General features: G+C 55.5%; 4 protein-coding genes across 14 annotated transcripts; 2 read left to right on the top strand and 2 right to left on the bottom strand.

Annotated features, from left to right (window-relative positions):
* The first annotated feature begins 1,436 nt into the window (after positions 1-1,436).
* On the top strand, positions 1,437-7,226 carry ASB16 (ankyrin repeat and SOCS box containing 16). Its single transcript, XM_075559672.1, has 5 exons — positions 1,437-1,746; positions 3,317-3,584; positions 5,851-6,343; positions 6,579-6,692; positions 7,041-7,226. Exons 1-5 carry the CDS (start codon positions 1,437-1,439, stop codon positions 7,224-7,226), a joined length of 1,371 nt encoding a protein of 456 aa, XP_075415787.1.
* An 8,619-nt stretch (positions 7,227-15,845) lies between these two features.
* TMUB2 (transmembrane and ubiquitin like domain containing 2) lies at positions 15,846-19,732 on the top strand. 2 transcript variants are annotated; one of them, XM_075561941.1, is made up of 3 exons: positions 15,846-15,994; positions 17,791-18,330; positions 18,518-19,732. In XM_075561941.1, exons 2-3 carry the CDS (start codon positions 17,816-17,818, stop codon positions 18,879-18,881), a joined length of 879 nt encoding a protein of 292 aa, XP_075418056.1. In that variant the 5' UTR covers positions 15,846-15,994; positions 17,791-17,815; the 3' UTR covers positions 18,882-19,732. The 2 variants fall into 2 exon arrangements, with proteins under 2 accessions (XP_075418056.1, XP_075418055.1); XM_075561940.1 differs by lacking the exon at positions 15,846-15,994 and adding an exon at positions 16,024-16,623.
* Positions 19,733-19,813: 81 nt separating this feature from the next.
* On the bottom strand, positions 19,814-27,186 carry ATXN7L3 (ataxin 7 like 3). Of its 6 annotated transcripts, none has more exons than XM_075561934.1 (13): positions 26,950-27,186; positions 25,474-25,584; positions 25,060-25,192; positions 24,685-24,856; positions 24,422-24,519; positions 24,204-24,226; positions 23,825-23,891; positions 23,597-23,682; positions 23,246-23,314; positions 22,995-23,038; positions 22,753-22,824; positions 22,492-22,649; positions 19,814-22,412 (listed from the first exon to the last, which is right to left on the bottom strand). In XM_075561934.1, the coding sequence occupies exons 2-13, from the start codon at positions 25,522-25,524 to the stop codon at positions 22,264-22,266; spliced, it is 1,122 nt and encodes a 373-aa protein (XP_075418049.1). In that variant the 5' UTR covers positions 25,525-25,584; positions 26,950-27,186; the 3' UTR covers positions 19,814-22,263. The 6 variants fall into 6 exon arrangements, with proteins under 6 accessions (XP_075418049.1, XP_075418052.1, XP_075418053.1 ...); XM_075561937.1 differs by having other exon boundaries at positions 23,825-23,870; positions 26,950-27,185; XM_075561938.1 differs by having other exon boundaries at positions 23,597-23,625; positions 26,950-27,182.
* An 8,000-nt stretch (positions 27,187-35,186) lies between these two features.
* UBTF (upstream binding transcription factor) lies at positions 35,187-49,265 on the bottom strand. Of its 5 annotated transcripts, none has more exons than XM_075561945.1 (21): positions 48,954-49,265; positions 45,897-46,021; positions 44,342-44,517; positions 43,701-43,784; positions 43,452-43,607; positions 41,357-41,421; positions 40,974-41,094; positions 40,523-40,633; positions 40,050-40,183; positions 39,783-39,924; positions 39,467-39,508; positions 39,210-39,323; positions 38,960-39,115; positions 38,492-38,647; positions 38,282-38,392; positions 37,906-37,994; positions 37,601-37,790; positions 36,485-36,532; positions 36,329-36,400; positions 36,086-36,229; positions 35,187-35,989 (listed from the first exon to the last, which is right to left on the bottom strand). In XM_075561945.1, the coding sequence occupies exons 2-21, from the start codon at positions 45,952-45,954 to the stop codon at positions 35,864-35,866; spliced, it is 2,295 nt and encodes a 764-aa protein (XP_075418060.1). In that variant the 5' UTR covers positions 45,955-46,021; positions 48,954-49,265; the 3' UTR covers positions 35,187-35,863. The 5 variants fall into 5 exon arrangements, with proteins under 5 accessions (XP_075418060.1, XP_075418059.1, XP_075418058.1 ...); XM_075561944.1 differs by lacking the exon at positions 48,954-49,265 and adding an exon at positions 48,485-48,636; XM_075561943.1 differs by lacking the exon at positions 48,954-49,265 and adding an exon at positions 47,199-47,394.
* Positions 49,266-67,081: the final 17,816 nt, after the last annotated feature.

Consider the following 67,081-nt stretch of genomic DNA (forward strand, 5'->3'; position numbering starts at 1 on the left):
GCTGCGAGACCCTACCTGACCACAGGAGTTACCGGCCAAACCTAATGTATTGCTTCTCTGGGCAAGCTGGGAAGTGTGGGGGGGCTCCTGAAAGTTCGTGGAAGAAGTCCATTCTCTCTCGAGATTCCACTCTCGCTCTCATGCTCGTGCCTGAGAAGAGGAGTGTGTGTGTGTGATTCTCCGACACCGGGAGGTGTGATTCTTTTTTTAAAAAAAATCATTTTATTGGGGGCCTCGTACAGCTCTTATCACAATCCATCCATTCATCCATTGGGTCAAGCACATTTGTACATTTGTTGCCATCATCATTCTCAAAATATTTGCTTTCTATTTGAGCCCTTGGTATCAGCTCCTCATTTTTATCCCCTCCCTCCCACGAACCCTTGATAATTTATAAATTATTATTTTGTCATATCTTACACGGTCTGAAGTCTCCCTTCACCCACTTTTCTGTTGTCCATCCTCCCAGTGAGGAGGTTATATGTAGATCCTTGTAATCGGTTCCCCCTTTCCACCCCACCCTCCCTTCACCCTCCTGGCATCACCACTCGCAGTACTGGTCCTGAAGGGATTGTCTGTCCTGGATTCTGTGTGTTTCCAGTTCCTATCGGTACCAGTGTACATCCTCTGGTCTAGTTGGATTTGTAAGGCAGAATTGGGATCCTGATAGTGGTGGGGGCGGGGGAAGGGAGGAAGGGTTACGGAACTAAAGGAAAGTTGTGTTTCATCGTTGCTACACTGTACCCTGACTGGCTCATCTCCTCCTCATGACCCTTCTGTAAGGGGATGTCCAGTTGCCTACAGATGGGTCTTGGGTCCCCAATCTGTACTCCCCTCATTCACAATGATTTGATTTTTTGTTCTTTTTATGCCTGAAACCTGATCCCTTCGTCACCTCACAATCGCACAGGCTGGTGTGCTTCTTCTATGTAGGCTGTGTTGCTTCTGAGCTAGATGGCCACTTGTTTATCTTCAAGGAGGAGCGATTCTTGACCAGCTTGACTGCTTGGGCTGAGTGGGCCTGCCCTCTCCCCTCCAAGGACTGAGGACCTCTCCTCCCGGGCCCGCCAACCCCCTGATTGATGCTCACTCACCTTACCAGCCAAGGGATTCTCGCTCTCAACACAAGTACAGGGATAAAGACTCTGGGCCTCAGCAGTGGCCTCAGTTGAGGGCCCCTATCAGAATAGCGGCAGAGATGGGTGCTGCCCCTAGCCCTGAGCTGGGGGTTGGCCCAGCACCTTCTTTGCACCCGGATCCTGACCCTGGGCAAACAGTGACCAGAATAGCAGAGGGCCCTATTTATAGGCCCAGCTGTTCCTCTCTCTGGCTCAGGGGTGAGGGGGCAGGGTGGCTCCTCAGTGCAAGGGCAACGGCTAGGCCGAGGGAAGCTGGCTGTGCCCAGGTGCCCCTGCCCAGACCCGTGTGCCCTGGCCATGGCGCGGGAGACCTTCCCCTTCACCTCCTCCACGCTACGCTCTCTCCGCCTGCAGCGAGAGTGGCTGGAGTGGGACGACCGGCGGCGGGCACTGGCCCAGCAATGCCGGAGGCACAGGTGCCCCACCAGCCCCAGCACCCAACTCACCAGACTCACCAGGCCTCGATGCACCTGTCGAGACCCAGTGGTCCACAATGCCCTCTTCTCTGGAGACCTGCAGCAGGTCCAAGCCCTGTTCCAAGATGAAGAGGCTGCCAATCTGATTGTGGAGACTGTGAGCAACCAGCTGGCCTGGTCAGCTGAACAGGGTAGGGAGCACCGGAACGGGGAGCAATGATGGGGGTGGGGTGAGGGGCCATCTCCCTCCAGACCGCAGGTGGGGGCCACCCACTCATCAGCACCCATGCCGCTCCTTCCTCCACAGAGATGAGGCTGTTCGGGGTCAACTAGTGGAATGTCTACTCTGAATTAAAACTATTTCCTAACTCTAAACATAATAACCACACACTATGGTGAGCAACGCAGTTCTATCTGGGCAACATTTTCCCCTGGTATGTCGGCACACAGGAACGTTTTTCTTTTACAAGATGAGATACTTCACCTTAATGAGATACTATGTTTCATAACCTGCTTTTTCATGTAACATCTTTCCAGGTCAATAGCTACAGCCCACTTGATAGTTTAGAATGAATTCTTCTGGATGCAAGCACCGCGATTTATTTATTTCACCCCCAGGTGGGATGGGGTTCCTGTGTGACTCATTTAAATAACAATCCCAGGGACATCTTTGGGTGTGTGCCAACTGAATCCCTAAGGGAACCCCAAGATTCCCACCCACCCTGGGGAAACCAAATAGCTCAATCAAGGCAGCCCTGCTTTCTGAAGATCAACAGACTTCCTGAACCCCAGCCATAGATCTTGGGGTTCGAAAATCCTTGGGAGGATTTATGTCTGTCCCGGCAGCACCGACCAGTTAGACCAGTTGTGGTGGAGTCGATCCCGACTCCGCCGAGCCCCTGTGGCCAGAGCAAAACTGTGCTTCAGAGGGCTTTCAGTGATGGGCTTTGGGGAAGTTGATCACCAAACCTTTCTTCTGAGGTACCTGGGGCCTTGGGGGCCGGTGGGGGGTGGGAATCTCCAGCACTAGCCGCTCACACCAGCTCTCACATTCATTGCAGCCTCGAAATCCTTCCTTGGCTGCAACCTTTCCATCTGGGATTGTGATCCCACCATGGCTTCCTGATCTTGTCTTTCACCCGCCCGGTGAAAAGCGAGCCTTTCCTACCTTCCCTTGAAAGCTAAAAACAAAACCTAGGCTTTCCTCAGGATTTAGGAAAACCAGACTTACTTGGGCCAAATGCGAACTATTTATAGCTCAGCGTGAGGCGTGGATGTCCTCAGATAAGTCGGGGCCATTTCTTTTTTCAGAGTACAACCTCTCCCCACCGGCCTTCTCCCTGCTCCTGCTTCTCTCCCCTCGTTCCTCCCCTCCACCCCCCCCCCACCCCGAGTTCACCACTCCAAACTCCCCCAGTCTGTCAGCTCCCGGCCTTCCAGCCCAACCCCCTCCACACTCAAAGCCCAGGTGAACACCAAACCCGCCCCGCAGCTCAAAGACCTTGAGGTTTTTCCCAGGGATCCACCCTTCTTAGTTGGCTTTTGTGGTTTTCAGGAGCAATTATTTTTTATTTTTGTTCTCTGCCCCACACACGAAGGTTCCAGACCGTCCAGCTGCCGCCCGACGCGGCTGTGCCCGTGCACATCCCTACCACAGGCCCTGCCACCGCAGCCCTGGCTCCACCAGCCTCCAGCAGCCCACGCCCTGCCCTGCCCCCGAGGCGCCCACACTCCCCAACCCAACCCTACCTGCTCCCTCAGGGTTCTGGGTGATGACTCCCAAGACCAAGCAGACGGCACCCCTCACCATCGCTGCCGCCCGAGGCTACACCGACTGTGCCCGCCACCTGATCCGACAGGGGGCTGAGCTGGACTCCCGCATCGGGGGCCGGGCGGCCTTGCACGAAGCCTGCAGCGGGGCGCAGTCCGACTGTGTGCAGCTGCTGTGCACCTTCGGTGCCAAGGCCAACGTGCTGTCTGAGGAGGGCACTGCCCCCCTGCACTTCTGCACACTTCCCGAGTCTCTGCAGTAGGTGGCTGGGGCTTGAGAGTGGGGCGGGGGCTGTAGGTGGGGTGGTGGTGGTGGTGGTGGTGGTGGTGGTGGTGGTGGTGTGTGTGTGTCTCCAGCTCACGTAGCCAGGAGAAGGGGAAGAATTCACCTCCACAGGCAGCTTTGCAGTCCCCAAAGCACCTCACATACATGTCCCGCAAGAATCAGGAAAACTGGCCGCATATGTGGATGAGAAAACTGCGACCCAGAGATCTTGGGTGACCTGTCCAGTCATAGCTACAGGGCCCTGGAAGCAGGCACACCTACTGCTGTGGAGGGGGTAAAAATCCCTTCTCCAACAGCCTTCTCCGAGTCCCCGGGACTCTGCTGTAGCCCAAACCCTACCTGCGCTGAGGTGGGCGCCCACCCGCACCACCTCCTCCTTGCACACTCTAAGGTTAAGGCTCTCAGCCCCTACCTGATGCACCCGTGGTGCTGTGGTGGTCTTTACCCAAGGGCACAGCTCACCTGCTGGGACAGTCCTCCTCCCCCCACCCTCCAGCTACAGGAAAGGTGGGTGACGGCCCCCGGAGGGATCCAGATGTGTAAGCCTGCTCTCAGTCCTGTGCACGTGGCGCTTCTAGAACCCTACGGAACAAGCTTTACAATGTCACCACGTGTGGCACTCGGCGCTCCGAGGGAGCCGCGGTTAGGATTCACGGAGGAAATAAACTCAGTCCTTCACGGACGACTGCCGGCTGCCCTGCTCTTGGCCACCGAACAAGAGCACCCGCCGGGAGGGGCTGTGTGCTGCCCAGAGGCGCCGGAAGGTCAGCTCCTGGGGGACGGATGCCGCTTATCAGGGCGCCATCAGGGCCGGAGCTGCTGCTCCTGAGTGTCCAGCGGCTGCCACCCGGGCCTTTAATTATCAATGACTGTTAGTTGAGTTCCCTCATGAGTAATTTAGTCGGTTGCGTCTTTGGTTTACCCTGGTGCATATTGGCGCATATTTACAGCGACCGTGTTTGGCCTGTCATGTTTTCTTTCAGGAATTAGGGGCCCATGTGGCTGGTGCTCCCTCAAACCTGGGCTTAGTTTGTTTTCTCACAGGGCAGTGGGTCTCCACCTTCTTCATGCCGCAACCCTTTCATACAGGTCCTCCTGTGGTGGTGATACCCCAGCCATACATTATTGTCATTGCTACTTCATCGCTGTCATTTACCTACTGTCTTAATAGTAGCCAAATGGCGACCCCTGTGAAGGGGTCTTTCGACCCCAAAGGGCTGTGACCCACAGGTGGAGAACTGCTCTAGGGGAAAGCGAATTAGGTGTTTCCCCACAGGCCTTCCATCTAGTTTGGGGACAATTAGAACACTAGGCTATATGATTTTTTATTATTATTTTGCTTACCCGCTTTACGTTTCTACGCTTCTTAACATAAATGCTAGAGTACAAACGCCGTCAGGTAGGGAATCTGAGACCTGTTAACCTTAGAGCAGTGGTTCTCAATCTGTGGGTTGCGACCCCTTTTGGGGGTTGAATGACAACCTGTGGGTGGTGACCCCTTTGGGGGTCCAACAGGAGTCGCTTAAGACCATCGGAAAACACATATTTCTCATGGTTGGGGGTGGCTACAACACGAGGAACTGTTAAAGGCTCGAGGCATTAGGAAGGTTGAGAACCACTGCTCTAGCGACTGTCAGGACGAGGCAGTGGGGGTGCCCACCCCAACACAGGCAAATATTGTCCAAGTTTTGTGCTATCAAAATGTGATGAATGGGGGGTGGGGCGGGGTTGGAGCTGATACCAAGGGCTCAATAGAAAGTAAATGTCTAGAAAAGAAAGATGGTCACATATGTACAAATATGGTGGATACAATTGATGTCTGGATTGTTCTAAGGGCCCCCAATAAAATGATTTTTAATTTAAAAAAATGTGATGAGACCACTGGCAGGTGACTCAGAATCAGGACTTGGGAGTTGTGGCCTGGGGCCGTTGGGTTAGACTCTGGGAGGGCCTGTCCAGCCCTGAGTTCTAATCCTGCCACCCTCACTAACTTGCTGTGTGCTCTGGCAGCCGGGACTTTTTACCCCCAAACCTGAGGAGCTCCTGGTGTCCCGAATGGGTGTTCTCTATGCTTGGCCTCTGTGTGAGGACAGGCGCCCACGAGACCTCGGGGTGAAGCGAGTGGGCTGAAGGGGGTGGGGAATGGCAGCAGGTTTTCTGGAGGAGGGGGGCTGAGGACTGCGGGTCAGGCCTTGGGACTCTGAAAACGGACTTCAGGGGGGATTGCCTCTGTCCCCAGGTGCGCCCGGCTGCTGCTGGAGGCCGGGGCCAAGGTGAACCTGCCCGCGCGGGAAAGCGAGGTGACGCCCCTGCACGTGGCGGCGGCCCGCGGCCTAGAGGAGCACGTGGCCCTCTACCTGGACCGCGGCGCCGACGTGGGCCTGCGCACCAGCCAGGGCGAGACGGCCCTGAACGCGGCGTGCGCGGCGGCCCCGGGCCCGGGCCGCGGCCTGTCGCACGAGGCGGTGGCGCGGCGGCTCCTGGCGGCCGGGGCTGATGCTCGGGCCGCGGGCCGCAAGCGCCACACGCCGCTGCACAATGCCTGTGCCAACGGCAGCGGGGGCCTCGCCGAGCTGCTGCTGCGCCACGGGGCCCGCGCCGACGTGCCCAACGGGGCCGGCCACACCCCCATGGATTGCGCGCTGCAGGCTGTCCAGGACGTCCCCAACTGCGAGCCCGAGGGCCTCTTCGCGGTGCTCTTGGACTATGGGGCCCAGCCTGTGCGTCCCGAGGTGGGTGGAGAACCTGGCTCAGGGGAAGAAAGGGGTCCAAGAGCCTGGGCTTGAAATCCACTGGCAGGGAAGGAAAGGGGTCCGGGCCCAAGAGATGGGAGGTACTTGAAGGCCGAGGAGAGACGCAGACCGGAGCCCCTGAAGGCAGGGAGTGAGTGGGCAGGGGTTATGCTAGACTGGGGTCTGCCCTTGGTTGTGGGTGGCACCGGACCCCAGACCCTCTTTTGCTTCCTAGATGCTGAAAGTGTGTGCCTCCTTCCCTCGGGCGCTGGAAGTCCTGCTCAATGCCTACCCGTGTGTCCCCTCCTGTGATTCCTGGGTGGAGGCAGTGCTTCCGGAACGGTGGCAGGTATGCCCACGCCAAGGATAGAACTCTTTCTGGGGACCCGACGGGGAGCTGTAGGGGTTTGACCCTGGAGTGATTCCTGTGGCTAGCCTGGCCTCAGATCCCAGACCCGTCTCCAGCCTCTCTGTCCAGTCATTCAGGACACCGAGGCTCTCTGGGTGGAGGCTGGGTACAGACATAGATAGCTAAGCCCCCTGCACTATACAGGCCTCCCCGGGCATTGAGCCTTGAGATGCACCAGACACCCAGGTGGGTGCATTTTGCTCCCTCATGCTACTGGGTCATCCCCAGGTGGGAGGGCAATGGGAGAAGGGTGCTGGGCCATCTAACCCTGTCTCATTCCTAACCCAGGAACACGAAGCCTTCTATCGCTCAGCCCAGTGCATGGTGAACCAGCCCAGGCAGCTGCAGCACCTGGCCCGGCTGGCTGTACGTGCTCAGTTGGGTGGTCGCTGCCGCCAGGCTGCCCTCCAGCTCCCACTGCCCCCACTCCTCCGGAGCTACCTGCTGCTAAGAGTGGAGGGACGCATCCTGTGAGCTCCAGGCCCAGTCTGCACTCACAGCTTGCGACCCCGACCTGCCCTGCACTCCTCTGGAATGATCAGGCCTCTCTGGCTAGTTCCTGCTTCTTCCAGCTTCCTGGGCTACCCGCTGACCCCAAGCCAGCCCTGAGCTTTCAGAGCCCACCTCCTCCTGCTGACTTGGCTTGTCCTTCAACCATCTTCCTCCTCCTTGGTCCCCTGGAAGGCCCTTCCACCTGGATACCCCGTCAAGGCATGGTGATCCTTGTCTCTTCCCCTGCCACCTTTGTACCTGTTCAGCCCTGTAGGGAGTGACGACTCAGCCTGTGCCTGCGCTGTGTTAGCTCACAGAGGACCTCGCCGCCTTGTCTACAGTGATCACAACAAGGCAAAGCTTCCAGCCCCTGGTCTCTGCCCCACTCTCTGGCCTCTGGGGCCCCTTCTCCCTTCTGAGATGATAGCCTTAGGAAAGGGTGTCTTTGGTGGCAGAGTGGTTACATATTGGGCTGCTAACCACAAGATCAGCAGTTCAAAGCCACTAGCCGCTCCATGGGGGAAAGACGGGGCTTTCTACTCCCCTAAAGAGTCTGCCTCCGAAACCCACAGGAGCAGTTCTGCCTTGTTTATAGTGTCGCTATGGATTGGCATGACTCAGTGACAGTGAGTTTGAGTCCCCTCTGCCTGGTGGACACTGCCTACATGGTTTGGTTTCAACAGGCTGGTCTGACCCTCACATCTCAGCTCAAATAGCACCCTCTCTGTTGACAGTGCACCTCTTTAAGGAGCCCTGGTGGCGTAGCAGTAACTGCGATCATGGTCGGCAGTTCGAAACCACCAGCAGCTCCGAGGGGGAAAGACTGGGTTTTCTACTCTCATAAACAGTTCCAGTCTTGGAAACCCGCGGGGGTCGCCATGAGTCAGTATTGACTCGATGGAAGTAAGTTTGGCTTTGCTTAAGGAAATGCCTGTGTCTGTGTCACCAGCACTGAGCCTGAGACTGTCTTCCCTGAACAAGCCCTGCAGTAGATGCTTGCTGAGGGAGGAAAGCCTGTTGGAGGCCGGGCCACTCACGGTTGTGTCTTCTAGGTGATCCATGGTCACCAAGCTCATAGCCCCTGAGAACCCACAACAGGGGACCCACCCACCCCCCCATCCCACCCACCCCCACTTCTTCCTCTGGTCTCACTGTCAAAATACCACCGTTTATCTAGACGGAAGCTTTGCAAGCCCGCCAGGTTCCATGAATGCAGTAAACGATTGTGCGTGAGATGAAAAAGTGGAAGCTGTGACATTTAAATCCGATGGCACAAGCTACCGTGTCAAGTTGATGCCCCCCGCCCCCCTGTTCTGCCAAGTTCTTTGCCCCAGCTATTATTTTCTTGTGATAAGAAAACAGTTTTAAGAATATCACAGGCTGGGTCCTCACAGACCCAGAGCCGTGAGCAACCACCACGGGAGAGACCTGTGCGCAGCCTGCTCACCTGTCCTCTTGCAGGGAGACCCTGGGCTCCTCCCCACCATGGGGTCACATGGTAGAGATGAGCCAGGAGCCCCGGGCTCCACCTCCCGGAGCCACCGACTGCCCTTTCTCCTCTACAAAGGAGCCCTGGTGTTATTGTAGGTCATGCTTTGGGCTGCTAACTGCAAGGTTAGCAGTTCGAAACCACCAGTTGTTCCTCAGGAGACAGATGAAGCTTTCTGCTCCTGTAAAGAGTTACCATTTCAGACACCCTCAGGGGCCGCTCTGGCCTGTCCTATAAGGTTACTGGGAGTCAGAGTTGATCAAGGGCAGTAAGTGGAGGTTTTTTCCCCCTCTATGGAGTGGTTTTCTTTCATCTACACCAGGGCAGTATTTACCTTGTTCACCAGGCCACGTGTTCTCCATTCCAGACAGGGCTTTTGGTTTAACATCATTGAGCCAGGCAGCTTCACTCAAACCTCATTTTTGGTGATGTTTTGGTGATGGTCAACTTAAGAGATCAGCGTGTGGCTGTGAAATACTGTTTCCTGGTGAGGAAAAATGCCACAGAAACCGGTGGTGTTGAACACAGTGTACAAGGACAGCGCTGTGGGGAAAACTCAAGTGTACAAGTGGGATTCTCTTTTCAAAACAGGTGAACTGTCTATTAATGACAAACCTCATTCTAGACATCAGTCAACTTCCAGAACAGATGAAAATATCAACTCATAGTGCAGTGGTCCTCAACCTTCCTAATGCTGCGACCCTTTCATCCAGCTCCTCATGTTGTGGTTAGCACCCTCCAACCACAAAATTATTTTCATTGCTACTTCATCACTGTCATTTTGCTACTGTTATGAATCGGGCAATCCCTGTGAAAGGGTCATTTGACCCCCAAAGGGGTCGCAACCCACAGGTTGAGGACCACTGTCATAGTGCATTTGGAGTTCACTCCACCAGGTCAGACTGCTAACTAAGCTGTCTATTTAGAGGTTCTGAAAAGATTCCGTGACAGTGTGCAACAAAAAAGGCCTGGTTTGTGGCAGATGGAGGACTGGTTTTGCCACCAGAACAATGCACCTGCTCATGGAACCATATCAATGTGCCTTTTTGGCAAAAAAACCCCCCAAAAAACCCACATGCCTCTCTTGCCCCACGTACCTTACTCACCTGACTATGCTCTCTGTGCGACTGCCTTTTGTTTCCATGAATGAAGAGGGACATGAAAGGACAGCAATTTGAGGATTTAGAAGAGGTGAAGAAAAAACACACAAGAGAGGTGCTGTCAGCCACCCACACAGATGAGTTTGAAAACGGTTTCCAAGAATGGAATTGCAGATTGGACAAATGTATGAAGTGTAATAGAGAGTACTTTGAAGGTGATACGGTTGTTTGGTAAAAAAATTAAATACAAAGCTTTGGGGGGAATACAATTTTGTGGGGTACCCATCCCGCATTCTTTCAGGCTAGATTTTCTAGAGTAAGAGCGTAAAATAAAAAGCTCCTGCTACAGACAAAGTACCAGTTTGGTTATTAAGAACAATAATACTTTTTTAAAACCACAGTAATAAAAACACAATTAGAGGCAAAAGGTTGGCACAGATAGCTGCCATGAAAATGTTCCATTTCTTTGATCGGTGGGGACAGGGAGCGTCGACAGGGTGCTCACACCGGCCCTAACAGGGTGGCCTCTCTGAGTGAGCGTGAATCTATTTGTCGCCTCATTGAATGACGATGCCCACCCTCACCAGCTCTCAGAGGGCTGCAAACTAAGATCACAACAAGCTCCCAGTCTGCCACCAGACCGGGAAGCTAGGTACAGATGGTTATTACGTAACGCCAGTTGGAGAGGACTCGGGGCCTGTCGGGTCTGGAGGGATGAGCATGTGCAAATCCACTGCCTGGGAAAGGAGGTACCCATTTGGCAGTCTCTTGAAACCTTGCTCCCACGGGGCAGAGTCATCGTCATCACACACTGCTGGCAACAGAAGACTGAGGACGACTCAAAACCCGAGAGGCGGCAAACAGCCCCTGACACAAGGCAGCACCTGCAGCAGGAGAGAACTGGGGAGGGCCTCCCCACGTGGCCAGCCCATGTGTGGACTCAAAGGTCCCCACGACTGTTGTGCGGGAGAAAAACAACAACCAGGCTGGAAGACAACATGTCCAGCCAACAACAAAGCCACATGATGGTAGAGGAAGAGGAAAAGGCTTCCAAGGAGGATTGCCAGACATTTCCTGCTAAGAAGGGAAAAGGGTTGTGCCTACAGGGCAGTACTAGAATATTTTACAAAAGGACTTCTAGTGAAATTTAAAAAGAAGAAACGAGGGCAAAAGGGCACAGACAAGCAGGTGGCACAGAGCTTACTGTTAATCAAAAGGTCAGCAGTTCGAACCCCCAAATTGCCTTGTGGAAGACCAGGCAGTCTGCCCTTAACAAGATGTCCAGCCAACGCTACTGTGCAGGGTTTCCTCTGTTGGACATCTTTAGGGGAGCAGGGTGCCTCGTCTTTTTCCCATGGAGCAACGGTGGTCTGAACTGCTGACTGTGCAACTAGCAGTTCAGTGCATATCCAACAGTGTCACGAGGTCCCCCTCCTTTAAGACTGACTGCCGTGAAAACCCAGTGGTGCAGTTCCACCCTCGGCCTTAGGGTCACTGGGAGCCCAAATCACTTAGCAGTGGTTGGGGTCTCAGAAAAGCCTACACATTTACGAGTAGTCAAACAAATGCCAGTTAAGAGCACGGTGACACATCTTTGCCTATCAAATCTTCCAACCTGAAACAAGCAACATCCCGTGGTCAGGGAAAGGGTAGTGTGTGTGTGTGTGTGTGTGTGTGTGTGTGTGTGTGTGTGTGTGTGTGTGTTTACTACAGATGTACTGAGTTAAGGCAGCATCCAGGATTTAGAATAGATTTTGAATTGCCATTCTGTAACCATCAGCCATTTCCTAAATGATCCTAAATCACCTAAGTCTGATAGTTTAGGAAAAGATACATCACATAAACAACTGTATCAAGAAAAATGCTCCGGGAGTTCTCATGCATGAACATGCACTGTTGTTGGACGGTAGGTCTTATTGTATTTGGCTGAGGCCCGTGTTGAGCTGTGATCGGGTCCCAGCTACAGACTTCTTGCATCTCATTGGTCGGCCCCCCCACCTTCAAACATACTCCTGTACAACAACAACACAAAGTGCACGCCGTGTTAAATAAATGAAACGCGATTCCGAAAGCCTCTCTCAACATGCCCACAACACCCCTGCAGCTTGTCCTTGCACTGCACGCACTCAGCAGGGCTGCAGCCTGGCTCCGGGGCAGACTCAAGGTGCACCGGTCCCAGCCCTGTGTCCTGGCGCCGAGCATTCCAGTGCACCTCCTACGACGCTCGCCACACTTTCCTTCTGCCCTCCCACCCTGTCCCTCTTGGCTGTTGGAAGACGTTGCCTCTGTCCAGCAGATAAGAGAACTCTTTTTTTTTTTTTAAGAGAACTCTTGTAAATCCCTCTCCGTGAAACAACCTGCCTGAACCCAGCCACTGTCCCCTGCCTAAATCTTTATACAAGTACCTGCTGCCTTAGCTTTGGGCACAAAGAAATAACAGTTTTCATCCTCAAATCTTGGAAGACAGAAAACTGACAGATGACAATGTCACGTGGTAAGTGTGGTGGCAGCAGTCAGCCTAAGCAGCCCGAGGACCACAAAGCGCATGTGTACCGAATGCCAAATGGGCTGGTCAGAGACCTAGGGCAGGGGCCAATGAAGCCATCAGTCCCAGCGACTCCAGCCACCTGCTCTGCCCGCTGCACCTCGAGGGGACACTGCTTAGTCCACTCTTCCTTTCTGAGTCTGCCTTTTAGGGTCACCTACCCTCCTCCCTGCGGCTTCCTTTTGTCACAGAAGCATCTTCAGGCTTCATCACACAATGTCCTTCCTCTGTCCATTTCTTTTCTCGCCTCTCCCCATTGCATGTGTGACACCCACACTGCTAGGGGGAGCAGAAACACAGAGGGACAACCTTTCTGGAGGACAATGTGGTGCCAAGGAGCAAAGAGGGAAAAAAAAAAGGGAACACTCTTTGAGCCAACAGCTCCGGTTTCGGCCACGTTTGCCAGGGGAGCGAATCGTGGATTTGTACAAGGGTCTTCCTAAAAAGATGTCCACCAGAAAGGGAAGGAATGGAAACATTCCACATGCCGTCCTCCGAGCAGAGTCGTTAGCAAACCAGCAGCAAGAGGCGATGGCACAATATGGAAGGTAACAGGTGGCTAGCTAAAACTTACAGTGTGACGTAATAAAGAGAGTTCATGACCCAGGGAAAGGCTCACAGTATAGAGTTAGGACAGCTGGCCCTTGGTTTCCACAGGTTCCACGTCAGAGGATTCAACGAACCTCGGATCAAAAATGTTCACGTGGAAAAAAACCAAAAAACAAAAAACCTCCCAAGGCTAAGAGGACGTGTACAGCGTTGTTTTCATAGCATTTACAGTGGATTAGGTATCATGAGTAATAGAGAGATTTATACAGGGGTGGAGTGTGGAGGCTGCATGCAATAGACCATTTTCTATAAGGGACTGGCATTCTGGGGGTTTTGGAATGGGCAGAGGGTAGAGGAGCTAACTCCCTCATACACAGTGGGGAGAACTGTCATTACTGTCCAGTAGGGAGACCAGACTGCCTACAATCGTATGGTTAGGTGCCTTCCTATTGATTTAGACTCAAAGAGACCTTATATAACAGAGTAAAACTGCCCAGTGGGGTTTGGTGGCACAGCAGTTAAGCATTTGGCTGTTAACGAAAAGGTTGATGTACAAACTCACTAGCTATTCCATAGAAGCAGCTTGCTCCCCAAAAGATTACAGCCTGTGAAGCCTTATGGTGCAGACGGACTTTATTCTATCGAGTCCTTTCACCCACGCAGGACAACCACCACCTTTACAGGGCAGGACGCCTGCTCTAGGGGCTCCGGGGGCCCCTAGGTAGGCTCAAACCATTAACCTTTCAGTTACCATCGGGCCCCCAGCCATACCTACCCTAAAGGCAATGTTGTGGAGCCGATTCCCACACATAGTGACCCTACATCGTTTCCATGGGAGCAGGCAGCTTTGTCATTTTCCAGAGCAACAGCTAGTGGGTTTCAACTTTGAACCTAGTAGTCAGTAACTCAATGCTTCCTAGGAATTGCCACCAGGGCGCCTTTCCGAACTCATACATAAAAAACAAAAACAAAAAAACAAACCAAACTCACTGCCATCGAGTTCATGCTGATGCATAGTGAGCCCCCCCACCCCCCTGTGGGTTTCTGAGATGGTAACTGTTTATTGGGTAGAGAACCCTGGGAGTGGCTGGTGGTTTAGAACTGCCATTCGGATCGAAGTCCAATTCATAACCACTATGTCCCCAGGGATCCCCCCCCCCACAGATAAATAGATGTAAAAAGGCAAATCTGGGTTAACTTTTAGTCGTAAAACCAATTGCATCATCTGGGCAGCTTCCAAACCTGTAAAACAGGTATGATAATAGCTACCTCACGAGATACCAGACCAAGACCACACCCAGGAGTGGACAGCCTCACCTTTCTCCCTTGGGACAATGGCTGGGTTTTTAAAAAATCATTTTATTGGGGGTTTGTATAACTCTTATCACAATCTATCCATCCATCCATCCATCCATCCATCCATTGTGTCAAGCACATCTGTACACTTGTTACCATCATCATTCTCAAAACATGTACTTTCAACAACTGGTGGGTTCTAACCAGTTATCTATGGCTCTGGTAATCAGCTGAATGAGTCCCCCACAGGGCTCCTCGTGACTAAGATTATTATACAAAAGCATTAACAGTGGTTTACTTATTCACTCAACAAATACTTAGTGAGAGCCCTCACGTCGCCTGTTCTCTTTGTTTGAAACTCAGCTTGGGAGATTTCTGCTCTTTTATCAAACTGGATGGACTCTGGTACCCTGCCTGCCTCTCAAACACACTAAACCATAACACTCAAAAGGTATACTGGAACCAAATCATACTGTTGACCAAAAGTAGCCACTGGTTCCCCGATGGGCACTAGTGGTTGTTAAGTGGACCAGCAGGGGAATTCTGGGGTAATTTTCTATGTCTTGAGCTGGGTGCTGGAGCCAGTGGCGTGTTCAGTTGGTAAAAAATCACCAAGTTCTTGGGAGTACCTGTTCGTCATTGTCTGCATTGATCATTCACACTGAAACAAACAAACAAAAAAAACTCACCAAAAACCAATGCCTGTACGTTTTAAAAAAAATAAAATTGCATAAGTCTGAATACGTTTGGGGGAGTTAAACATTTCCCCCTCTTTGGGGGGCTACTTTTATTCTGTCCTAAACCTGTGTGGATGGAGTCCTGGTGGTGTAGCGGCTGAGAGTCTAATCGTAGTCAGCACTGTGAAATCAACAGCGGCTCAGCTGCAGAGATGAGGTTTTCTACAGACTCCGAAACCCATAGGACAGTTCTACCCTGCCCCAGAGTCGCTTTGAGTCAGGATCAACCCGATGGCAGTGAGTTCGGTTCTGGTTTAAGCCTGTGGGGTGTCAGTGCTGTGCTCCGCCTCTCCTAGGGGCTCCCCCCCCCTCCCCGCTCAATTTATCTAGGCTCCACGTTACCTGGGGCCGGACCATTTGGACACTGCGTTTTGGCTAAATTGTGCCCTTGTCCTGTTCTAGGCCTGTCCTCAGCTCTAGAAGGTCACAGAGAAACCAGTTCTGACAGATTCCGCTAACTCGGAGCGCGGTGCGCGGTAATGGACGCAATCAGCCGGGGAGACTAAAAGTGCTAAGTCGGAAGAACAGGGCTGGGAAGAAGGAAGCCTGTTGCTCCAGCTCCTTTCTGAAGCGCCAGCCCCGCGGAAGCCTTCCCGGCAGGCACACAGCCTCGCCCCTTTCCCAAGCACTTCCCCACAACTCACGCCTCCTTGTCTGGCCACGCCCCCTCGTCTGGGCCCGCCCCGCCCAGCTGCACCACCCCCGGCTCCGCCCACGGTCGTGACCCCGCCCTGGGACGGGCGTGATCCCGCCAACAATGACTCCGCCCCTCCTTCCGCTGGGAAACCGGTGCCTTTTATTTAAAGATGCGTCTACGTCACCCCGCTTTGCGTAGCCTCGCGTCATCAGTGTACGGCGCGGAGGCGGGACTTCCGGTTACTGGTTCTAACAGCTTCCGGGATAAGCCGGAAGATCGGACCCTAGGCAGAATCGGTGACTGTCAGCCCCTCCCCCGGCCCCTGCCCGGCCCCTACGGAAAGGCGGATCTAGGGGCCGTTCCAGCGAAGTCAAAACACTTAGTCTGGCCGTTTCAGGTGAGGATCTTCTTCCCCACCCAGGCTGAGTACCGAACCTAGCCTCCTTTAATTTCCCATGACACCCCGCTTCGTCAAGCTCCGCCCCGTTTTCCAGCCCCGCCCCGAAGCTGGAGGGGTGTGGATGGTTTGTGACCCCCCTCACCTGACCCTACTACCCCCTCATGGGTGGGTGGGAGAGCAGGGCTTGGGCGCTGTAGCTGGGACCAGACAGCCCTTCGGCTCGGGTGAACCCCGGCCCCCTCGCGAGCGCCGCGGGAACATAGCCACCCCAACGCCGAGCTTGGCCTCGGAAAAGGAAGGGCTGGGGACCCCTCCTCACCTCGCGGTCGGCGTCGCTCGCAGGCAGCGGAGAGAGCAGAGGCCTCCGAGGCGGGAGTCCCGGGGTCCTGCCCGGCCCCTCCGCACGCAGTTGCACGGTGTCTGTGCCGGGTGTTGAGCCTCTGTTCGCCGCCGTTTCTTTTTCTGTAAATCGGGGTTAATGGACCTGCCCAGCTGGCCCTCGGGGCTTGTTTGTGGGAGTGCAATCATCGCTGCCACTTTCTTGCCACTCAGTTGCAGTGTGCCCAGCACTGTACTAAGTATTTTGCCTCGATGATTTCCCGTCATCTTCAAAACAGCCTTCCGAGGTAGGTACTGATTTTTAAACCCCATTTTACTGATGCGGAGGTTAAAGCTCCTAAGCAAGTGGTTCACGGTTGCGTAGTAAAAGAAGACACGGCCAAGATTACCGCGAGTGCCTTTCTGGCTCCTTGGTTCCGGTGTGCTAAAGAAGGATGTGGAAACGATTCAGATGTTGTTCATCTCACCAGTGTCATGGCAGCATCTACTGAGGCACTATGCTGGGCATTCTGGTACCAAGAAGCAATGCATGCAAAGGTTGTCTTCCGTGAGCCTGGGGGAGAGATGGCAGGGAGCGAGGTCTAATGGCGTTTTGTAGGTGCTGTGAGAATAGCCGGATAATGATGATCACCGGTTTGACTTGAGCTCAGGGACTGCTGAAGGAGCTGCAGATTCTCCGAGGGGAAGCTAGGTACTCCAAGGAGCCAGCTAAGATCCTGCCAGCCTTTCTAAGAACCTGCCAAGGGAGAATTTCCCAGTGAGCTGTGGACTGTGAGAACTTGGATAAGTGGTGTTTGCAGTTAGTCCCTGGTGACACAGGAGAGTGGGCAGTTCTGGTGGCCGCCCTGTTTGCCTCCTCCAGGCATGCCAGGAGGGCTTCCCAGGAGGCAGACACAGTGTCCGATGACCCCCTGCAGAGTTGTTCTTTGGCATGGTCTGACTCCGTTTTTGGCAACAGGTCCATTTTATTTGGCTCTTGACCTTGGGGCCTGGGTCTGTGACCATGAATGAGACCCGGATTCACATAAGACAGTCCTGCTGGCCCTCTAAAGGGGGTGCAAAGTCCAAGGTTTCCGAACTTTCCAAGGTCTTTCTGAAGCCATCCTGGAGGCCGCCCTGTGGTTCCATTTGTGTGAGCAAGTGATAGAAACCTCAGAGAGACTCAGGACTGAAAGTGGCAATACACACAAACGGGAGTGGGTGGAAGCCAGCAGAAAGGCTGAGGTTTCCCTGACCCTTCATGCTTGTCGCTGAGAGAGGTAGGGCATGGAATTGGAACACTGGAGTTTTACAAGAGGCAGAGGCACAGCTTTGGACTGGGAGTCCAGAACTAGGAAGATTGGTTGGTTGCCCTTTCTCCAGGATGCTGAGTGCCCAGTTTCCTTCCAGGCTGGGTTAGTTAGAATCTGGTCTGGTTGCAGCCCTGACTGAAGCTCTCCCGCTTTGTTCCGCAGTGTGGACCCGGCCAGCAGCCAGACTATGGAGCTCTCGGACATCACTCTCATTGAGGGTGTGGGCAATGAAGTGACGGTGGTGGCAGGTGTGGTGGTACTGATTCTAGCCTTGATCCTAGCATGGCTCTCTACCTATGTAGCGGACAGCAGTAACAACCAGCTCCTAGGCACCATTGTGTCAGCAGGAGACGCATCTGTCCTCCACCTGGGGCACGTGGACCACCTGATGGCAAGCCAAGGTACCCCAGAGCCAACTGAACTCCCTCGTCCATCAGAGAGCAATGACGAGAAGGCTGAAGAGGCCGGCGAAGGTGGAGGTGGAGGGGACGCCACCGGGGAGCTTGGAGCTGGGGGAGGTGCTGAGCCCAGCCTGGAGCATCTGCTGGACATTCAAGGCCTGCCCAAAAGACAGGTGGGCCCAGAAAGCGGCAGCCCAGAGGGCTCCCCTCCCACCCTCATCAATGTGCGGCTCAAATTCCTCAATGACACTGAGGAGCTGGCTGTGGCCAGGCCTGAGGATACCGTGGGAGCCCTGAAGAGGTGAGTGGACTGGAAGCTGGAGGCTGTTCCCAAGTCCCCCAGCCCTTGGTCACCTCTGATAGTTGTACAGACAGGAGGCGGATTACTGCCTTAGAAACCCCCCCCTTTCTGCTTGGCCCTGCCCTGCCAGTCTAGGTCCTTCTCATTTCTCATCCTCTGTCTTCCCTTCCCCCTCTCATCCCTGTAGCAAGTACTTCCCTGGACAGGAGAGCCAGATGAAACTCATCTACCAGGGCCGCTTGCTGCAGGATCCGGCCCGCACGCTGCGCTCCCTGAACATTAACGACCAGGCTGTGATCCACTGCCACCGATCCCCGCCGGGGCCTGCTGTCCCTGGCCCCTCTGCTTCCCTGTCCTCCTCCTCCACGGAGCCACCCAGCCTTGGTGTCAACGTGGGCAGCCTCATGGTGCCCGTGTTTGTGGTGCTGCTGGGTGTCGTCTGGTATTTCCGCATCAATTACCGCCAGTTCTTCACAGCACCAGCCACCGTCTCTCTGGTGGGCGTCACGGTCTTCTTCAGCTTCCTGGTGTTTGGGATGTACGGACGCTAAGGACTCGAGGAGAAAATGAAGGCATGGTCTTCCACCTCCGTGGCCTCCCCCTTTCCTGGCCAGAGCGGGCCCAGGGGCCTGGGAGTGGGGGATGGAAAGGATGTGGGTGCCCCCTCCAGAGGACGCCAGGGGTGTGTGGGGCATTGCCTCATGTCCACGAGAGTACAGGTGTCCCCTCTGTGAAAGCACAACTCAGGTAGAAGCGAGGATGGCGCCTCCCTCACTTTTTAGGGTCTTAAAGCAATGGCTTTAAGGCGATGGCCTGTTGCTGGGGAGGCTGGGCGCTGGGGGCAGCTTCCCCCCCATATGGCCCTGGCTTTTCTGCGTCTGCATGTCTGCTCCCCCGCACCCAGGGCCACCGGCCAGGGCAGTTCAGCATGGCCCCAACCTACTTCTGGGGGAGGCCTGGAGTAGCCTACCTTTGCTAGTCAAGTATCGATCTTTGGAGACTTGGGTGACACAGCAAGAATAAAGATGCCAGCTTTCCCAAGAGGCACCTCGCTGCCCTAGCCCACTTCCCACCCCTGTAGCAGGAATGGGAACGGGTTTCTCCACATCTTGGGCAGTTCCCAGTAACCCCCCTTTTTTAAAAGCACTTTTAAAAAAATGGTAATAGTCCTTTATAGAGCCATCAGGAAGGGGATGGGGCAGGAAGCCAAGCCCCCAGCACTGGGCGAGGCCAGGCCACAGCTGCTGCTCCTCTAGGGCTGAAGTTGTAAGCAAGACTGCACTGGCCCTCAGCCAGTGTCCTGCCCAGCTCCAAGGACGAGCCCTATGGCGCTCTGGGCCCCAGGCCCTTGCCTCAGGGGCTCCTGGAGGATCAATGGCTGAATAAAATTCCATGTGTGGTTCAGGAGCCTCTTTCTGTGACGAGAGCAGAGCTTGGCTCTCTCCCAGCAAGCAGCTGGGTAAGGAGGGTGGGGAGGCCCGGCTACCAACGGGAGATGCAGTTTATTTACACCAGCAGCCATGGGGGCGGGGGGATACACAGCGCTTACAAAGTTAGCTACCTGTACAGGATGGATTACATATGCAAAAATAAAAATCTCAAGACCACAGGACAGCGTGAGCCCCACCCCCCTCCCCCAATGACCCCAGCATGCGGTAATGCCAGGCGGGTGGCCCCTGGGCATGCGGGGGGGAGTGATGCATGGAGGAAAAGCCACCGGCCATGGAAATTAGTACAGAACCCCCCCACACACACTCGGACACATGATAGGATACAGGGCGGACGACACCTAGCTGGGGTGGGAAGGATGGGACTGAAACCCACAGCCTGCTGTTCAGAAGGAGGGGAGTGGGGAGCTCCTAGCCCCTGTTCAACTACATGGTAGGGGGGGGCGCTCTCCCCAAAAGGAAAGGGGGTGGTTCCCTCAGGGTCCCTGCTGGACCAAGCCCATCTCTTATCCAGCCTGGGCAGGGGGCTCTGTCCCGAGGGGGGGCCAAGGAACAATGGGGAAGTCGATGTAGACAAACCAGTTCCCAAACTACTTCCCACTTCTCCCTCCTCCGACCAGGAGGGGGACAGGAAGAAGCCAGAGGGGAAAGAAAGGGTGAATTAGGGCCTGAGCTGCAGCTGCCTCCAAGGGGAGAGTGGCCCCCTGGTCTTCCTCCACCTTCACCCCACTCCGGAGACTTCCTTTGGAAGCAGGCTGGAGGCCGCCTGAGAGCTGCCTCTCCCTTTGGCTTCTCCTGGAGGGAGAAGGCTACACAGGGTCAAGAGCCAAGAAGCCCAGGCCCCGGGACTTACCCTAACTCCTGCTGCCAAAACAGGTTTGGCTTCCTAAAAAATAATCACAATTCTTGGGTTAAAAACTAATTTGTAACCAGGTGCCAGCCACAATCAACCATCTGGGTGAGATTGGGGCTCCAGCTGGCCATCGGCCTACCTGTTCCCTCTCTTAGGGTCCCTAACCCGAGTCAGACCAACTAGTCCTGGGTACTAGCTACCCAAATGGGGCTGGTTCCTCCTGAGAGGAGGGCAGGGACACGTCCAGCCAGTGCGGTGGCTGGTGGGAACATGGCTCAGGGTCTACTCCACCCAGTCGGCTCTGCTCCCAGCCTAGGCCGTGGTCCTCCAGCTCGGCTCCTGGAGTAGCGGTGCCCGCGTGAGGTGGGTGGTACATCGCAGGGATGTAGTCCGAGCAGGCGGGCACTGACATGATCGGCTCGCGGTGGGGCAACGCCTAGGCATGACGCCCCTCCACTTGCCACCCAGAGCAGAGAACACCCTCTTCCCACCCTCTTCCAAAGTAGAGGGGGAGGCACAGGGTCTGGCTTCCCCCGGAGCCCCAAACCACAAGTACGGAATAAATAACTTAAAAGCGGCCAAGGCAGGGGGAAGAGGGCAGGCTTCGGAGGCAGGAGCATGGCGAGGGACTGAAGCTGATCAGGGAGGAGAGGGGTGGCAAGCAGCAGCTGGGAACTTGGGCTGCCCTAGGAGGGCAGGAGAGCAGGGGCAGGTGGGAGGAACATGGGGCAGCCCCAGGAGGGTGAGGCTGGGCCCCTTCCTGGGGCAGGGAATGAGGTAAGAAAACATTTCAAATAAAGCAGCACCGTTCCCTCTCATCTTGGGGCCCCACTCCTCTCCAGCCCAGGGGCAGGGAAGAAAGGCAGGGGGGAGTCATTTTGATACACTGCTCCCTCTCCCTGTCCTCCCCCACCCCATTTCTCACAGCTGCAGAGGCTGGGGGGGGGGGCCTTTCCTGGCACCCAACAACACAAGGACAGCTCTTGCCGCCAAGGAGGCCCATGGGGATTGAGGGGAAAGGGCTGCCCCTCTAAGGGGCAGGGGAGGTGGCGGCCAGTTCCAGACACCAACCTCAGCAGACAGCACTCTGTGCCTGCCTACCCCAAGGAATGGGGGCATCTGGTAGGATTCTGCACAGACAGGACACGGCCCAGCCCTGCCCCTCAGCTCCAAGCACCGGACCCATTCACATTGCTGAGGGCGGCTGGGCGAAGCCCCCTCCAGGCTCAGCTTCCGACCCACAGCCTCGAGGGAGCCACAATGCCCCTCGGCAGGGCCTAGTCCAGTTCCTGGGGTGGGGGGCAGGCAGTGCCCGGGTGCAGTGCCTAGGCCAGGCCCCTGGCCTGGCCAGACATCCAGTAACTCACAGAATAAATAGGAAAACTGCCTCCCCACCAAACTGATGTCCAAGGCATGACGTGTCCAGGTCTGAGTCCTGCATGCCGAGGGTCCGTGCTCCTTCGCCGAGGACCCTGCCACCCCCCAGGGGTGCATAACTGGATCCTCTGCCTGTCTGGCCCACCAAGCTTCCCAAGCCCAGACCCCCAGCAACTGTCCATTGGCCAGGCTCTGCCACCTGGGTGGGGCTGGGAGAGAGCTCTGCTCAGCCATAGGCTAACCCTGGCACCAAAGTCAATTGATGTCATCGTAGATGCTGGGCGTTGGAGGGGCCGGTGGCTTTGGCTTCTTTTTCTTATTGGTGCCCAGGCTGGAGGCTGTCCCCACCAGGCTCAGATGGGATTTCTTTTTCTTGGTTTTCCGTGACTCGGAGCTATTGGTACCTGAAAAGGAAGAGGGGTGAAGAATAAGCTGGGGGGCGGGGGGATAGCACTGGGGCAGGAGAGGGAAGGTCTCCCCTACCTAGACCCCATCCCTGGTTTTCGCTGGTCTTGGAGGAGCCGGAATCCGAGGGTGAGAGGTCAGAGGAGCCGTCCCACTGGAGCCGGCTGATCAGGGCCTGGCTGTCAGTCATGTCAAAGCTGTCGTTATCCAGTGAGCTCTCCACCTCTGGGAGGACGCTGCAAAGGGGCAGACCAGGGCAAAGAAGGGGGTGTCAGGGCGCCCGGCCAGCCCTCCTATGCCCCTCTCTCTGCCTCCCACCCCACTTGGAGGCTCACTTACGCTGAGGGCCCGAGGAAATAAACCCGCACAGCTCGCCGCTGCTCATCGGTGTGCTGTGGGCAGCGCAGGGACCTGGGGCCAGAGCAGGTCAACCAAACTCAGGCGCTGCCCCTTCCCCTCAGGGGCCGAGGCAGGAGTGGGGGCAGGGAAGGGAGGCAGTTAGAGCCCAGGAAGGGGGAGGGAGGCTCACAGCTCAAACCCTCAGATCTAAGGGGTCTGAGCAAGAGGATCCCCACGCTTACCTCGTGCACATCTTCTTTGTGTGTTCCGAAATCACCCCACATTGCTGGAAAGGAAACAGAGTTGAGAGGGGGGAAAAGGCAGGGAGCCCCAACTAGTTGCCACCCAGTCCCTCTGCCACAAAGGCTGGACTGCCACACAGAAACAGCCCCTAGGGCCCCTTGGTCCCAGGCCACTGTGGGCCAGGAAACTACCTTCCAGAGAGTAAACACCCCACCCACACCCCACACCCAGGGCCCACCCTGGCCCTCACCGTGGTAAGCAGGCTGCGCAGCTCCTCTGGCCCCAGGGCCTCATAGCTGATCCCAGAGGAGCTGTTATACTGAGGGAGAAGCATGGGTACAGGTTAAATGGCAGCAGGCACAGGGGTGGCAGGCTGTCCTAGCCCCTCACCTAAGTGAGAAGATGCCAGGACCACCCAGCAGTGGTCCTGGAGGGTCCTCCCACCCCCTCCTACATTGGAGGGAGGGTGCTTGGTGGGAGGGGCGGCCCAGGGAGAACACAAACATCCAGATGTCCATAACGAGCTTGCCCCCCCACCTGTCCAAATCCCAATGACCTCGAACCAGGAAGGGGACACCTGAGAGGGGCAGCCTGTCCTCACCTTAAAAGGATCCGAGTTGCTAAGTTCCCCTGAAGAAGAAAAAAGAAGGGGAAGGGTGTTTGATGCAGAGGTACAGACAGAGAACCCTGAAAATAACCAGAAAGGAAGTGGGGGTGACAGAAGGATCACAGGCCCTCCCTCAATTCCCTAGTTCCCCCAAGCTCCATGCCTCTCCCCCTCCCCACAAGGAGATCCAGGAGACATCCCATTTGCCTAGCCCCCACTTACCATTTTTGTGTTTTAAAGACTTGGATCTTCGAGGGGAATTGGGGTTCTGGAATGGGAGATACCATAGCTTTGGGGAAAGGGGAATGATAAGGGGGTGCCGAGAACCCAGGGAAGGAAAAGAGATTTGACAAAGAAACAGCCTCAAATTGCCCCTCCCCACAACCCACACGCTAGACTTGTCTACTCCAGTCCTGTGACCCCCAGGCCTTTGTGGCCCTCCTGCCCACCAGATAGCCTCCTCCCAAACCCAGAGAGGCCCCCCTCATGACCTCAGACTGGAGGCAAGAGTCCCACCCCCACCCCCTTGAAAGGACTCCCTGCCCAAAGGGGAGGGGATCTGTCCTCTGCCCCAATTTGCTCCCACTGGCCTGGCACTCACCTTGTCAGATTTCCTCTTCTTGGCTGTGGAGGACAATGGGACAATGAGACAATGAGCACAGAGTTAGCTCTCCATCTGGGGCCAGAGAAAGACTACCCCCACACCTTGCCTGCCCTATTCCCCCATTATTCAGGATGAGGACCTATGGCCACTGCAGACCCAATCTCTGCCTGCTCACCTCACCCCAAGGGCCCCCAAATTCCCAGCTCCCCAAACACCTTTCTTCTCCGAGCCATAGGACCAGTCGTTGTCGTTGATGTCATCGTTGTCCTCTTGGTCACTCTCTGACTTGTTCATGTTGTTGCTGTTGGCAATCCTGTGGAGGGGAGGAGGGGGTCAAGGCTCCAGGCCTACCTATGACTCAAGAGCAGAGCCAAGTGCCAGCCACCCACTGCAGCCTGCAACGGTCTCCAGGGCCCCCAAAGGCAGGCAGGCCACACAGGAAGGGCGGCTCTGGCCTGAGCAGGGCACGGGCCCTCACCGGCGGTTGGCAATGCGGCTGCTGTTCCGACCCATTCCTAAGCACTTCTCCAGGTGGGGAGCGAAGCGGGAGGCGGCAATGCTGCGGCTGCAGTTGGGGCAAACACACTCCTTGCTCTTCCACTGGTTGAAAACCTGTCCAAAGATGTCCAATCCTGGCTGGTCCACGATCTCTGGGGACAGGAGAGGTGTGGTGATCAGGGGGGAGCAGAGGACTCCTTTGCATGGTCCCCACCCTAGGTCCCATGGCCTCTGAAAAGGCCCTAAGCTCCAGGTCTGTACGTGGTGGGGCTGCTGGAGGAAGAGGAGGAGGAGGTGGCGGCGGCGGCACTCCCAGGGCAAGACGAGACTGCACTCCTTTGCCCAGGAAGCTCACCAAAGTCCTTCACGCTCTCAGGGTCTGTGTCATCCAGGAAGAAGTAGCCACACTTCACAGCCCGGTGTACCTCGAAGCAGAATCCCAAACAAGAATCCTCGACCAGGTCCGTGTAGATCTCCTGAGCGATGGCCTGGGCCCAGGGGAGAACGAACATCCATCATCAGAGTCACCGCCCACTGGACTGACTGAGACTCTCACCGACTACATCTCCCGCCACCTCACCCTGACCAGAAATTAGGCTTTCTTTGCCATTTCTCCATCTTGACTTTGCACTCTCCCTGCCTTCTCGGCTGGCTATCCCCTTGAGGAGATGAAGCTGACTACCCAAATTCCTCTTTGGTGTGGAGGCCAGCTAGCGCCACACAGAAACATCAGAGACAGAAGCAGAGGCACACGTGGGGGAGCCCTCACCTCTAGTTTGCTGTTATCCAGGCCAGACAAAGACATTTCCTCCATTTTCATTTGTAAACTCTTGTGGAGACGGCACTCTGACTGTTCATAGCACAGCGGGCGGCAACACGGCTGAACACATGGGGTGGGGGGTGGGGTTGTTGGTATGAGTCCAGGGCACCTCTGAAGATCACCATTACCTCCACCCTCCACCCCCTTGCCCCTCAGCCTCTGGCTTCATCCTAGCACCAGGAGCCACCCTTCCCCAAGGCCCAGGCTCACAGATTCTGAATGGTCGTTCAGGGCCTGGAAACCCAAAGACAGCCTTGTCCTTCCCAGGTCTGAGCTCAGGCTCGAGACGACCTACTGCCAATCAGAGCTGGCTCTCTAGGAGGCAGCAGCTCACTCCTGGTCCCCAAAACTCAAACCCCTCTTTGATACCCATGGTGCAATGCAGCAGGGGGAGGAGAAGGAACTCTAAGGCCTTAAAGCAAACCCACAGGGTGTGGCAGAGAACTGCACAGACTCCTAAATAACCACCACCCCCTTCCCTCAAGGCTCTCCTCGGTCACCTCTGCTTTCAGCCGGGATGTCCACTTGGGGGGGTACTGCTACCAGAAGTAGGAATGGCCCTAGGCCCCTACCACCTTCGCCCCACTCTGCCTTCCCTGAAAATACGCGTGCTGCCACAGGAAGGGAGCAGAGCTCCCAGCAGCCTAGCTGCGAGGGCCTTTTCCAGCCACTGTGGGCAAGAGGGGGGTGGTCCCGTGGGATGGCATGCCAGGAGGGAGCACTCCCCTTACCTGGTCGTCTTTTAAATAACCAACCACCCTCTCCCTCCCTCCCTCCCTCAGGACCAGCCCGGAAGTCTCTCTAAGAGCCTCAAAGTCCGGGAACCCCCACAAAAGGATTCACAAACAGCGCCCCGAGTTTGGGGCCCCTCTCAGCTGAGGGCACGAGTTTGCGGATCTGCCGGCCTCCAGTCGGGTGGGGAGTGACAAATGAGCCAGGGGCACTGGGGAGGGTGGGAGGCCGAGTCTCGGCTCTTGCCCGTCCCTGCGGCACTGCTGCTGCATCATACCGACTGGGGGGAGGAGAGCCGAGCTGCCGGAGGCCAGCGCCGGCCCGGGACAGCCCGACCCCCGGAGAGCGGGCAGAGTGGGACGCGTCCGGCCCCTCTCCTTCCCCGCCCGACAGCCCCAGCCGGCCTGGGAGAGAAGTCCGGGAGGGTGTCTCTATTGTCCGGGGGGCTGGGGCCTGGCTCCCTAACAAAGGCCCCGCGCCCCCTCCCCGGCAGGCCCTGCCCCGCCCAAGGGGGGACCCAGTCAGGGAAAGCAGGGGGCCCTGGCCGGGCCGGGAAGCCGGGCGTTTCCGCGTCGGCCCGGGGGGAGGGGAAGGGGCGCTGACCCAGACCTGGGGGGAGGGGGCCCAAGCCCCGCCTCGGGCCCCGCCCCCCGCCCCCCGCAGGCCCCTCCCCCGTCCCCGTCCCGTACTCACCCCGCCCGGGGGGCCGCGCCGGGGCCCGGCGGCCTCTCAGGGCCGCGTCCTCCGGCGGCGGCGGCGGCGGCGGCTGCTGCTCCGGAGCCCCATGTCCGTCGGTCCGTCCTCGCCTCTCCCCGGGGCCCGGGGCCGGGGGGTCGAGCCGCCCCCCCGCCTCTCCGCCTCACCGGGCGGCCATGGCCCCTTCCCCTCCCTTCTCGTCCCGTCGCCGCCTCCTCCTCCTCACCTCACCCCGCCCGCGCGCAGTCCGCGCGCCGTCCGCGCGCCCCTCCCCCCGCCCCCCACTCCAGACCGCCTCTCCCGGGCGGGGGGTGCGGCGCGAGCCCGGAGCGCGCGCGCGTGCCGCGACCGGAGGATGGATGGATGGAGCGAGCGAGAACGCGAGCGTGCGCGCGCGCGCCCCTCTCCCCCTCCCTCCGCGCGGGCGCGAGGCCAAGCGCGAGCGCGCTCCAACCTCCTCCTCTTCCTCCTCCCGCCCCTCCTCAACACCCCGCCCCCGCCCTCCCTTCCTCTTCCTTCTTTCGCTTTCGCGCGCCCAGCGCCTGCCCGCGCCTGCTAGAAGGGCCCGAGCGCGTGCATCTGCCCCGCGGCCGCAGCTCGGCAGCATTTGCTCCAGGGGGCGGGGACCGGGCGGGGAGGAGGGGCGCCACGCCGCCGTCCAAAGTACCGGCGGACGGGGCGGGGAGGGGGCGGGGCCTGGACGGGCCAGCCTGGCCAATCGGTGTGTGGCCTCGCCTTGGGCTGCCCAATAGGACGGCGGTGGGTGGGGCGGCGTTCAAGGTGAGGTGCGCGGTGCGCTGGGGGCGGAGACGTTATGCCGTCCCGACCGGCTCGGGGGCGGGGGCAGCGGGTGGCGTCGAAAGAGAGCGCCGGCTCCCAGCCGAGCATGGGACGCCTTCCGGCCCAGGCTCCCCCGCCCTTTCCTCGGGCTCCCGGTCGGTCCTTTCCCCTCACCCGGCGTTTACCCTGGAGCGTGACTGTAGCCACTTCTGTGAAGGGGCCGGAGTTAAGAGTGGGGCGCGGTAGGGCCTCAGAGTAGAAAATCCAGGGGGCCGAAGGGGGTCGTAAGGGTCTCCGCTCTCCCAGTTTCTAGGCAGGTGTCGGTCCACCCCAGGCCTGCGAATGTAAAAGCGCCGGAGATCGGGGTCCTCCGCTTAGGGCGGGAGCCGAGCTGAACCCTCCTGAACGGAGCGCCCTCCCGGCCCTCATCCTAATTTAGATCCCACACCTGCTCGCCTTTCCTGCTTCCGGCACCCACGCCGGACCCCCACCTCTCAGCCTTGCAGGCATTGGCCCGACCCATCCTCCCACTCAATGCTACGCCCCTGGGTGTGCCCGTGCACTCCCGCTTCGCAGTTCCCCCCTTACCTCCTGCACGAAAGGACCCTTGCTGCCCAGGCGCGGTAGGTGTCCAGGCTGCTGCCTCCGTCTTGATTACTCAGTGCCTGGAACCGGTGTGTGACAGACCTCTCTCCTGTAGAGATAAAGTTAAAGACAGTCGTAAATCACATCACTTAGGAACACCGTTGGCTCTTTGGTTTAAGCAAACATTCATGATCGTTAAGATCAGGAATCGGATCTGAATTTAAATGTGTCTATGGTGTGGACTTGAGCAGTTCTCGATGCCTTGCTTTCCTCCTTTGAAAATGATGGTACCTGTCTCGTTAGATTGTTGTGAGGATTAAAGCCAAGACAAGTGGGCCTCAGTGTAAGTGGGCAGCAAGTTGGACCTGCAATCGCGTTCCAGGTGCTGGGATACAAAGATGAAGGAAGGCGGTTGTATGGTTGTATTTCCTCAAGAAGTTTCACAGTCCCTTGAGACAGACCTGTAGCAAAGTAATTACAAAACGGTGTGATTAAGAACGAGCAAGAGAGAGAGGAGGCATGGGGCTCAGAAGTGGTCAGGGGAAAGTGGCTACATAAAGGGATGTCAGAGAGTGGAGGATGTCAAATAACTCATGGTTATGCATTGGGCTGCTAACCACAAGGTCAGTAGTTCAAAACCACCAGCAGCTCTGTGGGAGAAAAATGAGGCTTTCTCCTTTATAAAGAGGGTCTCAGAAACCCACAGGGGCAGTTCTACCCTGTTCTATAAGATCACTATGAGTCAACATCAACTGGATGGAAGGGGATATATTTTTGTTTTTGAGAAGAGTTTAGAGTAGAGACCTGGTGGTTTAATGGTTATGCATTGGGCTACTAACCAGATCATCAGCAGTTCAGAACCACCAGCTGCTCCTCTGGAGAAAGACTTTCTACTCATAAAAAGTTGCAGTCTCTAGGATCTACATATAACCTCCTCCCTGGGGAATGGACAACAGAAAAGTGGGTGAAGGGAGACGTCAGACAGTGTAAGATATGACAAAAACAATAATCATTATAAATTATCAAGGGTTCATGAGGGAGGGGGAGGGGGAAATAAGCTGATATCAAGGGCTCAAGTAGAAAGTAAATGTTTTGAGAATGGTGATGGCAACAAATGTATAAAGGTGCTTGACACAATGGATCTATGTATGGATTGTATGAGAGTTGTATGAGCCCCCAGTAAAATGATTTAATAAAAAAGAAGAAAATGTTGCAGTCTCAGAAACCCTCAGGGGCAGTTCAACCCTGTCTTGTGGGGTTGCTGTGAGTCAGAATCGACTCGCTGGCAGCGTGTTTGAGTTTTGAAAAGCAGAAACGATCAGGGAAAGCCAGATGATAGAACCGACCCATTGAGTGTACCAGATTAAGGCAGGTCAAGAAGACACATGTGCACACTGATTTCCCCAACTCGTACTCGGTCCTGTCTGACAGAGGAGAACTGTCTCCCTGGGGCTTCCTAGCTTGTCATCTTTATGGGAGCTGCTCTCTTTGCTCCCGTAGAACAACGGTGGTCTCTTCTCCGTGGGAAGACTGGTGAGTTGGGACCACTGAGCTTTTGCACCACCACCAGTGAGCCTGAAGAACGCTACAACCAAGCCAAACCGGTTGCCTTAGCAGTCAATTCTGACTCCTAGTGCTTCTATAGGACAGATTAGAATGGTCCCACCGTACCTCCAAGACTGTGGATCTGTATGGAAGCTGGCTGCCACATTTTTTCCCAGAGAACAGCTGGGAAGTTCAGAAGCCCATCTCTTAACCACTGTACCACCAGTGTTACCCAGAAGACACTTGGCAACCTAAATAGAGTGGGGAGCTGGCTGGGGACTGGTGGAAATGTTGGAGGGGATGGGAGAGCCGCTGGAGGTAAGCAAGCCAGATCCCACAAAACTCGGGTGTACTGGAGAGTTTGTGGGCTTTAGTCTCGTTATTGGAGCAGATTTGTGATTTTTGTGTTTTCCTTGCCTGGGCCTTGGCAAAGGAGCCCCGATGGCCCACTGGGCTAGGCATTGGAATGGCTAACCTGGCGCACTTCTGCCCAGGCCTCCAGGGTTAAAGCGTGCTCGGGGTCCATCAGTGAGTGGGTGCGGACATAGCTTAGATGCAGCACGGTTTGGGGTTTTTTGTTTTTCTTTTTTCCTAAGTTTCTTTTTAAAAAATCACTTTATTGGGGCCTCTTTACAGATCTCATAGCAATCCATACATCCATGTGTCAAGCACATTTGTACAAATTTTGTTGTCATCCTTTTCAGAACATTTTCTTCCAACTTCAGCCCTCAGTATCAGCTCCTCATCTTCCCCACCTCTTGGTATCAGCTCCTCATCCCCCCTCCCCACTCCCCAGCAGCAGTTTTTTGTATAACGGTGTGTAAAATAAGGAGCAGAGTGACCCTAAAAATCTTTTAACCAGGATAAGGCCTTCTGAGGAGGAGACAGGCCACAGAATGATGAGAAGTTTAATTTGGGCTATGTTGGGGTTGCTGTGGGACCTTCTGGTGGAGACTCTCAGAAAGTGATTAGACTTGATTCTAGAGCAAAGGAGGGAGATCAGGCTTTCTGGAGCCTCCATTGTGTGGTCTCTGCTTTTTCCTTTTTAGTTCCATCTCTCACCCTCGACTTCGGGAAGTCTCCATTCCAGTGAGGCGCCTCTGTTCTTCGTCCCCAAACAAGCCCTCTTACATATGATATTCATGATGTTGTTCCATAATTTCTACCTATTTTGGGTCACCACAAATACAGATCTCTTCCGGTCCATTGGCTAAGCAGCTGCCTTCCAAATTCCTTGACCCCTCCTCAAAACCAAACTGAGGGCCATCGAGTCAATTCGGAGTCATAGTGGCTCCTAGGACAGAGTAGATAGGCCCCTCTGGGTTTCTGAGACTGTAACTCTTTACAGGAGTAGAGAACCTCATCTTTCACCTGCGGAGCAGCTGGATTCAAACTGCTGACCTTGTGGCTAGCAGCTGTCAGAACTCCTCTTTGACACTCCCCCCCGCCCCCAGCACTACATAAATGCCTCACGAGCTCTGGACATGTTATCAGGAGGAACCAGTCGTGGGGAAGGGCATCATGCTTGGTAGAGTAGAGGGTCGGTGAACAATAACCTCAGCCAGATGGACAGACCAGTGACTACAACAGTGGGCTCAATCGTGGTCGTGAATGTGAGGATGGATGGTGCAGGAGCCAGCAGTGTTGTTGTTTTTTGGTTGTACATACAACAAAATATGTCCCCTATGCCCTGCCCCAAAGCACTTGCACCTGACTGGGAAGCCTCCCTAGCTTTTCCATTGACCCAGCTTTTCCCTCACAATCCCAGCCTCCCATTGAGCCCTGCTATGACTTGGTCCTTGCCCTGGGCCCCTCACAGTGGCGACCTTTTAGGGCATGTACCCAGTCATGTTATGCGTCTGGTTCTAGGTGTAGGCTTGGGTCTACAACATGCTCTAGAGCAGTGGTTCTCAACCTGTGGGTCGAGACCCCTTTGGGGGTCGAATGACCCTCTCACAGAGGTTACCCGATTCATAACAGTAGCAAAATGACAGCGATGAAGTAGCAAGGCAAACAATGTTGTTATGGTTGGGGGGGTCACCACCACATGAGGTTTGAAAGGGTTGCGGCGTGAGGAAGGTTGAGAACCACTGCTCAAGAGAGATCCGCAGGCTTTGCCTTTATGCAGCTTTCAGCTCAGCAGAGCCTGATGTGGCACAGGCAAGTGCGAGTGTGAAGGCTCGCAGGCAAGGGCTGCTAAGGAGGCGCAGCATGAAAGAGAACTAGTCAGGGGATTAGGAACAGTCCCCTTGAAGAAGCGGAGCCCCGGAGCCCCGAGTTAACCAGGCGGAGAGGTGAAGGACTCCGCAGGCCAAGGAAGCAGCATAAATGCAGGATCTGGAAGAGGGTGCGCTGGGTCAGCCGTATGCAAGGCAAGTATGGCTGGAGTTGGGGCAGGCAGAGAGGCCTGGAGGGTCGTGTTTATTAAATCCTTCAACAACTCTCTTGGGTCACTACCAGATCCTGATTTTAGGTGCGGGAATTACTATCGTGAAGAAGCAGGTAAGTAAATGATAAGCATAGGAATGTAGGGGACATCTCTCTAGTCCTTAGTGATCAAGGAAGGCCTATCTCTACTGGTGACATTTGAGCGGAATCCTGAAGGATGAGAAAAGGGAAATTGCACTGTGGACTGAGAGCAGTAAAAGCAAAGGCCCTGTGGTCGGCAAGTTGGAGGAATAGAGAAGTGATTGATCATCACAAGCAGTGAGGACTAGTAGAGCAAGAGAGTGGAAGAATGGAGCAGGGGCCTGGCCTGGTAAGGCCACACTAAGACCTTCTGAATGTGGTTCTCAATCGAATGGGTATGGTTCGAAGAACAGCAGTCATCAAATCACTTTGGCTGCTGTGTGCGTGGAATGAACTGTAGGGGGCCAGAGTGCAAGCAGGAAGCCCCGTTGGAAGAGGCTTTTGGCAGACGTTGAGCAAGGATGGTGATTTTAAATAGGGCTAGCAGCGGATGGATAGTTCTGAGAGATGTTTAGAATAGGATGGGTAGGGATCCATGATCATGTAGAGGTGAAGGAGGGCGAGCAATCAAGCTGACACCCTGGTTTGTAGATTGAATGACTGGAGAGCTGGTGATCAAGATGGGCCCTGGAGCCCGAGGGACCTGCATGTCTCCCAGAGAATACACAGTGGGTAGATTAACAACAGCCTCTGCCAACAACATGTGTGGAGCGGTTCCAGGAGACATGTACCAAGCACAGGGGAGTGAGGAGCCAACCCCAGCAGAGCAGACCAAGATAAGACACAGACAAGCTCCCGTCCACTGGGTGTAATGAGGAACATGCTGGTGAGCTTATAGAATCAGTGTCAGTGGGGTGGGCACACGAGACCCTCAAGAGCACGGGTTCTAATTGAGGATGACTTGTGAACAGTGCCTATTAGTCCATGCTAGTTCCAGGACCCCAGCCAAGGTCTCAACTGGAGGGCAAGTCAGCCCAGCCCAGCCCAGCCCGCTTCCCGTCAGAAGCCTAGGTGGAGTTAGGAGTCATCCCTAACCTTAGGTGGGGCTGGGCTTCAGGTGGGAAGGGTACCCCCTCTGCCATGATAAGCACCACACCCCCACCTTCCCAAAGCACTCTGGGAAAAAGAATGCTATTATTCCCCAACTTCTCAGACTCCAAAGTGGTCCTGATGAACACACAACTGACCAAGTGCAACCACCACACAGGCAGCTGCCTTGAAGGGAGGTTGTCTTTGGAGTCTTCAGGCAAGACTAGCCAAACCCAAAGCAGGTTCTAAATACAAAAGCCTTTCCTCCCCATACCTGCCCCCACCCTCAAGTCAGTCCAGTGACCAGGAAACAGTCCATTTTTTGGTTGTTTTTCACTTTATTATACAAAAGAAAAAAAGAAGAAGAAAACTTCCACAGTTGGCCTTTAAGCTTAAGCAAGACCCCTCTAAGCCTTGCCCTCCCACCTCCCAGGTCACAAACTCAATTTGTGGTGGTTGTTGAAACCTACAAAACACTTCTTTAAATACTGGGGGGAAGGAAGAGGAGAAGTGGGGATGCTCCCACCTCAGCCGCCTCATCCCAGTGCCAAAATGCACCGAGTCACCTCTTACAGCACCAAGGCCCCCACCCCGATGGCCCTGTGCATACTAAGAATTGTTCAGTTTTTAAAATCGCGTGGGGGGTGGGGAATGTCCCACTTGAAGTTGTTTGTAGATGAACACATTCCACTAAAGCACCGTGACCCGGGGACATTGGGCTCCTCACTCCCCCACTTGGGGATTGGGACAAAGGGGAGGGGGGTGGGCAGTAGGCCTCTCCAGCTGCCCCCACCCCACTCCCAGTCTGAGGTGAAGCAGATTGTCTCTGGCTAGCCTTGGACGAGGGGCCCCACTAGCCACAGTAGGGGATTGGGGACCCTCTCCTTGTCTTCCCACACCCCCTCCCACCTGGAGTTCCCACTTTTCTGTCACCCCTTGGTTTTCATTGTAGGGGAAAGGGGGTGGGCAGAAAAGCAAAAAGCCCCTATTAAATAGGTCACTGACATGATTGTTTAAACCTAAGATTTGTACAAAAAAAATATATATCCACAGAGAGACAAAGTGGCTTGGCTTATTAAAATTCAAGGACTCAAGGTATGAAAACCTTTGGGAGGGCTGGGCAAGGAGGGACAGCCACAGGCGCCTGTGTGGCAGTCTTCTTCCCCAGCAGTGAACTGGCGGGGGGGGGGGGAGGGGGAAGAGGGGCGCAGACCTGAGAAATCAAAGGTTGGGTGGGGCGGGGGGCTGAGGACTGGGGGAAGGCAAGAGGGATGTGTTTTAACTAAACACACTGGACACATTCCTGACGTCCAGATCCTGTGCCGGCAGATGGGCTGGTGAGGCCTCTTGCCACAAGAATTGCCGTCAAGTTCACCATTTGTCTGCCTGTCCACTTCCCTTCCTCAGGCCAGAATAGAGACTGGCAGTGGCTAAGATGGTCCCCAGGAGGGGGAACTGGTTAGGAAGCATCCTGTGGCTGAAGTACACCCCCAAAGTCCAATCAGAGACTAGGCAAAGCAGAGGACGGAGGAAGGGCAGCCCAGTCTCACCGGGATCACGTCTCCCTGGCTCTCCACACACCAACCCTTTTTCCAACTTCACCAACAAAGACTGAGGTGGGCTCTGGGATAGACCCCCATCCCCCCTCTCTCACACTCACACACATTCCCATACACGCGCTCAGGCAGCCACAGGTGCACCAGGCTATGTACAGGCCGCGCGCGCACACACGCACACTCACACACCAAGACCATTTTTAAAAAGTCCCAAAGCTACCCCCTAAGCCCTCCCTCTCCCAGAAACGACAGCAGAGACGGTAGCCGAGATCGGTAGGAAACGTCTCGTTGACAGCTCAGAGCTTAAAAAAAAAATATATACACATATATAAAAAACACTTCTGCCCATTCCCCGCCGCGAGTGGGTTCAGGCAGCTCCTTCCTGCAGGGGACAGGGGAGAGAGTGAGATGGGCAATGCCTGTTTGCTGCAAGGCATCAGCCCTCCTCTCCCCACAGGTTCCCTGCCTCCAGTTCCAATGTGGGGGGGCTGGGGGGGGGCTGGGCGCCAGCACTGGGGAGGACAGGGTCCTGCCCAGCTTCCATCCACCCCGTCTGCCTCAGCTTGGGCTGCAGGTATGGAGCGCCCCACTCCCCGGCCCGGCCCCTGGTCCATTGTCCATGCCCGAACCGAGTGCAGTGGGCTCCGCAGCAGGGTGGGCTGCCTGGAGTGCCGGCTCAGTCTGCGCTGCGCTCCCTGGTGCCCCCCCAGGGCGGCCGGCTGAGGCTGCAGCGTCCTGGCCTGGGCTTCTCCAGGCCCCCTCCCCCCCCACCACATTTTGCTTTTAAAAAAAGAGATAGAGAGAGAGAGAGAAAGAAAAAGTGGGGGGAGGCCAGGGGGCAGAACATGGGGGGGGGGAAACAAAGGTGGTCAGGCGGGGAGGGGAGCCCCCACAGCGAGCAGGCAGAGGCGGGCCTCTCCCTGGTGCCCCGGGCGGGTGGCCGGGCCTCAGTTGGAGTCCGAGTCCGAGGAGTCCCCGGAGGAGGAGGAGCTGGAGCTGCTGCCCTCGGACTCGTTGTCCTCGTCGTCATCGTCATCCTCGTCGTCATCATCATCCTCCTCGTCGTCCTCATTCTGGGGGAAGCGGGGCGCGCGGTCAGCCGCCTGCCCTTTCCCCCGGCAGCAGGTCCCAGTGCAGGATGGCACGCTCTGCCCGCCCACCTGGCCCACCTCATCGCCGTCCTCGCTCTCATCCTCGCTGCTTGACTCGGAGGAGTCCCCGCCATCCTCAGAGGAGTCCCCGTTATCCTCCTCCTCCTCCTCTTCATCCTCGTCCTCGTCTTCCTCGTCCTCCTCGTCGTCGTCCTCAGACTCCTGGGGCGGGGAGAGGGGACCGCTCAGAGGCTTTCTGTGGAGCTGGCTGAGGGCTCAGGCACAGAACCCCCTACCTAGGCCTGGGGGCGGGGTCCTTACCGACTTGGACTGCAGAGTAGTCCGGCTGGATTTGGGGTTCGGGCCTCGAAGCTTGGTCATGCTCTTGCGTTTCTGCCGGGGAGGATGAGGTAGCCGTTAGAGCCAGTCTGAGCCAGCCCCCTGGCCCCATGCCGCCACCTTGCCCCCCAGACTTACGTTGGAGATGTACTCTTTGTATGCTGCACGGTCCTGGGGAGACAGGCTCTGGGGGGACAGAGGGGAGGGCGGAACATTTCATGGGACAGCCACTGCCATCTTACAGACCACAAACTATAGATGCCGTCCCTCCATCCTAGAGCAGGAAGGGGAGGGGGGGCTCTGGGGACGTGAACCAGGTGGGGTTGCTCTGAACCAGTTTCATACCGCTCCCACTTTGCACCCGAGCCCACCGAATGAGCCATCTCCTTCTTGACTGAAGTCCCCCCTGCCCACTTTGAGTCTGAGTGTTTGCAGAGAGCCCCTGGTACCTGAGAGCGGAGCACCAGGGTGGCTTTCTGCTTAGATGGTCCTCAGGTCCCTCCTGGGTCTTCCCAGAGTACCCACACGCCTGCTGCTCCCCCCCTCCCCCAGTCCTACAGCCTGACATCAACCCCGGAGGAGGCAGTCTGGGGCCCACCAACTTTCCAGAACCTAAGTGTGCTGAGGGGGCTGGGGATGTCATAAATTCTCTCCCCAGGTTCCAGGTCTGACTGGTCAATGTTCAGAGGCTGGGGTCAAGCCAGAGTCCATGAAAAGTCTCCTGGTCCCCCAGCCCCAGGGTGATGGACAACAGAAACATAGGTGAAGGGAGACAGCGGATGGTGAAAGATATGAAAATAACAATTGATAATTTATCAAGGGTTCATGAGAGTGGGAAGGTGGGGGAAGGGGGAAAAATGAGAGCTGATGATACCAAGGACTCAAATAGAAAATGTTTCGAAAAGGATGATGGCAACATATTGTACAAATGTGCTTCACACAATAGATGTAAGGATTTTTATAAGGGCTGTAAGAGCCCACAGTAAAATGATTTCTTAAAAATATAAACAAAAACAAACCCTTACTGATAAAAGAAAAAAAAAAAAAGTCTCCTGGTCCCAGCTCAAGAGAAAGGCAATCAGACTTGATTATGAGCTGTGACCTTAACACATCACTTGACCTCTCCGAGTCCCTAGTTCCTTCATCTGTCAAAGAGTGAAGGGAATCCTTGGGTCCGCCGGGCACTGAGTGACATGGATGAAGACCAACCTACATGATGTTGCCTACTTCCGGTCGGTGGCTCTGCCTGCTCACCTTGACCCAGAGGTCCAGGTGCACCTTGTACTGCTTCTGCTGCTCCTCTGCTAGCTTCTTGTAGTGCTCCTTCTGGCTTTGGGAGATGCGCTGCCAGCGGCTGCCGATCTCCACCATGCGCTCCTTCAGGGGCAGGTGGTTGAGCTCCCCGTTGGACAGCAGCTCCTGGGAGAACTTCTGGTAACCATTCCTGGGAGGTGGGGAGGGTGCAGGGTGGGTTTGTCGCAGCCCATCGAAGCAGCCTCAAGTCGAGGGTCTCTCCACCCCAAGCCCCAGGGCAGGTGGGTCTCAGACCCCAGACTCACATGGGAGGCTTCTTGGGTTCTCCCTGAAACTTCATCTTCTTCGAAGAGTTTGCAGCAGCCGGAGGGGCTCGCATCTCGCTCAGCTCTCTCTGCGGCAGGGGTGGGAGATGTGACGTGGGAAAGTCTACACGAATCCTTTCCTCCACCGCTGAAATATCCCTGCCCCAATGCTGTCAGCGCCTTCGTGTGCCCGGAAAGAGCCACCGAGGCACCGCCAGACAGCAGTTCCTAACAGCTGTCCTGCTCCACAGGTGGGAAGCCCTTTCCGGTCAGCACAGTCCCCGCAACAAACAGTTGCCCTAGAGGCAAGAGGGCTGGCCCATGTGGACCCCCTCACCACCCCCCTCCCGCTGCTCCAGCCAGCAGCCTCTCCCACCTCGTATCGCTTCTGGTCTTCAGCTGCCTTCTTGATCCACATGAGCTTCTCTTTCTTCTCCATGTTGTTCCAGGTCATCTCCATGGCCTTCAAGGCCTTCACCCGGTCGTTCTGGGGACAGAGAGGGGCGTCAGCTGTGGGAGGGGTCACTGAGGGCCACAAGAGGCCTGCGTGGGCAGGCCGCGGGTGCGTCAGCCTGTGCCCACACACCTTGAAGCGAGCCAAGTAGTCGCCGATGACGCTCTGCTGCCAGATCTCCTCTGCCCGCTTGGGGGACTCGGGCAGCTTGCCACGCTCCTCACGCTCACCACCCGGCTTCCTCTCGGTCTGCGCCTTCAGGGCTGCCTCCCTGGCCTTGTACTTGGCCTGCAGGGGGACAGTGCACGCGACTGTCAGCCCCCGAGCCACCTCCAGGGGGCGTGCGCCCCATATCCAGCAGCACTGCAGCTCTCCAGGTGCCAGAGGTGGGGCAAGCCAAGGCCTGGGCTGAGCCAGATGTCTCCCTCTTCCAAGTGGTTCAGCACCCCACTGTCCCTGTCCCCCCCCAGGGAGCCACCAGCCTAGGCTGACAGCTCCGAGTGCTGCCATCGCAGCCCAGGTACATGAGCCGGGCCAAGGAAGTGCTGCTAGCCTGCAGGGACGTGACGCCAGCCCTGACTTCCCGGGGGCAGGCCTGACCTTCTTCTTCTCTGACAGGTCATTCCACATGCGTGCCAGCAGGCGGGTCAGCTCGCTCTCCGAGAGCTCGGGCCGCTCTTCCTGCAGCTGCCGCCGCTTCTCTTCAGAGAAGATGAACATGGCAGACACCGGCCGCTTGGGCTTCTCTGAGCCGCCCTGTCAGCGGGGGCGGGCAGAGAGGGTAGAGGTTCAGAAGATGCACCAGGCACCCGGCCCCTGCCCCTCCTGATCTGTGGGGAGCCCTGCTCACCTTGCCCCCCTCCTGGGAGGGCTTCTTGGAGGCTGGGCTGGTGGCTTGCTTCTTGTTGATGTTCAACATCTTCTCCTCCCCCAAGACCCGCTGTTGCTCCTCCTCGGGAAGGCTCTGGCCAGGGAAGAAGTGGCTTCGGGGGCTGCACCCAGGGCCCCAGCCCTCTGGGAGCATCCCCCCGCCCCGGTGGTCCTGAAGGCTTTGTCTGACAGCCCTCAGTATCTGCCGCTGAGATCCCCGCCTGGAAGAACACTCACCTCTAGAAACCGGAGCAGTTCCACCTCATAGTCTTTCTTTTTCTGGGGAAGGGAAAGGATTCGGGGTCAGTCTGGGGGCAATCCCATTGGCGGTTCCCCTGCCCTCCCATGCTAGCTGTGGCCTGGTCTCCGTCCACAGACACCTAGCGAGCTGCAGGGCTGAGGGCAGTCTGTCCCCACTAGCCCAGAAACTTAACGGAGCAGTGGCCAGTGCAGAGGCAGGGCCCCAAGGCACAGCGGACCAAGCATGGCTGAGCCAGCAGAGCGCAGGTCATGCATGCCGCCAGCACCCCAGGCGGGGGGCCCGAGGGGCTACCTGGTCGCACTTCTTGTGGTAGGCGTCCTTCTCCTTCTGGGAGAGCAGCTTCCACTGCTGGCTGCACAGCACCATGCGCTCCGTGCTGGGCACGTCCTTCATGTTGGCCATCAGCTCGGCGCAGTACAGCGAGTAGCTGTTCCTGTGGGGGGCCGCGGGGAGGTGTCTCTGAGCACCCCAGGGGGTGGCCTGGCAGCAGTGGGCCTTCTCTCGCTCACCACCCAAGCGCCCGGGCTGCCCACTACCCCGCCCCGGGGCGGCGCTCACGGAGGTGGTTTGGTGGGTCGCCCGTCAAACTTGTCTTTGAGTTGGCGTTCGGCCTTGGTGAGAGTGGACTTGGTGATGCCCTCCTCGCTGATGTTCAGCTCGGGGTGCTTCTGAATGTAGTCTCGCATGATCTCCTGCAGGGGAGGTGGGGTGGGGGGTGGAGGGCGACCGGGAGCGGGGTTAGCTGGGGCAGGGGGAGTGGGGAGAGCCGCTGGGGAGGGGAGGCAGGGAGCAAAGCTGGGGGCGGCCTTGTGTCTTGCCATGTCACACACGAGACATGGGGCCCTGCCCTGCCCTAGCCTGAGATCTCATGGGGGTGGGAAAGGCTAAGGGGCAGAGGCGAGGGGCCCAGAAGGCCCCTCCCTCAGTGGAGGGACCGGGGTTGCGTGCCTTCCGCAGAGCGCGGTGGCCAGGAGTCAGAGGGCAGAGGCTCGTGAAGAGCCGGACGGGGAGGAGCGCAGCGGAAGCCTAACCTCGTACTCTTTCCGCTGCTCCAGGGCCTTATGAATCCATTTCAGCCTCTTTTTGTCCGAGAGCTGAGACCACTGCTTCCCCAGGGAGTCCTTCACCTCCTTCGTAGTGGCCTGCAAACCAAAAGCCGTCAGACACGCACAGGCAGCCAGGGGCAGGGGGTGGGGAGCCCAGTGGCCCCCGCCCCCTCAGGCCACCGGAGGTCACATCAGTGTCCCCCACAGGCCAGGAGGGGAAGGCAAAGAGAGGCGGGGGTTCCGCCTGGATGCAAGGGGACAGGCTCATACACACACGCACGCACACGCCAGCTGGCCCAGGCCCTGTCCATGCAGCCCACCCCTGGGGAGGGGGCTCCTCTCCTGCTCCCCTGCACCGTGCCCAGCCGACCCGGCGCGGCTCCCCCCTTGCCACCACCGTGCGCCCTCCACCTCCAGCCCTCGGCCGGACACTCACATCTGGCCGCACTTTGAGATACACCTTCTTCTCGTGGGTGTACCAGAGCTGTTGGGGGGTTTTGGGCTTCTCAGGGATGTCCGACTTCTTGGCATTCTGGATTAGGTCAGGGTGGTCCTCCCTAGCCAGGGCATGGGGAGCAGTGATCAGTGGAGGCCGGGCTGAGGCCCAGGCAGACCCAAACCAGCACCGCCCACCGGGGCCTCCTAGGCTCCTCAGCTGGGGCTTGGTAGGACAGAGCTGTCTGTCCCGGCCACCGGAGTATGACCCATTGGGGTGCACATGTGAGATGGCAAGCTCGAGGCTTTGACTGGGATCGGCCTGTCCTGCCCAACCCAGGGCAGGGGCGCCCTTTGGCCCTCCTCCAGGTGCTACTGCCTTACCTGAATCGGGCCAGGTTTCGCTCGAACTCCTGTTTCTCTCTCTGGAAGTCCTGAATATATTTCATCTGGGGGGTGGGGGGAAGGAGGGACCAGGTCAACCAGGACCCAAGGCCTACCTCACCCTGAGCTAACAGCCACCTCCGGGCTTTCTCATTTGCTTTTGCCTCCCTCCCTGCAAAGTGCAGGGACAGCCTGAGTGGGCAGAAGCGGTGGTCTGCCTTCTAGTGGCCATGACAGAGAATTTTCCAGAACACCAAACCTACCCGACAACAGAATCCCTCTGGGGATGGGTGGGAACGGACATGGCATTATCCAATCAGTGAGTGGTGGCATGGCTGGGATTGCCCCAGCATCAGTCAGACAAGAGCCTTGCCCCCATCACTCTCTTCTCTGCCCCCAAGGCCCCAGCGAGGCCTTGCTTCCAGGCAGCGGGATGGCTCGGGCGGGAACCCAGTGACTTTTTGCCACACAAACCATACTCGGTAGTCCTGTCTGTGGAGTTTGGACTTTTCCACAACCATGGCCCCTGGGCAGTGACTCCCACATTCTTTCCTGGTCCTGCCATCAGCACCTCCATCCTTCTCCGCCCTGGACCCCTTCCTCAGCCGTTCCTCCAGGCTCCTGTGAGCCCTCCCGCAGCCAACTCACTCTCCTCTGCCACTTGGCTTCCCTTCCTCCCCCTCTTCTCCCAGCGTGCAGCTTGCCTCCCCGTCATCTCTCTCCCTGCACCTTCCATTCCACCATTCTAGACTGCTCCTTCTTTGGCTGTCATCTTTCTGTCTCCTTCCCTCCTCATAGGCTTCATGGCGATTGAGTCCAAGGTGGGTCCCCATTCCACTAGGTGCTCCGAAAAATCACCACCAGAACCTGGCCGCCTCCCTCTTGCTGCCCCCAACCCCAGCCCTCTTTGGACAAAACAGGTTCATAAAGATCTGCACTCTGGATGTGGACGAAGCCTGGCGACGTGAGGTCACTGACCCAAGTGTACAAAGCACTCTGGTGGGAGTCGGAAGAACAGGCCCAAGTCTTGTTGTCCCTCGCAGCTCCCCCACGTCTACCAGAGCTTTCTTCTACCCTCACGCTCCTCAGACCCCCTGCCTTGGTTTCGCCCGCCCTCTGGTGAGTGTTTGGGGTCAAGTGTACAGTCAGCCCTTCAACATCAGCACTGAAAGGCTTGGCCACAGCGCCAGGAAGTCCCTCTTGCCCAGCTTGGGCAGTGGTCGCAGGGAGCATCTTCACCCAGCCCCACTTGGCTTGCCTTCTTTGTTGAGGTAAAGAACCTGGAGAGCATGTGAGCCTGCTGCTGAAGTGGACACACCAGGTGACGGGCTACTCACAGTAGGGCAGTGGTCTCACCTGCTGAGGCTAGCTGAGCACGCCTCTGTTGCCCCTTCCAGCAACTGTCCACTTTGGCCTCTCCCTTGGCCCCCTGCCAATACCTTTGCCCCATTCCCTGTGTCGTCTCTTCCCACCCACCACCCTACTCCATGGCCCCTCCGCAGTGTTGCTCCCTAACCTCTGTGCTCACCTGTGTGTCTGCCTCTAATCAGGAGGCTGGGGCCACCTGCACCCAACAGCCCAGGACAGAGCCCGCTCCTTGCCCACCTCCCCCCAACCTGTACAGGGAACCAGCACGCGTCCTTAGGAGGTGTGTTTGCGGAGGGATCACATTGAGCATGTGCATGTAGCCATGGGAAAAGCACTGGGCATGGAATCTAGGGTGCTAAGCCCAAGCCCATTGTTAATTGTGTGATCTGGGGGATTTAACCCTCCTGGCCCTCAATTCCTTGCCCTTCTCCCCAGGCTACCTTTATGAGGCCACCACCAGCTGATGGGGAAGTGAGGGGGCAGGCCCAGGGGGGTGGGCGAAATGTGTGTGTGAGGGAAACAGCACAGAAACTGAACTCTGGGCTGGCCGGTGGGATCCAAGATCGTCCGAGCTCAGGCTCAGTGGGGCTGGCTGTGTGTGGGCCTGGGAGCGCGTGAGCAGGTGTGGCCCGCCCAAGGCCCTACTATGCCGGGCTGACTTGCCACTGCTCCTGATGCCACCACTCTCAACTGCACCACCCCGCTCCTACCAGCCGCCTCCCCCCACCTTCTTCTTCTCGGGCAGCTCCTTGTATTTCTTGGAGAGAATCTTGGTCAGGTCCAGGTTGCTCATCTCAGGGTGGAGCTTTGCGTACTTGGCCCGCTTCTCCATGAAGAAGCGGAAGTAAGGGGTCAGGGGCTTCTTTGGGAAGTCTGGGTGTTTCTGGAAGGAGGGACAGGACATGGTGAAGATCACGTCCTGGTACTCTATGTTCAGACCATCCTTCCCCTTGTGTGCGGCCTCCTGGAAACTCACCTTGAGCTTTTTGCCTTTGTAAGGATTTTTCACATGTTCCTGAGCGTCGAGGATCAATTCTGTCAACGTGCGGAACTTCCTTACCTAATGAAGCGAGGTCGGGGGACAGGGAAAGTCAGAAGGGGGAACTGCCACCTCCTATGACACACCGCTTTCCAACATGTCCCCTCCACTCTCCCTTGGCCTCAAAGTGTCAGGGACAGAGGCTAGTAGCCACCGTGGCCCCCCAAACTCAGGCAGACATCGTGGCACTGGCCCATGCCTACTGTAGAGGCCCAGGCAGTTGGGTACACATAAAAAGACGGTGATCATCTGACCTTGGTACGGTCTTTGACGGCCAGGAGACAGAAGCTCCAAGACAGTAAGTATTCAAGGCCGAACAGTCAGAAAAGGGCAGCACCGGAGAGTTCTTGTCTAACGCTGCCAACTGCGCCCTCCTCTAGCTTCCCCCCCCCCCCCCCGCCAATGCACAAAGGCAGGTAGGAGAGGCAACAGGAGTCCACATGAGCTCCTCTCCTGGTCTCCTTCCTCATTTACAACCTCGTCTATATTACACACACACACACACACACACACACACACACACCCAGCAAGAAGAGTCGGTTAAGTGTATGCATATAGACATGTACAGTGTCAGTTACCTCGTTGGAAATCTCCACCCATTTGAGCTTGCACATGTCCCCAGAAAAGTCTTTAAATGCTACTTTTTCCCAGTCCATATGTGACTCGGTGGTTTTGAACTTGGAGCTGTCATTGGACGGAAGGTTGTTCTTCATGCATTCCAGCAAAGTCAGCATGTCTTCCTGGGACCAGCGGTCTGGTGAGGGCGACAGAGGGCCATCACACATGCGGCTCATGCTAACTCGGCTAATGGTCCCCTTCCACGGGATGGCACAGAACTGTCCCAGCCCTCACTGTTTCGGGGTAGGTGCTAACCCGGGGCGTGTCACACCTAGAAAGTTACACTTGAACCCAGGTTGGGCTTCCTTCAATACGATGACTGCTGCTGACATTCCTGGCTGCCTGTCAGGGAGCAGCTGTGCGGCGTATGGAACAAGGCACAGCTGAAGGGATCTGAAATCCTGTGGGAAAGCAGCTAGCTTATCAGAGAGAGGAGGGAAGGCAGCTGACCAACACAACAAAATGTGTTGCCAAGTTCAAGTCCAAGTTCTGGGTGGATACCCTAAGCTTGCAAAGATGCAGCATCGGGTGTGGGCAGTGAAGAAAGCCCATGCAGATGTTTCTCTGACCAGCACAGCTGGAACCTAACACCAGAGACACAATATTCCAGCCTCCCCACTCTAGCACATGGACCCATAATCTTCTCTCCACCCCTCCTCTAGGCAGACCGAAGGAGGATTTCTGGCAACTAACAAACTAGGATGGAGGTGGGGAAAACATTCAAGGAGGCGTCTCTGAGGCAAGGTGGGCAACGGGGCAGACTAAGGGCTCAACACCCCCGGGAGGCAAAAGCGGGGTCTGGACCGGTGAAATGCAACCCCTATAAAGCTTCTGGCCCCTCCCCGGAGAGCTGGGGGAACAGCTGTACAGGGGCAGAAGTCAAAAGGGTTCTTCATTTTGCTTACTTCTGGTAACTTGGGCCAGTGTTTCCCAGTGCAGGGTCACATGGACCCATAATCCTCTCTCCATCCCTGCAGGCACTGCCAGATGCTCCACTTCCAATCCCCCCCAGCCCCCCAAATAAAGACTGAATTCTTACAGGAGGAAACAGGGTCTATTAGAGCATGAATCTCCTATGGCTAAGGGCTTCGAAACAACATGGCTTTCTCTGTAGACCTCATTACCTTCCAAACAACAAAAAGCTTGAAAAGCCTTCCTAGACTCGCCCTCCCACCCCGGCTCCTCCCTCATCCTTCCTCCCATTCCAAGTCTCAGGGCAGGGTCAATCCAGGCTCACTGTCCCCCAACGCCCCCCCCCCCCCAAGAACCTCTTTCTCCTTTGCTCCGACATGGAGAAAGGGAAGCGTGAAGAATACAATTTGTAGGCTCAAGGCCAAATCCAAATTTGGATTGCGCCCAAAGGGGCTCCTGGTACAGTCCAGGTACTGAAGACCACCTCCCCATCTCAGTTCAGAGAACAGATCGGCCAAGCATTTTGGAAGGGGAGTGGACCTGGCAGACAGCCAAGTGGAGCCAGGTTTTAGGTTAGACACGCCTGGGGATGGGAGATCCTACCTTGGCCTTTGGGAGCGGCCATTTCCAGGTCTGTGGGGCAATCGGCTTCTCCGTTCATTCTCCAGCCGTCCAGCCACCTCCTGGGTCGTGCTGGCGGGGCAAGCTGGGGTCAAGGCCACCTCACCCTGAAAAAGAGAAAATAGCCCCCCCATTTAAGCAGGCTGGGAGATGAGGGACTTTCTGTTTCTAGGGCCCCCCCCCCCAAGAGGGAGGGAAGCACAAGTCCCCACTCGCAGGGTGGCCCTGCCCAGACTCTAGTAGGAGTAGATTTTATGGGTTGGTGGGCGTGGGAGTACTTAAGGGGTCCAGCAGTTCCTCCTCTGCTTCCTAATCCCCTCCCCCAGATTCCACAGTCCGGCTTTCCAGCGTGCGCCCTCCCTTGCCCACGCGCGAGACTGCTCCCAGCTCCCGCGTGCAGCGAGCGCCCGCCCTCTGTCCTTCCCCCACCCGGCAAAAAAAAAAAAAAAAGCCTCTCCATCTCCTCGGTCTGCCCGCCCCGGGGAGGCCCCAGGCTGGCGGGCGGGGGAGGAGGAAGGGCGGGTAAAGGGCGCGCGCGGCCGCGCGGCCGGGCACGCGCCCCAGTCTCCTCCTCCCGCTCCCCCCACCCCCCCGGGCCGGTTCCCCCCGCCTCCGCAACCCGGCGGGGACCCGGACGCAGCGCAGCCGCCGCCGGCCCCGGAGCACAGCGGCCGCACCGCCCCCGGGGACCGGATCCGGATTCCGCCGCCGCCCCCCCTCCTGAGCTCCCGCCGCTGTCCCCGCCCGCCTGGGCAGGGAAGCTGCCGGAGAGAAGCTGCCGCACCAGCCCCCCGCCCCCGAGCCACCCACCCGGTCCCAGGCGCCGCCACCGCCCAGCCACCCGAAGCGCACCGAGGAGCCCGGCGCAGAGGCGCGACCGCGGCGGGAACCGCCGCCTCCTCCCCCGAGCCTGCGGCCCAGCCCCGCCGGCGCCCCCGCCCCGGCCTCCGGGGAGCCGAGCCAAGGAGAGGGCGGGAGGACGGCGGCCGGGAGGCGGGGGCGCAGCGCTCACCGGCCCCGCTGCCCCCTCCGGCGGCCCGCGAGAACTGCGCCTGCCGGCCCGGGGAAGCGCGGACTCCTCCGCCCGCGGCCCGGGCTCGGCTCAGGCCTCGCTTCCTGCCCTTCCCTCCCTGGGCTCTCGCCGTCCCTCCCCGGCGCCCCGGTCTGCTCTCGCCCCGTCCCCTGCCCGGCGATCGCCCCGGGTCCCCGCCGGACGTCTCCCGCGCCGGCGGCTCGCTCCCCGACCCCGACCCCGGCGCGCGTCCTTCGGCCCGCTTCGGTTACCCGGCGCAGCGCGGCCTCCGGGCTTCCCGCTCCTGCGGCTCCCTCCCCGGCTCTGAGCGGCGCCGCCTCCCCCGCTCGGCCGGGCACAGCCGCAGCTCCCTCCCGCGGCGGCAGCGGCTCCTCCTCCGGGCGCGGCGGCGGCGGCGGCGCTGGGGCGGCGGCTGCTGCTGCTGTGGCGGCGGCGGCTGTGGCTGCTGCCTGCTGCTCCTCGCGGCGAAAAGCACAAAGCACAGCGCCCTCCGCCTGCAGGCAGCCCGCCCGCCTGCCCGCCCGCCGGCCCCGGCCTCAGCTCGCACACCCCCCGCCGCCGCCGCAGCCTCCGCCGCCGGAGCGGGGAGGAGGAGGGAGAAAGGAGGAGGAGGAGCGGGAGGGGGCGGGCGAAGCGGGGCAGCGAGCGCGTCCTTCCCCGTAGAGCGCACACCGACCCCCGGGGAGCGAGCGCCAGCCCGCTCGCCTCGCCGGCTCCGCTCCCTCCCACAGCCTGCCCGGGCGGGCTCCGCGGGGGGCAGCTGGGAGGAGGGGCGGGCGCTGGGGGGACCCGGGCGGCCGAGGCGGAGGGAAGGAAGGAGGGGAGGGGGTGGTGGTGGTGGCGGCAGCGGCTGCTGCCGGGGAAGGGGGGTGGGGGGGCCGCCGGAGCAGGGAGACACGCAGCCGCCCGGATGGCGGCGGGGCTCCGAGCCGAGGCGGGCGGGCACCGAGCGACCTCGCCAGAGCCGCGGGCGAGCTAGCAGGCTCGGCCGGCGCGGAAGGGAGGCCGCGAGGCGCGCCGCAGCGAGTGCCCGGAGGGCCCCGCGGTGGTCGGGGTGGCCCGGCCGTGCCAGCGGCCCCGCGCCGGAGCTCTCCCGCCAATGCTCCCGGCGCCCGCCCCGACTCCCAAGCCAACTCCCGTCCGCTTGCGGTCTCCCAGAGCGGGCCGTCCGCGCCCACCCTCGGCCCCGAGCGTGGCCGCCAGCTCTCCGCGCACGCACGGCGATCGCGGTGCCTGGCTCCGGCACTCGGCTACCTCGCGGTCCCCACGCGACCGAACGGCACATTCGAAACTTAAGTCATTTTTTAAAATTCCCAAAGCACACACAAAGCATCCTCCCCGTAAAAAGGGGGGAGAAATATCCCCTTTTGATCCTTGCACCCCAGAAATGGCGAGGGGGCTCCGGGCGGAGGAGCTCGGCGAGCCGGTTCAATCCAGCCCCGGCATGGCTCCCAGGCCTGCCCGGGCGCATGGAGATCGGCCGCCACTGGCGGCAACCCTTCTCCCCCGAAATCGCGTGGCGCCCGGGCTCACTCACCGGGCGCGTGGGTGCGACCACTGGCCGGGGGCACCTGAAGGGGCGGCGGGCGCACGAGCCGAGCCGGAGCCCCGCCGCAGCCGACGCGGGAGCAGCGAGTCGCCAGACAAAGCCCGCGATGGCGAAGCGGAGCGACGGCTAATGGCGAGCCCCACGCGCCGCGCTCCGCCCGCCCCGCTCCGCCCGCCCGCCCGCCCGCCTCGGCGCTGCGCAGCGCCGCTCCGAGCGCTTGCCCGTCAGAGCCGCCTCGGCGCCGCCGCCTCCCGGGCCACCCCGGCCTCGCCTGGCCCCTCCGCCTCCTCGGGCGGCTCAGCCTCACCCCTTCCCTCCCACAGCGCTGGGGGCTGCACGAAACTAGAAGGGGGGAAAGGCTTTTTTGGGGGGTTTTTCCCTCTTTCTCTCTTTTTTTCCTCCAGGGCGGGCGCGTGGAGACTGCTCCGGGTCTTCCGGCCCCCCAGCTCGCACTCACCTGCGAAGGCGCCGGGAGGGCTGGGGCGGGGGCGCGCGGGGCTGGAGCCGGCGAGCACGGTTTGAAAGCTAGCCAAGCTCTGCAGCGCCCGACCCGGGCGTGTACGCCGCCGCCAGTCCCCGCAGAGAAATCGTCCTCCTACCCCCGCCTCCATCGCGCTGCGTTTCTCTTCCAATCAGCCGGGCGCTTGGCGGCTCCTCCATTCTCCGGCCAAGCCCGCTGCCTAGAGCGAGCTCCACTCCTCCATCTGCTCGCCCGGCTCCTCGCTCCCCTGCCGGGGCCGGCGAGGCGGCGTGGGACCGGAGGGGGATCTGCGGGGGAACTAGCCTGCTTCCCGCGCCCATGGCTCCCTCCCCGCCGCCTCCTGCGTCTTTCCAACTCGCCCTGTCGCCACTGGTGTGTGTCTGAGTGTGTGCGCGGCTCTTTTTTTTTTTTTTATTGCTCTATGCTTTTGCAACCCTGATGCCAAAGGAGGGGTGGGGGAGCGAAGATGGGGTGTTACCACAAAAAAAAAAAAAGACGCTCTTCTTAGATTTGCAACACATCGAAAAACCCAGGGACACCCGGTCGTGGCCGATCTCCGAGCCCCGCGCAGGCCTTCCGGGTTTGAAAGCGAGTCCTTCGTGGGTTTGCATGCACCCTCTTCGCCGCCGCCGCCGTGCGATCCGAGGAATCCGAGCCAAAAGTTCTCCCCCAGGGTCGCCGCGAGGGATGTCAGGGTGCCAGTGAGGGGGTTTCTCGAGCAGTGGCTGCGCCCCCTCCCACCCCGGCTTCGGCCGCTGGGCCCCGGTGCGCGGTGGGGCGCAAAATCCGGGTCGGCTGGCGCCGAGGGGCTTGGGGGGAGTCCGCGCAGGAAGAACGCTCTTGGCGTGCCTCCCCCGCCGTCTGTGCCTCCTGTCCCCTGCCAGCTCCCCCTTTAATTTTTTTTTCCCTGCCTCTCCTTTAATCTAATTTCTTCCAACTCCACCTTTGTTGTTAGCGGCGTCACGCCGGGACCAGCCAATCCCCGCCACGCAATCGGCTTGTCAAAAAGGCTCGGCCAGCCCTGGGAACGCAGGCCGCGGGCGCTGCCCCCCGGCGGCCGGAGGGAGCCGCGAGCGGAGCCGGCGCCCCGGCCTCGCCGCCCCAGTCTCTGCGGGGCAGCCTTGGCGCTGGCCACGGGTACTCCACCACCCCGCGGGCGGGCGCCGCAAAGGCCTGGCGAGGACTGCCACCCCCCCACTGCCGTGGGCAGTGGTTGTCACCCTCGGCCTCCCTTCCTCCGAGGAAGGGCTGTCAGGACCCAGGGAGTCCGAGGACGGTCTGAAGGCCGCCTGCTTCCTGCAGGCCATCCCAGGGGTCGGGCTCCGAGGCTACCAGCCACCAGCTCCAACTGTTAACTGCTGTCACAGCTCAGCCCCTCTGAGTTCTCCCCCGGCTCACAGGCTGCTCCATCCTCACACACGGGCTGCAATTCCTGGTCTCTTGGGAGAAATGAGATCCCGATCCCGGGACTTCCACGTCCACATCTGCCACGTTTCACAACCAGGACGGAAAATCCCTGGCACGATCTGGTGCTGCCGGATTCTTTAGTGGGCAGGGCCTGGGGAGAGGCCCTTGGTAGTGGTTAGGTGTCAAGGAGCCGGTGGCGACTCATAGTGACCCCTCGTGGCAGAACCGCGCCATAGGGTGTTCTTGGCTGTACTCCGGGGAGTCGATCAAACTAAAACCTCCCTGTGGTCGAGTGGATTCCCTGTGGGACAGGGTCAGACCGCCTGTGGGTTACGGAGGCAGTACGTCTCGGGAGCAGAAAACCTCGCCTCTTTTCCTGGGGAGTAACTGAAGTTTGAATTGCTGGTGGGTTCAAACTGCCAACCTTTAGGTTAGCCCAAAATGCTTCACCTTCTAGACGCCATGCTAATGAAGCTTGCATCTCAAGGCTTCCCCCTTCAAGACCCTGTATTTAATTTTGTATTCATTTGATGTTTTTATTAAGAAGCCCTTCCATCAAGTTGTACGAACTTCCACCAACCCAGACCTGACCATGAGCAAAACACAGATGCCCTTGACACTGTTACACTGAGAGAACTGTAGACTCCAAGAAAGTTTCACATCCTTTCCCTAGCAGAGCTCTCTTCCTGGCTCCTGGCCCCGCACTTCTTGGCTAGGCCAATGGGCCTTTCGGTAAAGTGCTTTGGAATCTAATAGGATGAACGTGAATCATAAGAATGATTATTATTGATTTTTCATTCCTTGGGCAGCAAAAAAATCATGGCTGGCACTCTTCCCATTTAGAAACCAATTGGCTTGTTTTACAGCCATTGCATCTCTGGTGAGGTCAGGGGCTGAAGACTCGGGCTACTGGCCAGAGCTGAGGGACACTGTCCTTGGCCCTCTTTCCTGATTCACCTCCAGTTTTCCGCTGTGAGCCTTGGGGTAGAGCCTCAGCATTCAGAAGGTGGACTAAGACCTGGCCTCTGCTCTTCTCTGGACGACAGGACCCCAGCCCCTTGAAGTCTTGGAGTGCATTAACTGAAGTGTGCTTGAGTCCCTGGTGTGCCCAGAATAATTTTAAGTAGTATCACATAAAACGTTCTGACTCCTAGTGACCCTCTATGACAGAGCAACTAGATCTGCGCCTGTGGGCTTCTCAGCCTGTAACTCTTGGGGGGCAGTAAAGAGCCTTGTCTTTCGCCCATGGAGCTACTTTCCGGTAGTTTAGTTTTGAACTACTGACCTTGGGGGTAGCCTCCCAATGGCTGGCAACTCCACCAGGACCAGGGCTTCAAAGCCCTCTCTCTCATGTATCTGTCACCAAGATAGTGATCTAAAGTCTCCCCTGGCTGCTTTCTTTCCCTTTTCCTGGTGCACGGTATAACTTACAGGCAGGAGAGGCACGCCTCTTACGTACAGAACTTGAGTTTTTACGCCGGGGTTCGTAGTGTGGGGTCCCTGAGTGGTGCAGTTAATGTGCTTGGTTGAGTCTTGGTCACCCAGAGGCACCACGGAAGAAAGACTGGCTTCCGGGAAACCAGTCGCTGCCAACCCAGTGGAGACGTTTGGACCCTGACACACAGCAGCTTCGGATGAGTCGGTGCTGGCTCTTGTCGAGGGATACATAGTAGCCTTGTCATGTATGTATTTACTGTGTAACTGCCTCCGTGACTGTGCACACAGATTGTTTTAAAAAGCCGACTTGGGCAATATAGTATAAGGTGAAGGGTAGTGATTTTTTTTTCCTGACAAGTTAGAGCATTTAATTGACTTTCAATCAAGTTGATTCACGGAATATTTACTAGAGACTAGCTCTCTCAGCTCTGCCATGGTATGTTCACTTCGCTTTTGTATTTATACTTTTCAGAGGGGAAAATGCTATTTGTTATAACCTTTACAAAAATCCTATTTACTGTAAATTAGTAAATACACAATTGTATGCAGATTCGTGACTTGTCAAAGTCATCGGGGGTATAGTGGTTACTCATTGGGTGCTAAGCAAAAGGACAACAGTTCAAAACCACCAGGTGCTCTGAAGGAAAAAGAAAAAAGAGCTGCAGTCTGGGAAACTCAGAGGCAGTTCTACCCCATCCTATTGGGTCCCCATGAGTTGGAATCAATTTGATGGCAGTGAATTAATTTTTCTCATCACCGCAGATAAGTTTTGCCTGTTTATACATTTCATTTGCATGAAATCATCTAGTGTATACTCAGCTACCTCTGGTCTCGTTCACAGAATACCATGAGTGATTTATGATGTTGACCTTAGCCGTGGTGTATTCCTTTCCATGGCTATGTACGATTCCATCGCAGAACCACACTGTAATTTATGTATTCTATTTCTAATAGAATTTGAGTTGTTTGCCGTGTTGTGCCCCCCCACACCCCCGCGCAGTGTTTTTATTGCTATGTATAAAGCTGTATTGGACATTCTTGTGGATATTTTTTAGTGAAGTTTATAGATTTGTTCCTCTTGGGTATATTTTTCCAGGAGTGAAATTCCTGCACTATTTTTGCAAAATGGGTGCAATGAGAGCTCTTATAGGGGGGGGGGGGTGAGGCTGTCTCCTTTGTGAAGATTTAAATGTCTCAGAAACCCCAAGGGCGGCCCTACTGTAGACAGTCACTATGAGTCGGAACAGACTGGAGAGTGAGTTAGGACTTGGGGTGGGTGGGGGTGTGAGATCCAGAGCCACACCCAGAAGGGTCCTAAGGGACTATTGTGTAATTGAAGAGAAGAGGTCAAGAGACAGACAAAAATCCTGGGGTGCTCACTTCTGCCATGGCTTCAGGAACCAGGTCCGAGCAGAGAAAGAGATTGTCTTCTCAATGTCACCTTATATACTAATTACAGGTAAGCACCAACCTAACGAAGTGGGCTGTACCCTAATCCTAAAGGTCCCTGAGTTCATTGGAGGAGTAACCTAACACCAGTGCTGGGGAAGGGTAAGGAGGAGTGACTGTCCCCTGAGTAGTCACTGGTGTTGGTCCTATGATAAAGCTCCGACCACATAGCAATTAGTGATGTGCTTGTAAGAGATAACTTTAAGGTCGCACTGTAATGGGAGGATATAATAGGGATCGATATTATGAGAATGTGATTGGGACTCATCTCTAACCCACAAGTGTGAAGGCCTCCCTCCACCCAGTTCCTGGCTTGGCAGGCTTCTTAAAATAGGAGAATAAAGAATTTGTCTGCATACACTCTCTTCCCGTTCCTCAGTTTCCCACATGGGGGTATCATGGTACCTCATTTGGTTTTTAGTTTGCATTTCTCTGGTATCTAGTGATGCTGAAACCCTTTTTCCTAGAGTTGGGTTTTACAACTGAGTCAACGAAAAGTGTGGTAGTAAGGAAAGGACAGGGGTGACATGCAGACTTGGCAGAGATCACGAAGGTGAAAGGTGAGTGACTAAAGTTCAGAAAACGGAGGCTGCACTGACTAGTATCCAAGCCACTAGCCCACTGTGGTTGTATTGAAGTTAAATGACCCTGACATTCCATTCTTAAGTCACACTAGCCCCATTTCTAAGTGGTCCATAGCTAGACTATAGACAATATAAAAACCAAACGCACAGCCATGGAGTTAATATTGATTCATAGAGACCCCTGTGCATTTCCAGGACCGTAACTGTTTATGGGAGTAGAAAGCCCAGTCTTTCTCCTGCAGAGCTGCTGGTGGTTTTGAACTGCCGACCAAGGGTATTGTAACCCAAATGCCTAACCACTACACCACCAAGCCTTCTCTTAGACAATATAGATATAGAATATTTCCATTATCCAATGAAGATCTATTGGACAATGATGCTCTATAGAAAACCCTTAAAGATAGCAATTTCCAGGTTTGGGAAGCCGTAGGCTATTGTTAGGATCCTGTAGTTTTGGCCTTGGATTTGGTGATCACATTGGTATAGATACTGCTATGCAGAAAGGAGGACTGGATTGGGAGTTAGGAACTCTAAGGTCCAGAATTCACTTAGCCTCTAGCTTGCTTCCATGGGCACTGGACCTCCTCTCAGCCCAGAGGCAGATATGAGGAGACTGTGTGGATCCGGAACTTGAGAAGAATAGGAATTCCAGAGCTCTTCCTTGTGCTCACGTGGAATGCGGACATGGATCAGGTGCCGTTTTCTAACGGAACCAGGAAATACCACCTGGTTTAGCGTCAGGAGAGGTGTGCGTCATGTTGTATCCTCTCACCACACTTGTTCAACCAAGTGCTGAGGAAGTCGCCAGAGAGCTGGATGATATGAGGAGGAGCGGGGCACGGGGATTGGAGGAAGGCTTACTCACAACCTGTGGTCTGCAGATGACACAACCGTGCTCGCTGAAAGTGAGGAGGACTTGACGCATTTGCTGATGAAGATCAAGGGCTGCAGCCTTCAGTGTGGATGACAACTCAATGTAAAGAAGATACAAATCCTCACCACGGGACCCATAGGTGACACCATGACAGATGGAGAAAAGGCTGAATGTGTCCAGGATGTCGCCTTACCTGGATCCACAATCAAAGCTCGTGGAAGCAGCAGCCCAGAGATCAAAAGACGCATTGCGTTAGGTGCATCTGCTGCACAGACCTCTTTAGGGGATTGAAGAGCAAGGTGTTACTTTGAGGACTCAGGTGCGCCCGACCCCAGCCCTGGTGTTCTTCCTCCATGGCCTCCTACGCATGCGGAAGCTGGTCTTGAATAAGGACGCCCTAGTAAGAATGGATGCATTTGAATTACGGTGCAGCAGAGAATATTGGAAGCACCATGGACTGCCACAATAACAAACTGTCACAATAACAAACATCTCTCTTGAAAGAAGCACAAACAGAATGCTCTTTAGAGGCAGGAATGGGTGTACTTTGGGCATGTTGTCAGGAGAGCCCAGACCCGGGAGAAGGACGTTGTGTTTGCTAAAGTGGAGGGGCAGTGAAAAGAGGAAGGCCCCCAATGTGGTGGATCGACACAGTGGCTGTATCAATGGGCTCAGGCATGGAGCAATTGTGACGGTGGCATAGGACCGTGCAGTGTTTCTCTGTTGTGCACAGGGTCGCTGAGGGTCGGCGCAGACTCGATGGCACCCAACAACAACAACATCTCAGGAATCTATTCTGTTTTGTTGAATTAGATGCCTATGTTTCTCCCATACCACACGATCTCCATTACTGTACTAAGTCTTAACTAAACTAATTCCTTACACTAAGCCTTGAAGTCAGATAGCATGAGACCTGCAAGTGACTTTTCTCCAAAATTGTCTTAACTATTTAATTCCTTTGCATTGAGCTGCTAACTACAAGGTTAGCAGTTCGAAACCACCAGCCCCTCTGTGGGAAAAAGATGAAGCTTTCTGCTCCTATAAAGAATTACCGTCTCTGAAACCTACAGGGACAGGCCTACCCTGTCCTATAGGGTCGCTGGGAGTTGGAATCGACTCTATGGCACTGAAGAGATTTTTGTTGTTAATTTGATTTATTTCCTTTGTTTTTCCATAAAAAGTTTAGAACCAACTCTACAAGATTTTGATAGGAATTACAATGAATCCTTAGATCAGTTTAGATACATTTGTTATCCTAACAATGTTGAGACGTTCAGTTCATGAACATAATGTCTACTAATTTTGGTTTTCTTTCATTTTTGTTCAGTGTTTTAGAGTTTATATCATATAGTTCTTGCATACAGATTTGATTAAGAGTTATATAAAAGTATGTTTGATGCCATTGTAAATAATTTTATATTAATTTTAAGTTGCTCATTGCTAGTATGTAGAAACAGTGATACTTTTCGGGGCATCTGACTCTGCTATTGATTTATCATGGAACATGGCTAAATGCATGTATTAGCTCTTTGTAGATTCTACATGAAAAATTACATTGTAAATAGAGACCATTTGATTTTGTATTTTTTTCTCATCTTTATGCTTATTTCTTTTTCTTATCTTTTTGTACTTGCGTATGCTGAGCACAAGGGCTGAGAATGGGCACCCTCTTGTTTTCAGTGGGATAAGCATTCTGTCTCCCATCTAACATGGCGTTAGCTGTGCATTTTGGTACATGTCTTCATCAGGTTCCGGAAGTTTTCTTGAAAACTTTTTTTTAATCACAGAATAATAGTGAATTTTACTAAATGCTTTTCCCGCACATACTCAGATCTGCACGATTTTATTCTGTATGTTGGTGATAAGATGAATTGTCGTGATCAATTTAAAATGAACCAGCTTTGCATTCCCAAGAGAAACCCCACATAGTCATAGTGTTTTTGCTTTTTATATATTGCCAGACTCACTTTGCTAGTATTTTTTTGGGGGGGGGGGTGTATTAATGAGGCAAGGAGCCCTGGTGGTATAGTAAGGCGTTGGCCTGCAGTCCACAGGGTCGGCAGTTCACAACCACCCGCAGCTCCTCGGGAGATAGACAGGGCTTTCTCCTCCTATAAACAGGGACAGTCAGCACGCCCTCCATGTCAGGGAGTTGGGTTTGGTTTATACTGACCAGGTCTTTTGTTTGCTTCTCCCTTTCATATCTTTGGGTTTGGTGTCAGAGTGACGTTAGCTTCTACTACGTTCTCTGAGGAACTGATAATTTTTCCTTAGAAGTTTGGTATTTTGCACCAGGGGAACTTCAAAGCCTGGCACTTTCTTTGTTGAAAGGATTTTAATGACATGTTCAATTCCTTTCTTTCTTTTGTTCCCTCCAATTTTTTTGGGTTGTTGTTTTAGAAATCATTTTATTGGAGGCTTTTTACAGCTCTTATAACCATCCATACATCAGTTATATCAAGCGCATTTGCACAGATGTTGCCAACATCATTTTCTAAGCACTCTCTTTCTAGTTGAATCCTTGCTATCAGCTCCTCTTTGTTTCCCTCCCTCCTTCACCCTCCCACTCTCGTGAACCCTTGATAAGTTATAAATTATTGTTGTTTTCAGATCTTATATCATCTGCTGTCTCTCTTCATGCACGTTTCTGTTGTTCATCCCCCTGAGGGTGGGGTGTGTGTGTGTGTGTGTGTGTGTGTGTGTGTGTGTGTGATACACTGATCACTGCTATTGGTTCCCCCACCTTCCCCCTACCCTCATGGTTTCACTACTTCCATACTGTTCCTGAGGGGTTTATCTGTCCTGAATTTTGTGTGTTGAGAGCGCTTATCTGTCCCAGTGTACATGCTCTGGTCGAGCCAGATTTGTAAGATAGAAGTGGGTCATGAGTGGGAGAGGAAGCATTAAAGAACTAGAGGAAAGTTATGTGTTTCATCGGTGCTATACTGCACCCTGGCTGACTAGTCCCTTCCTTGTGACAGGTAAACTCCACCCCTTCGCTTGTAAGTCTCAAATTAACAATAGATTATGGATCTACCACAGTGCCCATTTCAAAGAAAGATGCCCCAACAAAATGCAGAAATTGTCAAACAATAGCATCAATATCACCTGCAAGTAAAATTTTGCTGAAGATCATCCAACAACGGTTGTAGCAGTGTATCAACAGGGAGCTGCCAGATTCAGAAGAGGGTGTGGAATGTGCCAGATTCAGAAGAGGGTGTTGCTGCTATCACAGGATCTTGGCAGAAACCAGACTCCTGGGAAGAGGCTTACTTGTGTGTTATTGACTCTGGAAAGGCATGTGACTGTGTGAAGGATAGCAAATTGTGGACAACACTGCAGAGAATGATAATTCCAGGGCACTTAATTGTGCTCATGCAGAACCTGTGCACCAGTGGTTCTCAACCTTCCTCTGCTGCGACCCCTCCATACAGTTCCTCATGTGGTGGTGACCCCCAACCATAACATTATTTTCGCTGCTATCATCACTGTCATTTTGCTACTGCGATGAATCGGCAACCCCTGTAAAAGGGTCGTTCCAACCCCCAAGGGGGTCGGGACCCACAGGTTGAGAACCGCTGCTGTACACGGCCCACGAGGCAGTCGTCAGAACAGAACAAGGGCATAGATACTACGTGGTTGGACGGCAGGACAAGCGAGTCAGGATTACGTCTTTTCTCCACACATAGTCAACCTGCACGCTGAGCAGGTAATCAGAGAAGTTGGAGGGTGTGGAGAAGAATGCGGCATCGGGATTAGAAGAATGCTTGAATTACCTGCCAAATGCAGATGGTGCAATCTTGCCTGCTTAAAGCAAGAAGCATTTACTGGAGTACACCTCAATGTAAACACAAAAAATCTTCACAACTGAACCAACAGACAGCATCATGTTTAAAATGGAGGGGGGGGGCATGAAGTGGTCAAGCACTTCACTTTACGTGGACCCACAGTCAATGCTTAGGTAAACAGTAGTCAAAAACTCAAATGACATATCCCACTGGGCAAATTCGCTGCGCGAGAGCCCCATGAACGTGTGAAAGCGCCAAGCTATCACTGGATGGCCGTGAGATTTTCCGCGTTAGAGGGCTCTATGATTTTACGTGTTTTAAAACATTTCAGATGTGCGTGTATTATTTCGGAAGTCTGAGCCGAAGCAAAGCTGTGTTTTAAAGGAAAATGGGCCTTCTTGCCAAACGCTGCCAAGATGGTGTTCAGGCGCCTCTTGGACTTTGCCAGGTGGCCTGCCTCTCCTTTGGGCCTCGTGCTGGGGGAAACTGGTCCAGTGTAGACGCAATTGCTCAGACCAGGTCTTTGGTTGACGGGCCTTGCACTCAGTCAGAAGTGGCCGGTGCCTTTCCGATGCCCGCAGCTCACTGACGTCATCCCCTAGCTCCCACATGGTGCCCGGCAGACAAGTCTGGTAGACAAGCCTGGCCACAGGTGGGTGGGTACCCAGACAAAACGGGCAGCCACAGAAGGGCCTAAAAGATTGCTACCAGAGAAAAGAAGCCAGGATGACAGATTTTGATCGTTTTAAAGGCACGAAGGCAAAGAAAATGAGAACCGGGCTGATCAAGGAGGAAGTTCAGAAGCTTCCAAGGGCAGCCCTCCTCAAGGCTTCTCCCCCAAAAGCAAGTTCTGCGAAGGAGGCCTGGGGTGCAGTGGGTACACGTGGGGCTGTGAGCCTTGGGGTCGGCAATTCAAGATCACCAGCAGCTCCGGGGGGAGAAAGACTGGGCTTTCTACTCCTGTAAAAGCCCAAAGGGAGGGGGTCACTATGCGTCCACATTGACTTAATGGCAGTGAGTTTGGTTTTTGGTTTTCAAAGATTCCAGCACAGAAAGTCTCCCCACGGCAGGCTCCTTCCCCGGAAGAGAAGCCACAGGCTGCGCCCCTGAGAGCTCAGGAGGGTCAGAAATCTCCAGCCCGGAAAGCAACTGATAAGAAAGCGTACCACAGTGTTATAAAAGAAATAAAGTTCCTATTTGCCAAGCCGAACACAAGTAAACAAATACATACATACATAAATGAACGGGAGGCAGTTGCATGTTTCTGAAGGTGTCCTGAGGCCGCAGCATGTCTTCTGGTCCCTCCTGGATATAGGTCAGCTGGGGAGCTCGCCTGCCAACCTCCCCCAGCCCAAACCCCCTGCTTCGGCCTCCTCCCCAGCCCTTCCTTCCTCAGCTCGTGTCATCTGGCTGTGGGCCCAGCGCCTGGGAAAGAAAAAACTGAGGTCACCGCGTGGCCTGCCAACCAGTGTGCCTTCACGGTGTCACTGGGCTCTGCCGAGCAAATTTCACCTACATTGTCTTGAGGCGATTTCTCAGATGCATCTTATTTTCAGACCTTTACTCCCCCGAGAGATGCCCCCTCGCTCATTGCTGGGCCAACTCTTACGTTTTTCTCACCGGTCAGCTCAAATGTCTGCCTCTGGGAAGCCCTGCCTAACCCCAGCTTCCCTGGGCTTCCTCCTCGCCTGGACAGGACTGGTCTTTCTTACTGAATGCCTCGTTCCCACTCCGGAGGCCCCGTGAGGGCAAGAACTATGTCCACCTCCTCCCGCTCCTCCTGACTCACACAGAGCTGTCCGGGCCACCTCCTTACATTCAATCTCTCTTGTACACGGCTCCCAGGCGAACCCCTTCATCACATCGCTGAGGAGCTCAAGAACCTGCTGTGGCTCCCTAGTACCTACTAAATCAAGGCCAAAGTCTTCCTCGTGGCATCCACGGTTCTCGGCACCTGACCTTGCTCTTCCAGCCTGACATTAACCTGTCTTCCAAGGAGGGCTCATTTCCTTTCTGGGTCCCTCAGCATCTGTTCCCAGCTCCCTCTGCTCTAGGAAGCTGAGAAATAAGTTTGGCCTCTTGTCTTTGACTTTTGAAAATAAACGGAGCTATTTAGGGGTTCTTGTTTTCCAAAGCAGCCGGGCAAATGGGGGCCCGCGTAGACTCAATCCTGGCCAACTAACTCCCTGATGGGAGGGCGGGACAAGAGGCAATGCGGCAGGTCCATTGGTTGGCTCAATCATAATGATGCTTTGAGGCTCCAGTCATGCATATTCATCGAAGCCCCAAAGACCTGTGAGACCCTGGAACCAGGAGCTCCCTTTCTGGGCATGCCAGGGTTGATGAGGACGCCATGCAGGCACATCCCTTTGGATCCTGGAGGCTTCATGTTGGGATTTCTCTCAGGCCTCGTCTGACGTGCCTCTTCCCTTGTGTCCTTCAGGGTGATAATAGATGAGGATGTGCAGGTACAGGCGCCAGTCTCTGTGAATCTTGTGAGCTATTCTATAAAATTGAAAAAGCAATATTGACCATGAGTCAGCAGAGGCAGGTAGCACATTTGATGGGTGTAGACCAGTGGTTCTCAACCTTCCTAATGGTGACCCCCCAATCATAAAATTATTTTCATTGCTATTTCATCACTGTCATTTGCTGCTGTTAGGAATTGGGTGACCCCTGTGAAAGGGTTGTTCCATCCCCCCAAAGGGGTCGCGACCCACAGGTTGAGAACCACTGACACAGCGGCTTGAGGATCTCCCACTGCGACTCACGATAGGGCATGGCACGCAACCAAAAGAGAGATGTAAATGCAGGATCCAGGAGCTCAGAAGTGGGGACCTTGCAGCTAGCTCAGAGGCTGTTGTCAGGTGCCCCCAGGTCTGTGCCAGCTCAGAGTGACCTGTGTCCACCAGAAGGAAACACTGTCCAGTCCTGCGCCATCCTCACAACTGTTCTTACGGTGGAGCCCATTGTTACAGCCATGGGCCCATCGACCTCATCAAGCCTCCCCCTCGCCTGCCGAGCCTCCTCTTCCCCCAGCATGATGTCCTTCTCCGGGGCCTGCTTTCTTTCTTGTCAACACGATAGACGATGGTCTTTTATTAAAATAAAAAGACCCAGGGGCAGCATAGAAAACAAAACTTTAAGCAAAACATAAAAACCTTGAAGTCACCTCCATCCAACCAAGGAGCACTTGAGAGCAGGTAGCAGAGTGGACCAGTTATTCGTGGAGCAGGGCTGCGTCAAAAGAGGGACCAACAGAGAGACGCAGGACTGACTGTGTATGGATAGATACACACAAGACAAACCAGTGTAGAAGAAGACATTTAAATAATCACTTTATTGGGGGCTCTTACAGCTCTTAGCACAATCCATCCAGACAGCCATTGTGTCAAGCACATTTGTACATTTGTTGCCATCATCCTTCTCAGAACATTTTCTTTGTCTTGAGCCCTTGGGATCAGCTCATTTATTTTTACCCCCCTCCCTCATGAACCCTTGATAATTTATAAATGATTTTTTGTTTCATGTCTTACACTGACTGCTGTCTCCCTTCACTCACTTTTCTGTTGTTTGTCCTCCTGGGGAGGGGGTATATGTTGATCACGGTGATCAGTTTCCCCTCTATCCCCCCACCTTTCCCCTACCCTCCTGGTATGGCTACTCTCATTATTGGTCCTGAGGGGGTTATCTGTCCTGGATTCCCTGTGTTTCCAGCTCTGATCTGTACCTGTGTACATGCTCTGATCTAGCTGGATCTGTAAGGTAGAATTGGGGTCATGACAGTGAGGGGGGGGGAGGAAGCACCAAAGAAGCAGAGGAAAGCTGTACGTTTCATTGGTGCTATGCTGCACCCTGACTGGCTCGTCTCTTCCCTGTGACCCTTCTGTGAGGGGATGTCCAATTATCTACAGAATGGTTTTGGGTCTCCTCTGCCCTCCCGCAAAAAGATATTTTTGAGCCAGCTGTGGTAATTATATAATTTTGTGTCGAAGTGTAGTTACATAATTCTGTAGCGAAGTGTAGGGGTGGAGTGTGGCCTGTGGGACACAGCCTGCTGGTGCCTCCTTGTGGGAGTGACCTCCTCGTGGGAGTGACCTCCTCGTGAGGAGGAGCCTGGGGACCTCCCCCTCTCTCTCTCTGCCTTCTCCTTCCTGTTGAAGAGCCATGAAGAGCCACGTGGAGACCTGCCACAGCCCCGGAGACGCATCTACTGCCATTGGATCCCCAAGACTTTTCACCCACTGGCCTGGGCTCTTCCTGCATTCTGCATCACTGTATGTGGCTGCGTGAGTCTGAAGAGGGATGTGTGAAGTAGTATCAGGCGTATGGCCTTGAGTTGGACTGGGCTGGGATGTTTTCCTGAAATATAACTACTCCTTGATCTAAAGCTCTCTCTCTTACACATCTATGAGTGTCACAGGATGTGTTTCTCTGGTCAACCTGGTCAAACACACCAGCTTTGGAAATTTGATTATGGACTGGATGTTAGACTAAGACCATGGTATTCTTGCTAGTGGCACTGGGTCTGATGTTGGCAGGGCAGCTTGGCAAGAAGTTTCACAGAAGCCTATTTATAACTAAAGAATATAGGGGTGAATATGCTATCTGAAAATTACTTTAAAATAGCCTATTCAGCAAGGACAGGGAGGCAATTCTTCATAACTTTTGAATCTGGAAGATGGGTATATGAAAATGTAAAATAATACCAACAGTACATATTTTCAAGAACACATTCAGACTCCAAAATACCCCCCATGTCCCGAAAGATACATATCAAACACATTAGAATGTTGTGGAAGCAGAAGAAGACAGGTGTGGGCAATGGAAACCGAAGAGAATGAAGGAGGGTGTCACTTGGTTGGATGAAGAAACATAAAAACAATTTTTTTGCCTAATAAATGCCAGCACTGAGCTCTAACCGCTAAATATGATCTTAAGCTATGTTTGCTAGAGAAGTAAACCCAGTGGCACTTATAGAAACATATAAGAAATCTGTGATAGGGAGGTTTACTGTGCCAAGCTGGCCAATCGGAACATGTGGACTGATCAGGTCACAGTTTGATTGGAGGGCAAAGATAAATGACTCTGCAAGGCCCGCACCCCCCCTCTCTTGCTCTCTGGTGGTTGGAGCGAGCCAGAGTGTGCTGGAGCATGCGTGCTACTCCTGTAGCTAGTTCTCTGCCTCACCTGGGTGCTACACTATCTGTGGGCAGGGCCAATCCGTGGATCATGTTGCTAGAGCTTGAGGCTCCTTTGAGACCTGCTTCACCATGCTGCTGTGCACACATCGCTTGAGCTTGAGCCTGGTGGATTCTGTCACCTCACATTGCTTGCGTTGCATATTCCATCCAGGCCTGCTTCCCTAAGCTCTCCAGCTACTGGCTGTTGGTTGTCCACCCTGCTGCTTGCTGCCTGTGGGCAGATTCTGCTTGCCTTGCCCCAGAGAGGACACTGCTCTCTGTTTCCTTGACCTTGGACCTGGCAGCCCACGTGAGTTGAAGGACTTCCAGTATATAACTGTTCCATGGAAGTGAGTTGACCTGAACCCTCTGTACTGCTGTGTGGTGTGGACTGGTCCATACAGTTGTAGAAGGGGACAAGACCAAGTCTTGGCAGACTCCAACTCCGTGAGGCAGATGTTAGACTGGAAGCATCTGATCGGACTCGCTGTAGGGACTAATGAACCTAAGATCAGCAGGAAGACTGCAGGCTGGTGGCATCAGGGAAGAGTGAATCCTAATAGTAGGTCAGATGACTCCCATGAGGGCCAGGCAATATGGCAGGGTGTTGGCTCAAGTCCAAAGAGTCAGAATTAGAATCCAAATCCAGGCAAGAGCAAGTAAGCTTTCCGACAGCATCCACTTATGTTGGAAGCAGGACACACCCCTGAGGAAGCTTTCTTTTAATGGCATCAGACCTTGAGTAAGGGTCTTGCATCCCACCCTAATCTTCTTACAACCGGTTGGCCGGTGATTTTATTGTGTTAGGTCAGGTTATGGGGGATTACTTACTGGGTGTTACATGCCCAGCCACTGAGAATTCTGGGCCACCTGAGTTGACGGAAAACCTTTCACAGCAGGTTGACGGCTCTTGTTCGGTGCCCTCCAGTCGCAGTCAGTTCCTACTCCTCGGCCCCTGTGTACAACAGAGTGAGGCACTGCCCCTTGTGTGCCATCCTCACGGATGTTCTTCTGTTGGAACTCATTGTGGCCGTCACTCTGTCGCAGACCTTCCTCTTTGTCACTGCGCCTCCGCTTCACCCAGCACGATGGATGTTCTTCTTCAGGGGCTGGTCTCTCCTGAGCACGTGAGCTCCAGTCTCGCCACCCTTGTCTGTAAGGAGCAGTCTGGCTGTGCTGCTTCTCAGACAGCTTTGTTTGTTTAGCCCTGACAGTGACTTACATCCACAGGTAAGTCACGTTATAGCCATTTGACTGCTGGAGGAAACTGACACCGAAGCACTTATCTGGGATTGCTAACCCCCAGCTTCCCAGGCCCCAAGTTCATTGTATCACTTCTTAGTCGTTTTGGGTTTAGTCTTAGTTTTACAAAACCATTTCTGATTTCTTTACTCTCTGTAACCTTTGGAAACTACTTACATGGAAGTACAAAATTAGCGGCCTTTTTGGAAATCTTTATTTAAAACATAATTTACTTCTAACTTCAAACTCTCATGGTTTATTAGTGTACCACACAATCTTTAGTTTAAAAAAATAGTAAACAAAGCAAAGCAAAGCAAAGCCCTGCAAAGCAGCTCCAACGATCGTCTTATGATACCATTCTTTTGTAAAGGAAATGGTTTCTTCTAACTCTCTACCCAGCCCCCGCCCCCAATCGTAAAGCACAACACTGGATTGTCTTGCGTTTCCAAGATAAGATTTTATATTTTGTTCTCATAGCTTCTGGTTTCCTTTTGCTGACGGAGTGTGGTCCTGCTTGAGGCTGGTGTGCCCCTTCCAATATGCTTCATCCTCCAGGTCACCTCTGGAGGCATCTCCTCTGGCTCATTAGCATCATCCTCATTAAAAGCTGCCACGACTGGAAGTCTTAGGAGCCGTTTCAGTTTCCTCGGGGGCGTACTTGATCCAAGTTTGATGGCTATGGCTGAGGGCCCTTTGCCATCTGACACCTCTGGCAAATGTGAACTTGGAGTTCCTTGTAGGCTTTGCGGGGAGTCTTCAGCGTCTTCAGCTAATCCTTTCTCAGGGCTTCAACTGGAACTCCCCCAGTTCTTATAACTTCGCTGCTGCTGCTGCTGCTTCAGGTCCCACAGCGCCTCCATCGCCTCTCCTGCTGTCCCGTCTGCCATTCCCCCACCCCACCGCTCTCTCCATCATTATTTCTCGTGAGACCCGCTTAGCAGTCCACTGCAGGGGCTTAGCAGCCCCGCTCCTAGTTCTGAGCATTTGGGCTGTTTCTTTGTGTTCGAAACAGCCCCTCAGAGAACAGCTTCAGGTGCTGAGGTTTTGATACGCTGTTGCCTTATTGTCCAGCCAAGCGCAGCGTGACGTCGTGTTCACACCAAGGATGGACTTCATTTAAGCTGCACTTTGTGTTGAGGTCTTTTCCATAAAAGGACTTGAACTTACATAGATTGGGTGCGCACGCACATCCGTGTGTGTGTGTGCACGTGTGAGCGAGCGAGAGAGAGAGAGAGCATGTGGGCTTGCAATCATGTATGAATATGTGTGTGTGTGTGTTAGGAGTGGTGTGGGACAGAAGGGACACCCCAAAGGGGACTAGGGAAGGTAGGCCCCTTGGAGGGCAGGAAGCATAGGAGGGATGAGAAGCAGCCAGACCAGAGGTTGGATAAAGGCCTGGCTCCCGCGGCCTACACATTTCCCGAATGCCCTCCCAGCTCAAGCTGCTCGGCCTTTGGGCTTCTAGGTTGAGACCAAGAGGGATTAGGTGTTTGGGGGTCTAGCTGCCTCCTCTTTACCCCCATATCCTTGAGCCCCACCTCCCACCACTCAGTCCAGAGAGCTTCTAAGGGTAGGAGGAGGGGGTGAAGCGGCTGTGGCAACCTGAGCTTTCTGAGCTCAGGCCTATTCCAGCGCCTCTCAGCTCTCAGGACCCTTCAGGCACGCAGACCACCCAACAGAATGCTCACAGCGTGTTCCCCTTCATCTGGCCAGGGTGTGGCCTGAGACTCTGCATTTCTCCCCAGCTCCCCAGGGGTGCTGCTGGGCCTGAAAGCACACTTGGCATAGGGAGGCTCTAGAGAACCTGGCCGGGGTCCCAGCCTCCTCCCACGTCGCACAGCAGAGCTCAAAATGGAAACGGAACACGTCAGGGAAGAGGGGGCTTCGGCCTGGAGAAGGGCAGGCCATTTTCTCCCTAAATCCAGCTAGCCCTCATTCCTCAAAAGCTAGATCCTGGTGAGCTGGTCCATTGCTCTGCAGATAGCAGGAGTCTGCAAGAGAGGATGCTCCCTGGCTAGAAACGGGTCCAGGGCGGAGACTGGGGACACCCTAGACCTTATGCACATGGGGCTCCTAGCCTGGTTTCCGGGCAGGGTTCCTGGGGGCGGGGAATGAGGGCCTAGCAAGCACAGGGAACAAG

The sequence above is a fragment of the Tenrec ecaudatus genome, chromosome 10 (assembly GCF_050624435.1).
Source record: "Tenrec ecaudatus isolate mTenEca1 chromosome 10, mTenEca1.hap1, whole genome shotgun sequence".
Taxonomy (NCBI): Eukaryota; Metazoa; Chordata; class Mammalia; order Afrosoricida; family Tenrecidae; genus Tenrec; species Tenrec ecaudatus.

Excerpts from the sequence above, each read along its gene's own strand:
- TMUB2 (XM_075561940.1), top strand. The coding sequence starts at position 16,589 with ATGATTTCCCGTCATCTTCAAAACAGCCTTCCGAG. Across the intron at positions 16,624-17,790 it reads CTTCAAAACAGCCTTCCGAG|TGTGGACCCGGCCAGCAGCC; the intron begins GTAGGTACTGAT and ends TTTGTTCCGCAG. Across the intron at positions 18,331-18,517 it reads ACCGTGGGAGCCCTGAAGAG|CAAGTACTTCCCTGGACAGG; the intron begins GTGAGTGGACTG and ends TCATCCCTGTAG.
- ATXN7L3 (XM_075561934.1), bottom strand. The coding sequence starts at position 25,524 with ATGAAAATGGAGGAAATGTCTTTGTCTGGCCTGGATAACAGCAAACTA. Across the intron at positions 23,315-23,596 it reads GCAACTCGGATCCTTTTAAG|TATAACAGCTCCTCTGGGAT; the intron begins GTGAGGACAGGC and ends CTTCTCCCTCAG. Across the intron at positions 22,825-22,994 it reads ACAAAGAAGATGTGCACGAG|GTCCCTGCGCTGCCCACAGC; the intron begins GTAAGCGTGGGG and ends CTCTGGCCCCAG.
- UBTF (XM_075561945.1), bottom strand. The coding sequence starts at position 45,954 with ATGAACGGAGAAGCCGATTGCCCCACAGACCTGGAAATGGCCGCTCCC. Across the intron at positions 40,184-40,522 it reads AGCAGCGGAAAGAGTACGAG|GAGATCATGCGAGACTACAT; the intron begins GTTAGGCTTCCG and ends CCTCCCCTGCAG. Across the intron at positions 36,230-36,328 it reads CTACTCTGCAGTCCAAGTCG|GAGTCTGAGGACGACGACGA; the intron begins GTAAGGACCCCG and ends TCCCCGCCCCAG.
- ASB16 (XM_075559672.1), top strand. The coding sequence starts at position 1,437 with ATGGCGCGGGAGACCTTCCCCTTCACCTCCTCCACGCTACGCTCTCTC. Across the intron at positions 6,344-6,578 it reads CCCAGCCTGTGCGTCCCGAG|ATGCTGAAAGTGTGTGCCTC; the intron begins GTGGGTGGAGAA and ends TTTGCTTCCTAG. Across the intron at positions 6,693-7,040 it reads TGCTTCCGGAACGGTGGCAG|GAACACGAAGCCTTCTATCG; the intron begins GTATGCCCACGC and ends TTCCTAACCCAG.